At 60.7% G+C, this 72089-nt stretch overlaps 1 long non-coding RNA gene across 1 annotated transcript; it reads right to left on the bottom strand.

Annotated features, from left to right (window-relative positions):
* Window positions 1-14706: 14706 nt before the first annotated feature.
* LOC139826917 (uncharacterized) lies at window positions 14707-70654 on the bottom strand. Its single transcript, XR_011737018.1, has 3 exons — window positions 70603-70654; window positions 69578-69637; window positions 14707-15464 (listed from the first exon to the last, which is right to left on the bottom strand). It is a non-coding gene; the product is annotated as an uncharacterized lncRNA (long non-coding RNA).
* Window positions 70655-72089: the final 1435 nt, after the last annotated feature.

The following is a 72089-nucleotide window of genomic DNA, read 5'->3' as shown; positions in this document are numbered from 1 at the left end:
GGGGTGCAGGGTTGAGGGAATTGTTTGAGGTGCAGGGTTATGAGAGTGCAGGATTTCTGGGTGCAGAGTTTGGGGTGCTGGGTATGGGGCAGCAGGATCTGGGGGTGCAGGTTTTGGGGGTTCATTCCTTTGGGGGGAGGATCTGGGGGTGCAGGGTTTAAGGGTTCAGGATTTGGAGGTGTAGGGTTTTGGGGTACAGGGTTCTGGGTTGAGGTTTTGGGGTGAAAGATTTGGGGGTGCAGTGTTAAGGGGTGGAGGCTTAGAGGTGCAAGATTTGGGGGTGCAGGGTGTTCGTGTGTCTGATTTGGGGGTGCAGGGTCTGGGGGTGCAAGATCCTGGAATTCAGGATCTGGGGCTTCAGGATTTGGGGGTGCACTGTTTGGGGGTGCAGGGTTTAGAAGTCAGGTCTCAGAGTGCAGCGTTTGGGGTGCAGGGGCTTGGGGGGAGATTTAAGGTTGCAGAGTGTGGGGTGCACAGGACTGGGGCTCAGGATTTGGGGGTGCGGGGTTTCAGGGTTCAGGATTTGGAGGTGTGGAGTTTTCGGGTGTAGGGGTTGGGAGTGCAGGGTGGTGGGGGTGAGAGATTTGGGGTGCAAGATTTGGGGGTGCAGAGTTTTGGGAGGCAAGGATCTGGGGCTGCAGGATTTGGGGGTTCAGTGTTTGGGGCAGCACAATCTTGGGGTGCAGGGGTTTGCAGTGAAAGGTTTGGTAGGCAGGATTTGGGGTGCAGGATTCTGGGGTGCTGGGTTTGGGGTACAGGATTTGGTGTTGCAGGGATGGGGTTGAACGGCTTGGGTTTCCAGGCCTTTGAGGTGCAGGATTTGGAGGTGCAAGGTTTGGGAGGGAATTCTTTGGGGTGCAGGGTTTGGGGGCAGGGTTTGGGGGTGTAGGCAACGAGAAGAGAGGAGGTGGAGAGAACAGTGGGGAGGTGGAGGAGCAGGAGTGGAGGTGAATACCAGAGAGAGCGAGTGTGTGCGGATCAGCAGTGATCACCCCAAACCTGCCCCGCAGACACGGCACCCAAAATCCTGCACCCCAAAATACTCTTCCCAAACCTGCACCCCAGATCCTGACCCCAAGCCCTGCACCAAAACCCTGCCCCTCAATCCTGCACCCCCAAATCCTCCACCCCTGATCCTGTCTTCCCAAACCCTGCACCCCAAATCCTGCACCCCCAAATTCGGCCCTACCAAACTCTGCACCCCTAAACCCTACAACTGAAACCTTGCACCCCCTAATCCTGCCCTCCCTACCTTCCTGAACCCCGAAACCTGCACCCCAAACCCTGCATTCCCAAATCCTTCCGTCCTATACCCTACACCCCTAAACCTGCCCCCAAACCCTGCACCCCAAAGAATTCCCTCCCAAACCTTGCACCTCCAAATCCTGCACCTCAAAGGCCTGGAAACCCAAGCCCTTCAACCCCATCCCTGCAACACCAAATCCTGTACCCCAAAACCCAGCACCCCAGAATCCTGCACCCCAAATCCTGCCTACCAAACCTTTCACTGCAAACCCCTGCACCCCAAGAGTGTGCTGCCCTAAACACTGAACCCCCAAATCCTGCAGCCCCAGATCCTTGCCTCCCAAGACTCTGCACCCCCAAATCCTGCACCCAAATCTCTCACCCCCACCACCCTGCACTCCCAACCCCTGCACCCCAAAACTCCACACCTCCAAATCCTGAACCCTGAAACCCCACACCCCCAAATCCTGTGCCCCAGTCCTGTGCACCCCACGCTCTGCAACCTTAAATTTCCCGCCAAGCCCCTGCACCCCAAACGCTGCACTCTGAGACCTGACTTCTAAACCCTGCACCCCCAAACAGTGCACCCCCAAATCCTGAAGCCCCAGATCCTTCCCTCCCATACCCTGCAGCCCCAAATCCTGAATCCCCAGATCCTGAATTCCAGGATCTTGCACCCCCAGACCCTGCACCCCCAAAACCTGTAACCCCAATCGCTGCACCCCCAGGTCCTGTCCCCACACTCTGCACTGCCAGATCCTGCCCCCCTAAACCCTTAAAGCCCAAATATTGCACCCCCAGATCCTTCCTCAACACCCTGCACCCCCAAATTCCCCACCGAAAACCTGCACCCCATATCCTGCACCACCAAGTTCTGTACCCTGAAACCCTGCACTGAAAATCCTGCCCCCTAACTCTGCACCCCCAAATCCTGCACCCCCAAATCCTGCATCCCTAAACCCTGCACCCCCAAATCCTTCAACCCCCAAAGCCAATGCACTGCCAAACCCTGGACCCCCAGATACTGCACCCCAGAACCCTGAACGTTGAAATCCTGCACCCCCAAACCCTGCACCCCAGAACCCTATACCCGATATCCTGCTGCCCCACAACTTGCACCCCCAAACATGCAACCCCAAATACTGCACCCCAAATCCTGCCTCTTGAAACCCTGCACCCCTAAATCCTTCCTCCCAAGCCATGAATCCCCAAAACTTGTAATACCAAATCCTGCACCCCCAAAATCGTTCCCTCAAACCATTCACCCCCGAATCTTTTATGTCCAAACCTGTCCCCCAAAACCTTGCACCCCTGAACTCTGCTCCCCCAAAGCCGGCCTGCGAAACCTTGTCAACCAATTCCATCACCCCCAGATCCTGCTCCCCAAACCCTGCACCCAAAATCCTGCCCCACAAACCCTGCGCCCTCAGATCCTTCCTTACCCAACCCTGCACCCCCAAATCTTCCAACCCCCAAGTCCTGAACACCTGAACCCTGCACCCCCAACTCCTCACCCCAAAGCCCTGCACCCCCAAATCCTGCCTCTAAACCCTAAACAACAAGGTTCTGCACCCCAGATCCTGCTCCCCAGATCCTGCACCCCAGAATCCTGCACCCCCATACTGTGATCCCTGCACCCTGCACCCCCAGATCCTTCCCTCCCAAAACCCGTAGCCCGATAACCCTGCACCCCAAAACGCTGCACCTCCAGATCGTGAACCTTTAAACCCTGCACCCCAAATCCTTCCTCCCCAAAACCTGCACCCCAAAACCCTACAATCCCAGATCTTGCACCTGCAAATCTCTGCACTCCACAACCCTGCACCCTCAAATCCTGCACCCCTATATCCTGCCCCCCAAAACCCTGGCACCTCCAAACCCTTGATCCCCAGATCCTGCAACCCTAAACCAGGCACCCCAAACCCTTCCCCACCAAACCCTGCACCCCTCAGACCCTGAAGCCCCAATCCCTCTCCCAAAGCCCCTGCACCCCTGAAATCCTGTTCCCTAAGACCCTGCAGCCACAGGTCCTGAACCCCAAACCCCTGCACCCCAAAATACTGCACCCCAATCCCTGCAGGCCAACCCCGGCACCCCAGAGCCCTTCAACGCAAAATCCTGCACCCCCAGTTCCTGAACACGCAAATCCTGCCCTCCTAAACCCTGCACCCCAAAACCTGCCCCCCAACACTGCACCCCAAAGCCCAGCACCCCAAGACCCTTCATCCCCAAACCCTGAGCCCCCAAATCATGCACCCCCAGATCCTGACCCCCAAAACCCTGCATTCACAAACACTGCACACCCATATCCTGCACCCCAAGATCCTGCTACCCTAAACCCTGAACCCCCAAATCCTGCACCCCCGATTCCTCTCTCACAAGCCCTGCACCCCAAAACTCTGCACCCCCAAGTCCTCTCCCCCCAAACAATGCACCTGGAACCTTGAACCCGCAAAGCCTGCACGCCCAGGTCCTGAACACCTGAACCCTGCCCCCGCAAATCCTTTAAACCCCAAACCCAGCACCCCAAACCCTGTACCCCCAGATCGTTCCCCAAACACCCTGCACCCCCAAACCCTGCACCCCAAATTCCTGCCCTGCCAAGCCCTTCACCCAAACCCCCGCACCCTTAAATCCTGCACCCCTAAACCCTGCACCCCCAAATCCTGCACCTCCAGATCCTTCTTTCCTTCCTTCCTTCCTAAAGCCTGCACCCCAAATCGTGCCCTACCAAACCCTTCACCCCAAACCCCTGCACCCCACAGTCTTGCTCCCCCTAATCCTGCCATCCCAAACCCTGCACCCCAAATTCTGCCCCCCAAACCCCGATCCCTGAAACACTGCACCTCCAAACCCTGTACCCCCAAATCCTTCCCCAACACCCTGCACCCCCAAACCCTGCACCCCTAAGCCTGAACCCTAAATCCCTCACCCAAAACCCCTGCAGCCCCAAACCCTGCACCCCAAGATCCTGCTCCCCTAAATCTTGAACACCCAAACCTTGCACCCTCAAACCCTGCACCCCTAAATCCTGCAGCACCAAACCCTGCCCCCCAAATCCTGCACCCCTAAATTCATCCCTACCAAACTTTGCACCCCTAACTCCTGAAATCTCACACCCCCTAATGCTGCCCTCCCAAATCCTGAGCCCTGCACCCCCAAAGCCTGCATTCCCAAACGCAGCACCCCCGGTCCTGAACACCCAAACACTGCACCTCCAAATTAGGCAGCCCCAAACCCAGCACCCCAAAATCCTCCATTCACAAACTCTGCACGCCCCGAACCTGGACCCCCACATGTGCACCCCCAAAACCATGCTCCCCTGAAACGCTGCACTTCAAAACCCTGCACCCCCAAATCCTTCCCCCAAAACCCTGCCCCCCCAAACCCTACACCCCAAGGTCCTTCCCCCACCTCCTGGAACCCCAAACCCTGCACCCCAAAGAATTCCCTCCCAAACCTTGCACCTCCAAATCCTGCACCTCAAAGGCCTGGAAACCCAAGCCCTTCAACCCCATCCCTGCAACACCAAATCCTGTACCCCAAACCTAGCACCCCAGAATCCTGCACCCCAAATCCTGCCTACCAAACCTTTCACTGCAAACCCCTGCACCCCAAGATTGTGCTGCCCCAAACACTGAACCCCCAAATCCTGCAGCCCCAGATCCTTGCCTCCCAAAACTCTGCACCCCCAAATCCTGCACCCCAAATCTCTCACCCCCAAATCCTTCCCCCACCACCCTACACCCTCAGATCCTTCACCCCCATCCCCTGCACCCCAAACCTCCACACCTCCAAATCCTGAACCCTGACACCCCACCCCCCCTCTGCACACCCCCAAATCCTGTGCCCCAGTCCTGTGCACCCCACACTCTGCACCCCAAACGCTGCACTCTTAGACCTGACTTCTAAACCCTGCACCCCCAAATCGTGAAGCCCCAGATCCTTCCCTCCCATACTCTGCAGCCCCAAATCCTGAACCCCCAAATCCTGCACCCCTAATCCTCCACCCTCTTAACATTGCACCCCCAAAACCTGAGCCACCAAATCTTTCACCCCCAAAACCTCCCTCCTCCAAACCCTGCACTTCAAAATGCTGCACCCCCAAATCCTTCTCCCCAACACCCTGCACCCCCAGATCCTGACCCCAAAACCCTGCCCCCCAAATCCTGTACCCCAAAGCCCTGCACTCTCAAATCATACATGCCCAGAACGTGCACCCTAAACTGTGCACCCCAAAATCCTAAACCCCTTAACCCTGCACCCCCAAATCCTCCAGACCCATGTGCCGAACCCAGCACCCCAAAATCTACCCCCCCAAACCTACATCCTCAAATCTGGCACCCCCAGGTCCTGAACAGCCAAAATCTGCACCCCCAAGCCCATAACTCCCAAAACCTGCACCCCCAATTCTGCCTCCCCAGGATCTACAACCCAATCCGTGCTCCACTAAATCCTGCACCCACAAACCCTGGACCCCCAATCCCCTGTACCCCAAATCCTGCCCCCACAAGTTGCACCCTAAAAACCTGCACCCCAAATCCTGTCCTACCCACCCTTCACCCCAAACCCCTTTACCCCAAGATCCTGCTGCCCTAAACCCTGCACCCCCAAATCATCCCTCCCAGCCCTGCGCCCCAAACCCTGTCCCCCTAAGGCCTGACCCCGAAACCCTGCTCCCCAAAACCCTGCTACCCCAAACCTTGTACCCTCAGATCCTACACCCAATATCCTGCAATCCCAAACAATGCACCCCCATATTCTGATCCCTACAGCCTGCACCCCCAGCTCCTGCACCCCCAAAACCTGTACCCCTAAATCCTGCACCCTTCAACCCTGCAGCCCACAACGCTGCACCCCCAACCTCTGCAGCCCCAGTTCCTTAACGCGTGAAACCTGCGCCCCCAAGTCCTGCACCTCAAAACCTTACACCCGGAATCCTGCCCCCCAAACCGTGCACCCCAAAATCAAGGCCCCTCAAACTTGCACTCAAAAGTCCGCACCACAAAATCCTGCCCCCCCAGTTCCTAAAGACATGGAACCTGCACCCCCAAAGCCTCACCCTAAAGCCCTGCAGCCCCAAATCCGGCCCTACCAAACCCTTCAGCCCCGCACCCCACGATCCTCCTACCCTAAACCCCAAGAGCCTGCACCCATAAATCCTGGAGCCCCAGATCCTGCACCCGACACCCTGCACCCCAGAACTCTGCACCTCCAGATCTAAACCCTTCAACCCTGCACCCCAAATCCTCCCCAAAACACTCCACCCCCAACGCCTACAGCCCTGAATCCTGCCCCACAAACCATGCACCCCCAGATCTGTCCCCGAAACTCTGTGCCCCAACAGCATGCACGCTCAAATCCTCCAACCCACATCCTGACCCCCAAATCCCTCACCCCAAAATCCTGCACCCCAATACCCCAGACCACCAAATCTTGCACCTCCAAATCCTGCCCCCTTTAGACCTGCACTTCAAACCCTGCACCCCAATTCCTGCAACCAAACCCTGTACCCCAAATCCTGCAACCAGCCCTTGTACCCCTAAATCCCTGACCTCCACGTCCCGAATCTCCAAATGCAGCAACCCCAAAACCCTGCACCCCCAATCCCTGCACCCCCAAATCATTGTCCTTCAAATCCCACACCCAAAGCTCGTACACCCCAAGATCTTGCACCCCCACACACTGCACCCCAAATCCTGCACCCCCAAATCCTCCAGCCCCATGTCCCAAACCCCAAAACCCTGCACCCTCAAGTCTTGCACCCTAACTCTGCCTCCCCAAGACCTGCATCCCCAAACCCTGCACCACTAAACCCTGCACCCCCAAACCCTGTACCCCAAATCCTGACCCCCACAAGTTGCACCCTAAAAACCTGCACCCCAAATCCTGTCCTACCCAACCCTTCACACCAAACCCCTTCACCCCAAGATCCTGCTGCCCTAAACCCTGCACCCCAAAATCATCCCTCCCAACCCTGCCCCCCAAACCCTGTCCCCGTAAAGCCTGACCCCGAAACCCTGCTCCCCAAAACCCTGCTACCCCCAATCTTGCACCCCCCAACTCTGCACCCCCAGATCCTGCTGCTCCAAACCCTGCACCCCAAATCCTCCAGCCCCACGTACCGATCTCCCAAACCCTGCACCCCAGAACCCTGCACCCCACAACCCCTTCACCCCCAAATCCTGCACCCCCAGCCCTACCCAATAAAATTTCCACCCCCAAACCCTGCCCTACCAAGCCCTCAACCCCAAACCCCTGCACCCCAAGATCCTGCTCTCCTATACCCTGCACCCCCATATCCTCCTTCCCCAAACCCTGCATCCCAAAACACTGCACTCCAAACCACTGCACCCCTAAATCCTGCAACCCCAAATCCTGGCCCCCAAACCCGGCACCCCAAACTCCTGCACCCAAATATCCTACTGCCCTAAACCCTGAACCCCCAAATCCTGCACCCCTGGAACCTGCAACCCCAGACTCTGCAGCCACAAATCAGGCCCCGCAAAATCCTTGCACCCCCAAATCCTGCACCACCTAATCCTCCAACCCCCTAACACAACCCCCTAAACCCTTCTCCCCAGGGTCCATTGTGACACCCTGGGGATCCCCCTTGTCCCCAGGGCCCATTGTGACACCATGGGGGACCCCCTTCTCACTGAGGACCCATTGTGACACCATGGGGACCTCCCCTTGTCCTCAGGGCCCATTGTGACATCCTGGGGACTCCCCTTTGTCCCCAGGGCCCATTGTGGCACCATGGGGACCCCCTTTGTCCCCAGGGCCCATTGTGACAGGGTGGAGATCCCCCTTGTCCCCAGGCCTGTTGTGATGTCCCAGGACTCCCAATTGTCCCCAGGGCCCATTGTGACACCTTGGGGACCCCCCTTGTCCTAAGGGCCCATTGTGACATCCTGGGGACCCCCTTGTCCCCAGTGCCCATAGTGAAGTCCCAGGACCCCCTTTGTCCCCAGGGCCCATTGTGACATCCCAGGACCCCCCTTGTCACTGGGGACCCATTGTAACACTATGGGGACCCCCCTTGTCCCCAGAGCCCATTGTGACATCCTGGGGACCCCCTTTTTCCCCAGGACCCATTGTGGCACCGTTGGGACCCCCTTTGTCACTGGGGCCCATTGTGACGTCCTGGGGACCCCCTTTGTCCCCAGGGCCCATTGTGACGTCCCCGGATCCCCCATTGTCCCCAGAGCCCATTGTGACATCCTGGGAACCCCCATTGTCCACAGGGCCCATTGTGACATTCAGGGGACAGCCTTTGTCCCTAGGGCCCATTGTGACACCGTCGGGACCCCCATTGTCCCCAGGGCCCATTGTGACATCCCAGGACCCCCCATTGTCTCCAGGGCCCATTGTGACATACTGGGGAATCCCCTTTGTCCCCAGGGCCCATTGTGACGTCCCAGGACCCCCCGTCATCCCCAGGGCCCATTGTGTCATCCTGGGGACCTCCTTTGTACCCAGAGCTCATTGTGACATCCTGGGGAACCCTTTGTCCCCAGGGCCCATTGTGACGTCCCAGGACCCCCCTTTGTCCCCAGGGTCCATTGTGAAATCCTGGGGACCCCTCTTTGTCCCCACGGCCCACTGTGAGATCCTGGAGACCCCCTTGTCCCCAGGGCCCATTTTGAAACCGTGGGTATCCCCCTTGTCCCCAGGGCCCATTGTGACATCCTGAGGACCCCCTTTGTCCCCAGGGCCCATTGTGACACCGTGGGGACCCCCTTTGTCCCCAGGGCCCATTGTGACATCCCAGGACCCCCTTTGTCCCCAGCCCCATTGTGACATCCAAGGGACCCCCCTTTGTCCCTAGGGACCATTTTGTCATTCCAGGACCCCCCATTGTCCCCAGAGCCCATTGTGATATCCAGGGCACCATCCTTGATCCGCAGGGCCCATTGTGACGTCCCAGGACCCCCCTTTGTCCCCAGGGCCCATTGTGACATCCCAGGACCCCACTTTATACTGAAGGCCCATTGTGACATCCTGGGGACCCCCTTTGTCCCCAGGGCCCATTGTGACATTCAGGGGACAGCCTTTGTCCCAAGGGCCCATTGTGACACCGTCGGGACCCCTGTTGTCCCCAGAGCCCATTGTGACATCCTGGAAACCCCCTTTGTGCCCAGGGCACATTGTGACCTCCCAGGACCCCACTTTGTCCCCAGGGCCCATTGTGACATCCTCGGGACGCCCCTGGTCCCCAGAGCCCGTTGTGACATCCTGGGGACTCCCCTCTGTCCCCTGGGCCCATTGTGACACCGTGGGGACCCCCTTTGTCCCCAGGGCCCATTGTGACATTTAGGGACCTTCCAGTTGTGCCCAGGGCTCATTGTGACATCCCAAGACCCCCCATTGTCCCCAGGGCCCATTGTGACGTCCCAGGACCCCCCGTCATCCCCAGGGCCCATTGTGACATCCTGGGGACCCCCCTTGTCTCCAGGACCCACCGTGGCACCGTGGGGACCACCCTTGTCACTGGGACCCATTGTAACACTATGGGGATCCCCCCTTGTCCCCAGAGCCCATTGTGACATCCTGGGGACCCCCTTGTTCCCCATGGCCCACTGTGATGTCCCAGGACCCCCCCTTGTCCCCAGAGCCCATTGTGACATCCTGGGGATGCCCTTTTTCCCCAGGACCCATTGTGGCACCATTGGGACCCCCTTTGTCACTGGGGCCCATTGTGACTTCCCAGGACCTCACTTTGTCCCCAGGGCCCATTGTGACTTCTGGGGGATCCCCTTTGTCACCAGGGCCCATTGTGACGTCCCAGGACCCCCCTTTGTCCCCAGGGCCCATTGTGACGTCCCCGGACCCCCCATTGTCCCCAGACCCATTGTGACATCCTGGGGACCCCCTTTGTCCCCAGGGCCCATTGTGACATTCAGGGGACAGCCTTTGTCCCAAGGGCCCATTGTGACACCGTTGGAATCCCCGTTGTCCTCAGAGCCCATTGTGACATCCTGGGAACCCCCTTTGTGCCCAGGGCCCATTGTGACATTTCAGGACCCCACTTTGTCCCCAGGGCCCATTGTGACATCCTGGAGACGCCCTTTGTCCCCAGAGCCCGTTGTGACATCTAAGGACCCCCCAATTGTGCCCAGGGCTCATTGTGACATCCCAGGACCCCCCATTGTCCCCAGGGCCCATTGTGACGTCCCAGGCCCCCTCTTTGTCCCCAGGGCCTATTTTGACATCCTGGGGACCCCCCTTTGTCCCTAGGGCCCGTTGTGACATCCTGGGGACCTCGTTTGTCACTAGGGTCCATTGTGGCACCATGGGGATGCCCTTTGTCCCCAGGACCCATTGTGACATCCTGGGCACCCCCTTTGTCCCCAGGGCCTATTGTGACAGGGTGGGGACTCCCTTTGTCCCTAGGGCCCATTGTGACATCCTGGGGACCTCGTTTGTCCCTAGGGTCCATTGTGGCACCATGGGGACCCCCTTTGTCCCCAGGGCCCATTGTGACATCACAGGACCCCCTTTGTCCCCAGGACCCATTGTGACATCCTGGGCGCACCCTTTGTCCCCAGGGCCTATTGTGACAGTGTGGGGACTCCCTTTGTCCCCAGGGTCCATTGTGAAATTCTGGGGACCCCCTTTGTCCCCAGGGCCCATTGTGACATCCTGGGGACCCCACTTTGTTCCCAGGACCCATTGTGATGTCCACAATGGCCCCGTTGTCCCAAGGGGTCATTGTGACATCCTGGGGACCTCCTTTGTCCCCAGGGCCCATTGTGACGTCCCTGGACCCTCCATTTTTCCAAGAGCCCATTGTGACATCCTGGCGACCCTGCTTTTTCCTCAGGGCCCATTGTGGAACCATGGGGAGCCCCTCTGTCTCCAGGGCCCATTGTGACATTTAGGGGACTCATCTTTGTCCCCAGGGCCCATTGTGACATCCCAGGATCCCCCAATTGTCCCCAGGGCCCATTGTGACATCCTCGGGACCCCCCTTTGTCCCCAGGGCCCATTGTGACACCGTGGGTACCCTGCTTGTCCCCAGGGCTCATTGTGACATCCTGGGGACCCCCCGTTGTCCCAGGTCCCATTGTGACATCCCAGGACCCCCCTTTCTCCCCAGGGCCCGTTGTGACATCCTGGGGACCTCGTTTGTCACTAGGGTCCATTGTGGCACCATGAGGATGCCCTTTGTCCCCGGGACCCATTGTGACATCCTGGGGACCCCCTTTGTCCCCAGGGCCCATTTTGGCACCACAGGGACGCCCTTTGTCACTGGGGCCCATTGTGACATCCCAGGACACCCCTTGTCTCCAGGGCCCATTGTGATATTCAGGGAACTGCTATTTGTCCCCAGGGTCCATTGTGACATCCCAGGGCACCCCCTTGTCCCCAGGGCCCTTTGTGACATTCAGGGGACCCCTCTTTGTCCCCAGGGCCCGTTGTTGCATCCTGGGGTCCCCCCTTGTCCCCAGGGCCCATTTTGACATTCAGGAGAGCCCTCTTTGTCCCCAGGGCCTGTTGTGACATCCTGGGGACCCCCTTTGTCACTGGGGCCCATTGTGACATCCCAGGACCCCCCTTTGTCTGCAGGTCCCATTGTGACATTCAGGGGACCCCACTTTGTCCCCTGGGCCCACTGTGACGTCCTAGGACCTCCCTTTGTCCCCAGGGCCCATTGTGACATCTGGTGGACCCCCTTGTCCCCAGGGCCCATCGTGGAACCGTGGGGACCCTCCTTGTCACTAGGGCCCATTGTGACACCATGGGGACCACCCTTTTCTCCCCAGTGCCCATTGTGACATCCTGGGGACCCCACTTGTCCCCAGAGCCCATTATCACATCCTTGGGACCCCTGTGTCCCCAGGGCCCATTGTGACGTCCCAGGACCCCCCATTGTCCCCAGGGTGCATTGTGACACCGTGGGGACCCCCTCTTTCCCCAGAGCCCATTGTGACATCCTGGGGAGCCCCCTTTGTCCCCAGGGCCCATTGTGACATTTCTGGACCCCCCACTGTCTCCAGGGCCCATTGTGAACATCCTGGGGACCCCTCTTTGTCCCCAGGGCCCATTGTGACATCCTGGGCTGCCCCGTATGTCACCAGGGCCCATTTTGACACCGTGGGGACCCCCTGTTGTCCTCAGGGCCCATTGTGACATCCCAGGACCCCCAATTGTCCCCAGGGCCCATTGTGACACCATGGGGAACCCTCTTGTCACTGGGGATGCATTGTGACACAATGGGGACCCCACGTTTGTCTCAAGTGCCCATTGTGACATCCTGGGGACCCCCTTTATCCCCAGGACCCCTTGTGACGTCCCAGGACCCCATTTGTCCCCAGGGCCCATTGTGACATCCCAGGGCCCCACTTTGTCCCCAGGGCCCATTGTTACAGGGTGGGACCCCCCTTGTCCCCAGGGCCCATTGTGACATCCTGGTGACTCCCTTTGTCCCCAGGGCCCATTGTGGCACCATGGGGACCCCCTTTGTCCCCAGGGCCCATTGTGACATCCCAGGACCCCACTTTGCCTTAGAAGGTCACTGATCGGACTACTGGTACATCCTGACTCTGCTTTCTCAATAAACATTGAAGAACACCTGGGGTTTGTTTGCTCCAAGGGAAAACTTCCCTCCCACGGTTCCTGGTTCCCGGTCCTGTTTCCCGGTCCGGTTTGGCTTCGCTATCAGAACAGCTGCTGCCTCCACAGCCGCGCTCAAAGTCCCCGTTGTGACACCGGGATGGCGGGAGAAGGGGGGTGGCGGGGGCGGCAGCGGCGGCGATTGGGGGGGGGCAGTCGGGGCTGGGTGGACAAGCGGCGGCTGCTGCGGCTCCTCAGGCAGCGACAGCAGCAGCGATCGGGGGGACGTGGGGGGCGGACAAGCGGCGGCTGCTGCGGCTCCTCAGGCAGCGACAGCAGCAGCGATCGGGGGGACGTGGGGGGCGGACAAGCGGCGGCTGCTGCGGCTCCTCAGGCAGCGACAGCAGCAGCGATCGGGGGGACGTGGGGGGCGGACAAGCGGCGGCTGCTGCGGCTCCTCAGGCAGCGACAGCAGCAGCGATCGGGGGGACGTGGGGGGGCGGACAAGCGGCGGCTGCTGCGGCTCCTCAGGCAGCGACAGCAGCAGCGATCGGGGGGACGTGGGGGGGCGGACAAGCGGCGGCTGCTGCGGCTCCTCAGGCAGCGACAGCAGCAGCGATCGGGGGGACGTGGGGGGGCGGACAAGCGGCGGCTGCTGCGGCTCCTCAGGCAGCGACAGCAGCAGCGATCGGGGGGACGTGGGGGGGCGGACAAGCGGCGGCTGCTGCGGCTCCTCAGGCAGCGACAGCAGCAGCGATCGGGGGGACGTGGGGGGGCGGACAAGCGGCGGCTCCTGCGGCTCCTCAGGCAGCGACAGCAGCAGCGATCGGGGGGACGTGGGGGGGCGGACAAGCGGCGGCTCCTGCGGCTCCTCAGGCAGCGACAGCAGCAGCGATCGGGGGGACGTGGGGGGCGGACAAGCGGCGGCTCCTGCGGCTCCTCAGGCAGCGACAGCAGCAGCGATCGGGGGGACGTGGGGGGCGGACAAGCGGCGGCTCCTCCGGCCGCGGCCAGGACGTGGCTTCGCCGGCACCGGGGCCCGAGACCGCGCGCTGTGGGGCTGCGGGGCGGGTGTGGGGCCGGGGGGCTCCGGGGGTCCGAATAGTGACCTTCTAAGACAAAGTGGGGTCCTGGGATGTCACAATGGGCCCCAGTGACAAAGAGGGTCCCCATGGTGCCACAATGGGCCCTGGGAACAAAGAGGGGTCCCCTGAATGTCACAATGGTCCCTGGGGACAAGGGGGGTCCTACCCTGTAGTAATGGGCCCTGGGGACAAACTGGGGTCCTGGGATATCACAATGGGCCCTGGGGACAAACGGGGTGCCCAGGATGTCATAATGGGCCCAGGGGACAAAGAGGAGTCCCCAGGATGTGACATTAGGCCCTAGGGGAAAGAGGGGTCCCCAGGATGTCACAATGGCCTCTGGGGACTATGAGGGGTCCTGGGACGTCACAATGGGTCCTGGGGATAAAGGAGGTCCCCAGGATGTCACAATAGACCCTGGGGACAAGGGGGGTCTCCAGGATGTCACAATGGGCACCTGATACAAAGAGGGGGTCCCCATTGTGTCACAATGCATCCCCAGTGACAAGGGGGTTCCCCATGGTGTCACAATGGGCCTTGGGGACAATTGGGGGTCCTGGGATGTCACTATGGGCCCTGGGGACAAAGGGAGGTTGCCAGGATGTCACAATGGGCCCTGGGGACAATGAGGGGTTCTGGGACGGCACAATGGGCCCTGGGCACAACTGGGGGGTCCTTAGATGGGGGGTCCTTATGTGGGGGGTGATGGTTAAAGTGTAAGTATGGAGAAGCTTGGCAGATTGATTATACTACACTTCCACAAACACGTCAAGGTAAGCGTTATGTACTTACAATGGTGGAAGCAACCACTGGATGGTTGGAAACATCTGCCGTACCTCATGCTACAGCCCGAAATACCATCTTGGGCCTTGAGAAGCAAGTCCTTTGGTGGCCGGGTACGCCAGAAAGAATTGAATCAGACTATGGTACTCATTTCAAAAACAGTATTATAGACAATTGGGCCAAAGAACATGGTATTGAGTGGGTATATCATATTGCATATCATGCACCAGCCTCTGGGAAAACTGAAAGGTGCAATGGTTTGTTAAAAACTACACTAAAGGCACTTGGTGGTGGAGCCTTTAAAAACTGGGATTCACATTTAGCAAAAGCCACTTGGTTGGGCAACACCAGGGGATCAACCAATCGAGCCGGGCCTGCCCAATCAGAAATTCTATGGACTGTAGAAGGAGATAAAGTCCCTGTAGTACACATGAAAAATATGTTAGGAAAGGCAGTCTGGGTTCCTCCTGCCTCAGGCACAGGCAAACCTATTCGTGGGATTGTTTTTGCCCAGGGACCTGGCAGCACCTGGTGGGTGATGCTCAAGGATGGAGAAGTTCGGTGTGCACCTCAAGGGGATTTGATTTTAGGTGAAAATGTGCAATGCTGAACTGTATGATGTGAATTGCCGCACTAACAATGTTTAATAAGTGTCTTTCAGATCAAGACAATGGCGATGAAACCAGCGCTGGCTTCTTCGAGTGGCGCCCGACACCTTCTTGGAAGTTGGTGTCCTTAACCCACAAACAGGGGCCATGAGATGCACTTGGACCATTTTCCCTCCCTCGGAGACTGTGGTGACAAAATGAACTTAATGAACTTTTCAAAGGATGGTCCACTGATTAATTACTCCTGTGTATATATGTACATATGTATATATATATATATAGTAGTAGTGATTAATTAGATTGTATTGATAGATTGTATTGATAAGGTTTAAGTATTCAGTGAATGTCATATTATAAGGGGTGGAATGTCCTGGTTTTGTTAAAAAACAAGTTTCTCTTTTAGTGAATTTGCCTGTCAGCTCAAGCTTCATATTAGCTGCATTTTCCTGGAGAACCCAACACATGTTTTGGCAAACCCAGCAATGGAATGAAAACTTATTGATAAGCACGGATGCACATCTCGCGAGAGGGGCAACGAGAAACCGGTGACCAACTGTGTATAACATTCCGTTCACGTGAATGCTTCATATAAAAGTGGGAGATCACGAGGATCTCGGCCCTTTTCTCCTCATGGATGACATTAGGAGAGGACCTTGCTGGTCGTCCCTGTGAACGGAGGCCTAGTGAGAGACTGAATCCAGCTCCGGTTGGCTACAGAGTCTAATCCAGGACTTTGGATGCTGGCTCTGCAGTTGCTGAGACTTACAAGATTGGTTTTGTATATTTTGTATTATTTTCCCTGTTCTTATCAGTAGCATCAGTAAAACATCTTTAACTTTTCCAACTCTCTTCCCTCTGTGCTTCTTCCCCTCCCAATCGCCTGTGCTGAGTGGGAAGGGGGAGAGGGACAGGAAAAAGGGGGAATTGGGGGGGGAGAGGACGTTGACAACACATCTGGCAGGGTTTGATTGTCACCCCGCAATCCTAACCCTCGACAGGGACAAAGAGGGTCCTGGGATGTCACAATGGGCCCTGGGGACAAAGGGCGGTCCTCAGGATATCACAATGGGCCCTGGGGACAAAGGGTGGTCGCCAGGATATCACAATGGGCTCTGGTGACAATGGGGTCCCCAGGATGTCACAATGGGCCCTGGGGACAAGTTGGGGTCCCCTCAATTTCACAATGGGCCCTGGGGACAAAGAGGGCTCCCCAGCATATCACAATGGGCCCTGGGGACAATGGGGGGTCCTGGGACGTGACAATGGGCCCTGGGGACAAGGGGGGGTCCCCAGGATGTCACAATGGGCTCTGGGGACAAGGAGGGTCCCCAGGATGTCACAATGGGCGCTGGGGACAAAGAGAGTCCCCAGCATGTCACAATGGGCCCTGGGGACAAAGGGGGTCCCCACGGTATCAGAATGGGCCCTGGGGACAAAGGGGGGTCCCCTGAATGTCACAATGGGCCCTGGGGACAATGGGGGGTCCTGGGATGTCTCAATGAGCCCTGCGGACAAGGGTGGTACCCACGGTGTCACAATGGGCCCTGGGCACAAGGGGGGTCCCCATAGTGTCACAATGGGCCCTGGGGACAATGGGGGGTCCTGGGACGTCACAATGGGCCCTGGGGACAAGGGGGGGTCCCCAGGATGTCACAATGGGCCCTGGGGACAAAGAGGGGTCCCCTGAATGTCACAATGGGCCCTGGGGACAAGGGGGTGCAGTGGATGTCACAATGGGCCCTGGGGACAATGGGGGGTGTCCAGGATGTCAGAATGAGTCCTGAGGACAAGGGGGTTCCCCATGGTGTCACAATGGGTCCCCAGTGACAAGGAGGGGTCCCCATGGTGTCACAATAGGCCCTGGGGACAAAGTGGGGTCCAAGAATGTCACAATGGGCCCTGGGGACAAAAGGGGTTGCCATGGTGCCACAATGGGCCCTGGGGTCAAAGGGGGTCCCCATGGTGCTACAATGGGCCCTGGGGACAAAGGGGGGTCCTGTGATGTCACAATGGGCCCTGGGGACAAAGGGGGTGTCCCCATGGTGCCACAACGGGCCCTGCGAGCAAGGGGGTGGCCAGGATGTCACAATGGGTCCTGGGGAAAATGGGGGGTGCCCAGGATGTCACAATGGACCCTGAGGACAAGCGGGGGTCTCCATGGTGTCACAATGGGCCCCAGTGACAAAGGGGGTCCCCTGAATTTCACAATAGGTCCTGGGGACAATGGGGGGTCCTGGGACGTCACAATGGGCCCTGGGGACAAGGAGGGATCCCCAGGATGTCACAATGGGCCCTGGGGACAATGGGGGGTCCTGGGACGTCACAATGGGCCCTGGGGATAAGGGGGGGTCCCCAGGATGTCACAATGGGCCCTGGGGACAAAGAGGGGTTCCCTGAATGTCACAATGAGCTCTGGGGACAAGGGGGTGCAGAGGATGTCACAATGGGCCCTGGGGACAATGGGGGGTCCTGGGATGTCACAATGGGCCCTGGGGACAAGGAGGGATCCCCAGGATGTCACAATGGGCCCTGGGGACAATGGGGGGTCCTGGGACGTCACAATGGGCCCGGGGGACAAGGAGGGATTCCCAAAATGTCACAATGGGCCCTGGGGACAAAGTAAGGTCCTGGGATGTCACAATGGGCCCTGGGGACAAGGGGGGGTCCCCAGGATGTCACAATGGGCCTTGGGAACAAGGGGGTCCCCCAGATATCACAATGGGCCCTGGGGACAATGTAAGGTCCTGGGCTGTCACAATGGACCCTGAGGACAAGGGGGGTCCCCAGGATGTCACAATGAAGTCTTGGGACAAAGGGGTCCCCAGGATGTCACAATGGGCCCTGGAGACCAGGTGGGGTCCTGGGATGTCACAATGAGCCCCAGTGACAAAGGGGGTCCCTATGGTGCCACAATGGGCCCTGGGGACAAAGGGGGTCCCCTGGATGTCACAATGGGCTCTGGGGACAAGGAGGGTCCCCAGGATGTCACAATGGGCCCTGGGAACAAAGAGCATCCCCAGCATGTCACAATGGGCCCTGGGGACAAAGGGGGTCCCCACGGTATCAGAATGGGCCCTAGGGACAAGGGGGGTCCTCTGAATGTCACAATGGGCCCTGGGGACAATGGGGGGTCCTGGGACCTCACAATGGGCCCTGAGGACAATGGTGGGTCCCCTGAATGTCAAAATGGGCCCTGGGGACAAAGGGGGGTCCGCAGGATGTCACAATGGGCACTGGGGACAAAGGGGGGGTCCCCAGGATGTTACAATGGGCCCTAGGGACAATGTGGGGTCCTGGGATTTCACAATGGGCCCCAGTGACAAAGGGGGTCCCCTGAATGTCACAATGGGTCCTGGGGACAATGGGGGGTCCTGCGACGTCACAATGGGCCCTGGGGACAAGGAGGGATTCCCAAAATGTCACAATGGGCCCTGGGGACAAGGGGGTGTCCCCAGGATGTCACAATGGGCCCTGCGGACAAGGGTGGTACCCACGGTGTCACAATGGGCACTGGGCACAAGGAGGGGTCCCTATAGTGTCACAATGGGTCCTGGGGACAAGTGGGGTCCCCTGAAAGTCACAATGGGCCCTTGGGACAATGTGGGGTCCTGGGATCTCACAATGGGCCCCAATGACAAACGGGGGCCCCTGAATGTCACAATGGGCCCTGGGGACAATGGGGGGTCCTAGGACGTCACAATGGGCCCTGGGGACAAAGGGCGGTCCTCAGGATATCACAATGGGCCCTGGGGACAAAGGGTGGTCGCCAGGATATCACAATGGGCTCTGGTGACAATGGGGTCCCCAGGATGTCACAATGGGCCCTGGGGACAACAGGCGGTCCTGGCATGTCACAATGGGCCCTGGGGACAAAGAGTGTCCCCAGGATATCAGAATGAGCCCTGAGGACAAGTTGGGGTCCCCTGAATTTCACAATGGGCCCTGGGGACAAAGGGGGGTCCTGGGACGTCACAATGGGCCCTGGGGACAATGGGGGGTCGTGGGACGTCACAATGGGCCCTGGGGACAAGGGGGGGTCCCCAGGATGTCACAATGGGCCCTGGGGACAAAGAGGGGTCCCCTGAATGTCACAATGGGCCCTGGGGACAAGGGGGTGCAGTGAATGTCACAATGGGCCCTGGGGACAATGGGGGGTGTCCAGGATGTCAGAATGAGTCCTGAGGACAAGGCGAGGTCCCCATGGTGTCACAATGGTTCCCCAGTGACAAGGAGGGATCCCCATGGTGTCACAATAGGCCCTGGGGACAAAGTGGGGTCCAAGAATGTCACAATGGGCCCTGGGGACAAAAGGGGTTGCCATGGTGCCACAATGGGCCCTGGGGTCAAAGGGGGTCCCCATGGTGCTACAATGGGCCCTGGGGACAAAGGGGGGTCCTGGGATGTCACAATGGGCCCTGGGGACAAAGAGGGTGTCCCCATGGTGCCACAATGGGCCCTGGGAGCAAGGGGGTGGCCAGGATGTCACAATGGACCCTGAGGACAAGCAGGGGTCTCCATGGTGTCACAATGGGCCCCAGTGACAAAGGGGGTCCCCTGAATGTCACAATAGGTCCTGGGGACAATGGGGGGTCCTGGGACGTCACAATGGGCCCTGGGGACAAGGAGGGATCCCCAGGATGTCACAATGGGCCCTGGGGACAATGGGGGGTCCTGGGACGTCACAATGAGCCCTGGGGACAAGGGGGCGTCCCCAGGATGTCACAATGGGCCCTGGGGACAAAGAGGGGTCCCCTGAATGTCACAATGGGCCCTGGGGACAAGGGGGTGCCGAGGATGTCACAATGGGCCCTGGGGACAATGGAGGGTCCTGGGCTGTCACATTGGACCCTGAGGACAAGGGGGGTCCCCAGGATGTCACAATGAATTCTTGGGACAAAGGGGGTCCCCAGGATTTCAAAATGCGCCCGTGGGACCAGGGCGGGTCCTGGGATGTCACAATGGGCCCCAGTGACAAAGGGGGTCCCTATGGTGCCACAATGGGCCCTGGGGACAAATGGGCTCCCCTGGATGTCACAATGGGCTCTGGGGACAAGGAGGGTCCCCAGGATGTCACAATGGGCCCTGGGGACAAAGAGCGTCCCCAGCATGTCACAATGGGCCCTGGGGACAAAGGGGGTCCCCACCTTATCAGAATGGGCCCTGGGGACAAAGGGGGGTCCCCTGAATGTCACAATGGGCCCTGGGGACAGTGGGGGGTCCTGGGATGTCTCAATGAGCCCTGCAGACAAGGGTGGTACCCACGGTGTCACAATGGGCCCTGGGCACAAGGGGGGGTCCCCATAGTGTCACAATGGGCCCTGTGGACAATGGGGGGTCCTGGGACATCACAATGGGCCCTGGGGACAAGGGGGGGTCCCCAGGATGTCACAATGGGCCCTGGGGACAAAGAGGGGTCCCCTGAATGTCACAATGGGCCCTGGGGACAAGGGGGTGCAGTGGATGTCACAATGGGCCCTGGGGACAATGTGGGGTGTCCAGGATGTGAGAATGAGTCCTGAGGACAAGGGGGGTCCCCATAGTGTCATAATGGGTCCCCAGTGAGAAGGACGGATCCCCATGGTGTCACAATGTGGCCCAGTGACAAATGGGGGTCCCCTGAATGTCACAATAGGTCCTGGGGACAATGGGGGGTCCTGGGACGTCACAATGGGCCCTGGGGACAAGGAGGGATCTCCAGGATGTCACAATGGGCCCTGGGGACAAGGAGGGATCCCCAGGATGTCACAATGGGCCCTGGGGACAAAGAGGGGTCCCCTGAATGTCACAATGGGCCCTGGGGACAAGGGGGTGCAGAAGATGTCACAATGGGCCCTGGGGACAATGGGGGTCCTCGGACATCACTATGGGCCCTGAAGACAAGGAGGGATCCCCAGGATGTCACAATAGGCCCTGGGGACAATGGGGGGTCCTGGAATGTCACAATGGCCCCCAGTGACAAAGGGGTTCCCCATGGTGTCATAATGGGCCCTGGGGACGAAAGGGGTCCCCAGGATTTCACAATAGCACTGGGGACAAAGGGGGGTCATGGGATGTCACAATGGCCTCCAGTGACAAAGAGGGGCCTCATGGTGCCACAATGGGCCCTGGGGACAAAGGGGGTCCCCTGGATGTCACAATGGGCTCTGGGGACAAGGAGGGTCCCCAGGATGTCACAATGGGCCCTGGGGACAAAGGGGGGTCCCCTGAATGTCACAATGGGCCCTGGGGACAATGGGGGGTCCTGGGACGTCACAATGGGCCCTGGGGACAAGGGGGTGCAGAGGATGTCACAATGGGCCCTGGGGACAATGTCAGGTCCTGGGACGTCACAATGGGCTCTGGGGACAAGGGGGGGTCCCCAGGATGTCACAATGGGCCCTGGGGACAAAGAGGGGTCCCCTGAATGTCACAATGGGCCCTGGGGACAAGGGGGTGCAGTGGATGTCACAATGGGCCCTGGGGACAATGGGGGGTGTCCAGGATGTCAGAATGAGTCCTGAGGACAAGGGGGGGTCCCCATGGTGTCACAATGGGTCCCCAGTGACAAGGAGGGGTCCCCATGGTGTCACAATAGGCCCTGGGGACAAAGTGGGGTCCAAGAATGTCACAATGGGCCCTGGGGACAAAAGGGGTTGCCATGGTGCCACAATGGGCCCTGGGGTCAAAGGGGGTCCCCATGGTGCTACAATGGGCCCTGGGGACAAAGGGGGGTCCTGGGACGTCACAATGGGCCCTGGGGACAAGGAGGGATCCCCAGGATGTCACAATGGGCCCTGGGGACAAGGGGTTGCCGAGGATGTCACAATGGGCCCTGGGGACAAAGGGGGGGTCCCCATGGTGTCACAATGGGCCCAAGTGACAAGGAGGGTCCCCACGGTGCCACGATGGGTCCTGGGGACAAGGGCGTCCCCCAGATGTCACAACGGGCCCTGGGGACAATGGGGTTGCCCAGGATGTCACAATGGGCCCTGGGGACAATGGGAGTCTCCAAGGTGTCAGAACGAGCCCTGGGGTCAAAGTGGAATCCTGGAATGTCGCAATGGCGCCCAGTGACAAAGGGGTTCCCCATGGTGCCACAATGGGCCCTGGGGACAAAAGGGGTCCCCAGGATTTCACAATAGCACTGGGGACAAAGGGGGTCATGGGATGTCACAATGGGTCCTGGGGAAAATGGGGGGTGCCCAGGATGTCACAATGGACTCTGAGGACAAGCGGGGGTCTCCATGGTGTCACAATGGGCCCCAGTGACAAAGGGGGTCCCCTGAATGTCACAATAGGTCCTGGGGACAATGGGGGGTCCTGGGACGTCACAATGGGCTCTGGGGACAAGGAGGGATCCCCAGGATGTCACAATGGGCCCTGGGGACAATGGGGGTTCCTGGGACGTCACAATGGGCCCTGGGGACAAGGGGGGGTCCCCAGGATGTCACAATGGGCCCTGGGGACAAAGAGGGGTTCCCTGAATGTCACAATGAGCTCTGGGGACAAGGGGGTGCAGAGGATGTCACAATGGGCCCTGGGGACAATGGGGGGTCCTGGGACGTCACAATGGGCCCGGGGGACAAGGAGGGATTCCCAAAATGTCACAATGGGCCCTGGGGACAATGGGGGGTCCTGGGATGTCACAATGGGCCCTGGGGACAAGGGTGGGTCCCCAGGATGTCACAATGGGCCTTGGGAACAAGGGGGTCCCCCAGATATCACAATGGGCCCTGGGGACAATGTAAGGTCCTGGGCTGTCACAATGGACCCTGAGGACAAGGGGGGTCCCCAGGATGTCACAATGAAGTCTTGGGACAAAGGGGTCCCTATGGTGCCACAATGGGCCCTGGGGACAAAGGGGGACCCCTGGATGTCACAATGGGCTCTGGGGACAAGGAGGGTCCCCAGGATGTCACAATGGGCCCTGGGAACAAAGAGCATCCCCAGCATGTCACAATGGGCCCTGGGGACAAAGGGCGTCCCCACGGTGTCAGAATGGGCCCTGGGGACAAGTTGGGTCCCCTGAATGTCACAATGGGCCCTGGGGACAATGGGGGGTCCTGGGATGTCACAATGAGCCCTGCAGACAAGGGTGGTACCCACAGTGTCACAATAGGCCCTGGGCACAAGGGGGGGTCCCCATAGTGTCACAATTGACCCTGGGGACAAGGGGGTGCCGAGGATGTCACAATGGGCCCTGGGGACAATGGGGGGTCCTGGGACCTCACAATGGGCCCTGAGGACAATGGTGGGTCCCCTGAATGTCAAAATGGGCCCTGGGGACAAAGGGGGGTCCGCAGGATGTCACAATGGGCCCTGGGGACAATGTGGGGTCCTGGGATTTCACAATGGGCCCCAGTGACAAAGGGGGTCCCCTGAATGTCACAATGGGTCCTGGGGACAATGGGGGGTCCTGGGACGTCACAATGGGCCCTGGGGACAAGGAGGGATTCCCAAAATGTCACAATGGGCCCTGGGGACAAGGGGGTGTCCCCAGGATGTCACAATGGGCCCTGGGGACAAGGGTGGTACCCACGGTGTCACAATGGGCACTGGGCACAAGGAGGGGTCCCTATAGTGTCACAATGGGTCCTGGGGAAAAGTGGAGTCCCCTGAAAGTCACAATGGGCCCTTGGGACAATGTGGGGTCCTGGGATCTCACAATGGGCCCCAATGACAAACGGGGGCCCCTGAATGTCACAATGGGCCCTGGGGACAATGGGGGGTCCTGGGACGTCACAATGGGCCCTGGGGACAAAGGGCGGTCCTCAGGATATCACAATGGGCCCTGGGGACAAAGGGTGGTCACCAGGATATCACAATGGGCTCTGGTGACAATGGGGTCCCCAGGATGTCACAATGGGCCCTGGGGACAACAGGCGGTCCTGGGATGTCACAATGGGCCCTGGGGACAAAGAGTGTCCCCAGGATATCAGAATGGGCCCTGAGGACAAGTTGGGGTCCCCTGAATTTCACAATGGGCCCTGGGGACAAAGAGGGCTCCCCAGCATATCACAATGGGCCCTGGAGACAATGGGGGGTCCTGGGACGTCACAATGGGCCCTGGGGACAAGGAGGGATCCACAGGATGTCACAATGGGCCCTGGGGACAATGGGGGGTCCTGGGACGTCACAATGGGCCCTGGGGACAAGGGGGGGTCCCCAGGATGTCACAATGGGCCCTGGGGACAAAGAGGGGTCCCCTGAATGTCACAATGGGCCCTGGGGACAAGGGGGAGCAGTGGATGTCATAATGGGCCCTGGGGACAATGGGGGGCGTCCAGGATGTGAGAATGAGTCCTGAGGACAAGGCGGGGTCCCCATGGTGTCACAATGGGTCCCCAGTGACAAGGAGGGGTCCCCATGGTGTCACAATAGGCCCTGGGGACAAAGTGGGGTCAAAGAATGTCACAATGGGCCCTGGGGACAAAAGGGGTTGCCATAGTGCCACAATGGGCCCTGGGGTCAAAGGGGGTCCCCATGGTGCTACAATGGGCCCTGGGGACAAAGGGGGTGTCCCCATGGTGCCACAACGGGCCCTGGGAGCAAGGGGGTGGCCAGGATTTCACAATGGACCCTGAGGACAAGCGGGGGTCTCCATGGTGTCACAATGGGCCCCAGTGACAAAGGGGGTCCCCTGAATGTCACAATAGGTCCTGGGGACAATGGGGGGTCCTGGGACGTCACAATGGGCCCTGGGGACAAGGGGGGGTCCCCAGGATGTCACAATGGCCCCTGGGGACAAAGAGCCGTCCCCTGAATGTTACAATGGGCCCTGGGGACAAGGGGGTGCAGTGGATGTCACAATGGGCCCTGGGGACAATGTGGGGTGTCCAGGATGTGAGAATGAGTCCTGAGGACAAGGGGGGTCCCCATGGTGTCATAATGGGTCCCCAGTGACAAGGAGGGGTCCCCATGGTGTCACAATGGGCCCCAGTGACAAAGGGGGTCCCCTGAATGTCACAATAGGTCCTGGGGACAATGGGGGGTCCTGGGACGTCACAATGGGCCCTGGGGACAAGGAGGGATCTCCAGGATGTCACAATAAGCCCTGGGGACAAGGAGGGATCCCCAGGATGTCACAATGGGCCCTGGGGACAAAGAGGGGTCCCCTGAATGTCACAATGGGCCCTGGGGACAAGGGGGTGCAGAGGATGTCACAATGGGCCCTGGGGACAATGGGGGTCCTCGGACATCACCATGGGCCCTGAAGACAAGGAGGGATCCCCAGGATGTCACAAGGGGCCCTGGGGACAATGGGGGGTCCTGGAATGTCACAATGGCCCCCAGTGACAAAGGGGTTCCCCATGGTGTCATAATGGGCCCTGGGGACGAAAGGGGTCCCCAGGATTTCACAATAGCACTGGGGACAAAGGGGGTCATGGGATGTCACAATGGCCTCCGCTGACAAAGAGGGGCCTCATGGTGCCACAATGGGCCCTGGGGACAAAGGGGGTCCCCTGGATGTCACAATGGGCTCTGGGGACAAGGAGGGTCCCCAGGATGTCACAATGGGCCCTGGGGACAAAGAGCGTCCCCAGCATGTCACAATGGGCCCTGGGGACAAGGGGCGTCCCCACGGTATCAGAATGGGCCCTGGGGACAAAGGGGGGTCCCCTGAATGTCACAATGGGCCCTGGGGACAATGGGGGGTCCTGGGACGTCACAATGGGCCCTGGGGACAAGGGGGTGCAGAGGATGTCACAATGGGCCCTGGGGACAATGTCAGGTCCTGGGACGTCACAATGGGCCCTGGGGACAAGGGGGGGTCCCCAGGATGTCACAATGGGCCCTGGGGACAAAGAGGGGTCCCCTGAATGTCACAATGGGCCCTGGGGACAAGGGGGTGCATTGGATGTCACAATGGGCCCTGGGGACAATGGGGGGTGTCCAGGATGTCAGAATGAGTCCTGAGGACAAGGGGGGGTCCCCATGGTGTCACAATGGGTCCCCAGTGACAAGGAGGGGTCCCCATGGTGTCACAATAGGCCCTGGGGACAAAGTGGGGTCCAAGAATGTCACAATGGGCCCTGGGGACAAAAGGGGTTGCCATGGTGCCACAATGGGCCCTGGGGTCAAAGGGGGTCCCCATGGTGCTACAATGGGCCCTGGGGACAAAGGGGGGTCCTGGGACGTCACAATGGGCCCTGGGGACAAGGAGGGATCCCCAGGATGTCACAATGGGCCCTGGGGACAATGGTAGGTCCCCTGAATGTCACAATGGGCACTGGGGACAAAGGGGGGGTCCCCATGGTGTCACAATGGGCCCAAGTGACAAGGAGGGTCCCCACGGTGCCACGATGGGTCCTGGGGACAAGGGCGTCCCCCAGATGTCACAACGGGCCCTGGGGACAATGGGGTTGCCCAGGATGTCACAATGGGCCCTGGGGACAATGGGAGTCTCCAAGGTGTCAGAACGAGCCCTGGGGTCAAAGTGGAATCCTGGAATGTCACAATGGCCCCCAGTGACAAAGGGGTTCCCCATGGTGCCACAATGGGCCCTGGGGACAAAAGGGGTCCCCAGGATTTCACAATAGCACTGGGGACAAAGGGGGTCATGGGATGTCACAATGGGTCCTGGGGAAAATGGGGGGTGCCCAGGATGTCACAATGGACCCTGAGGACAAGCGGGGGACTCCATGGTGTCACAATGGGCCCCAGTGACAAAGGGGGTCCCCTGAATGTCACAATAGGTCCTGGGGACAATGGGGGGTCCTGGGACGTCACAATGGGCTCTGGGGACAAGGAGGGATCCCCAGGATGTCACAATGGGCCCTGGGGACAATGGGGGTTCCTGGGACGTCACAATGGGCCCTGGGGACAAGGGGGGGTCCCCAGGATGTCACAATGGGCCCTGGGGACAAAGAGGGGTTCCCTGAATGTCACAATGAGCTCTGGGGACAAGGGGGTGCAGAGGATGTCACAATGGGCCCTGGGGACAATGGGGGGTCCTGGGACGTCACAATGGGCCCGGGGGACAAGGAGGGATTCCCAAAATGTCACAATGGGCCCTGGGGACAATGGGGGGTCCTGGGATGTCACAATGGGCCCTGGGGACAAGGGTGGGTCCCCAGGATGTCACAATGGGCCTTGGGAACAAGGGGGTCCCCCAGATATCACAATGGGCCCTGGGGACAATGTAAGGTCCTGGGCTGTCACAAGGGACCCTGAGGACAAGGGGGGTCCCCAGGATGTCACAATGAAGTCTTGGGACAAAAGGGTCCCCAGGATGTTACAATGGGCCCTGGGGACAATGGGGGGTCCTGGGACGTCACAATGGGCCCTGGGGACAAGGGGGGGTCCCCAGGATGTCACAATGGGCCCTGGGGACAAAGAGGGGTCCCCTGAATGTTACAATGGGCCCTGGGGACAAGGGGGTGCAGTGGATGTCACAATGGGCCCTGGGGACAATGTGGGGTGTCCAGGATGTGAGAATGAGTCCTGAGGACAAGGGGGGTCCCCATGGTGTCATAATGGGTCCCCAGTGACAAGGAGGGGTCCCCATGTTGTCACAATGGGCCCCAGTGACAAAGGGGGTCCCCTGAATGTCACAATAGGTCCTGGGGAGAATGGGGGGTCCTGGGACGTCACAATGGGCCCTGGGGACAAGGAGGGATCTCCAGGATGTCACAATAAGCCCTGGGGACAAGGAGGGATCCCCAGGATGTCACAATGGGCCCTGGGGACAAAGAGGGGTCCCCTGAATGTCACAATGGGCCCTGGGGACAAGGGGGTGCAGAGGATGTCACAATGGGCCCTGGGGACAATGGGGGTCCTCAGACATCACCATGGGCCCTGAAGACAAGGAGGGATCCCCAGGATGTCACAATGGGCCCTGGGGACAATGGGGGGTCCTGGAATGTCACAATGGCCCCCAGTGACAAAGGGGTTCCCCATGGTGTCATAATGGGCCCTGGGGACGAAAGGGGTCCCCAGGATTTCACAATAGCACTGGGGACAAAGGGGGGTCATGGGATGTCACAATGGCCTCCGGTGACAAAGAGGGGTCTCATAGTGCCACAATGGGCCCTGGGGACAAAGGGGGTCCCCTGGATGTCACAATGGGCTCTGGGGACAAGGAGGGTCCCCAGGATGTCACAATGGGCCCTGGGGACAAAGAGCGTCCCCAGCATGTCACAATGGGCCCTGGGGACAAGGGGCGTCCCCACGGTATCAGAATGGGCCCTGGGGACAAAGGGGGGTCCCCTGAATGTCACAATGGGCCCTGGGGACAATGGGGGGTCCTGGGACGTCACAATGGGCCCTGGGGACAAGGGGGTGCAGAGGATGTCACAATGGGCCCTGGGGACAATGTCAGGTCCTGGGACGTCACAATGGGCCCTGGGGACAAGGGGGGGTCCCCAGGATGTCACAATGGGCCCTGGGGACAAAGAGGGGTCCCCTGAATGTCACAATGGGCCCTGGGGACAAGGGGGTGCATTGGATGTCACAATGGGCCCTGGGGACAATGGGGGGTGTCCAGGATGTCAGAATGAGTCCTGAGGACAAGGGGGGGTCCCCATGGTGTCACAATGGGTCCCCAGTGACAAGGAGGGGTCCCCATGGTGTCACAATAGGCCCTGGGGACAAAGTGGGGTCCAAGAATGTCACAATGGGCCCTGGGGACAAAAGGGGTTGCCATGGTGCCACAATGGGCCCTGGGGTCAAAGGGGGTCCCCATGGTGCTACAATGGGCCCTGGGGACAAAGGGGGGTCCTGGGACGTCACAATGGGCCCTGGGGACAAGGAGGGATCCCCAGGATGTCACAATGGGCCCTGGGGACAAGGGGGTGCCGAGGATGTCACAATGGGCCCTGGGGACAATGGTAGGTCCCCTGAATGTCACAATGGGCACTGGGGACAAAGGGGGGGTCCCCATGGTGTCACAATGGGCCCAAGTGACAAGGAGGGTCCCCACGGTGCCACGATGGGTCCTGGGGACAAGGGCGTCCCCCAGATGTCACAACGGGCCCTGGGGACAATGGGGTTGCCCAGGATGTCACAATGGGCCCTGGGGACAATGGGAGTCTCCAAGGTGTCAGAACGAGCCCTGGGGTCAAAGTGGAATCCTGGAATGTCGCAATGGCCCCCAGTGACAAAGGGGTTCCCCATGGTGCCACAATGGGCCCTGGGGACAAAAGGGGTCCCCAGGATTTCACAATAGCACTGGGGACAAAGGGGGTCATGGGATGTCACAATGGGTCCTGGGGAAAATGGGGGGTGCCCAGGATGTCACAATGGACCCTGAGGACAAGCGGGGGTCTCCATGGTGTCACAATGGGCCCCAGTGACAAAGGGGGTCCCCTGAATGTCACAATAGGTCCTGGGGACAATGGGGGGTCCTGGGACGTCACAATGGGCTCTGGGGACAAGGAGGGATCCCCAGGATGTCACAATGGGCCCTGGGGACAATGGGGGTTCCTGGGACGTCACAATGGGCCCTGGGGACAAGGGGGGGTCCCCAGGATGTCACAATGGGCCTGGGGACAAAGAGGGGTTCCCTGAATGTCACAATGAGCTCTGGGGACAAGGGGGTGCAGAGGATGTCACAATAGGTCCTGGGGACAATGGGGGGTCTTGGGACGTCACAATGAGCCCTGGGGACAAGGGGGCGTCCCCAGGATGTCACAATGGGCCCTGGGGACAAAGAGGGGTCCCCTGAATGTCACAATGGGCCCTGGGGACAATGGGGGCTCCTGGGATGTCTCAATGAGCCCTGCAGACAAGGGTGGTACCCACGGTGTCACAATGGGCCCTGGGCACAAGGGGGGGTCCCCATAGTGTCACAATGGGTCCTGGGGACAATGGGGGGTCCTGGGACGTCACAATGGGCCCTGGGGACAAGGGGGGGTCCCCAGGATGTCACAATGGGCCCTGGGGACAATGGGGGCTCCTGGGATGTCTCAATGAGCCCTGCAGACAAGGGTGGTACCCACAGTGTCACAATGGGCCCTGGGCACAAGGGGGGGTCCCCATAGTGTCACAATGGGTCCTGGGCACAATGGGGGGTCCTGGGACGTCACAATGGGCCCTGGGGACAAGGGGGGGTCCCCAGGATGTCACAATGGGCCCTGGGGACAAAGAGGGGTCCCCTGAATGTTACAATGGGCCCTGGGGACAAGGGGGTGCAGTGGATGTCACAATGGGCCCTGGGGACAATGTGGGGTGTCCAGGATGTGAGAATGAGTCCTGAGGACAAGGGGGGTCCCCATGGTGTCATAATGGGTCCCCAGTGACAAGGAGGGGTCCCCATGTTGTCACAATGAGCCCCAGTGACAAAGGGGGTCCCCTGAATGTCACAATAGGTCCTGGGGACAATGGGGGGTCCTGGGACGTCACAATGGGCCCTGGGGACAAGGAGGGATCTCCAGGATGTCACAATAAGCCCTGGGGACAAGGAGGGATCCCCAGGATGTCACAATGGGCCCTGGGGACAAAGAGGGGTCCCCTGAATGTCACAATGGGCCCTGGGGACAAGGGGGTGCAGAGGATGTCACAATGGGCCCTGGGGACAATGGGGGTCCTCAGACATCACCATGGGCCCTGAAGACAAGGAGGGATCCCCAGGATGTCACAATGGGCCCTGGGGACAATGGGGGGTCCTGGAATGTCACAATGGCCCCCAGTGACAAAGGGGTTCCCCATGGTGTCATCATGGGCCCTGGGGACGAAAGGGGTCCCCAGGATTTCACAATAGCACTGGGGACAAAGGGGGGTCATGGGATGTCACAATGGCCTCCGGTGACAAAGAGGGGCCTCATGGTGCCACAATGGGCCCTGGGGACAAAGGGGGTCCCCTGGATGTCACAATGGGCTCTGGGGACAAGGAGGGTCCCCAGGATGTCACAATGGGCCCTGGGGACAAAGAGCGTCCCCAGCATGTCACAATGGGCCCTGGGGACAAGGGGCGTCCCCACGGTGTCAGAATGGGCCCTGGGGACAAAGGGGGGTCCCCTGAATGTCACAATGGGCCCTGGGGACAATGGGGGGTCCTGGGACGTCACAATGGGCCCTGGGGACAAGGGGGTGCAGAGGATGTCACAATGGGCCCTGGGGACAATGTCAGGTCCTGGGACGTCACAATGGGCCCTGGGGACAAGGGGGGGTCCCCAGGATGTCACAATGGGCCCTGGGGACAAAGAGGGGTCCCCTGAATGTCACAATGGGCCCTGGGGACAAGGGGGTGCATTGGATGTCACAATGGGCCCTGGGGACAATGGGGGGTGTCCAGGATGTCAGAATGAGTCCTGAGGACAAGGGGGGGTCCCCATGGTGTCACAATGGGTCCCCAGTGACAAGGAGGGGTCCCCATGGTGTCACAATAGGCCCTGGGGACAAAGTGGGGTCCAAGAATGTCACAATGGGCCCTGGGGACAAAAGGGGTTGCCATGGTGCCACAATGGGCCCTGGGGTCAAAGGGGGTCCCCATGGTGCTACAATGGGCCCTGGGGACAAAGGGGGGTCCTGGGACGTCACAATGGGCCCTGGGGACAAGGAGGGATCCCCAGGATGTCACAATGGGCCCTGGGGACAATGGTAGGTCCCCTGAATGTCACAATGGGCACTGGGGACAAAGGGGGGGTCCCCATGGTGTCACAATGGGCCCAAGTGACAAGGAGGGTCCCCACGGTGCCACGATGGGTCCTGGGGACAAGGGCGTCCCCCAGATGTCACAACGGGCCCTGGGGACAATGGGGTTGCCCAGGATGTCACAATGGGCCCTGGGGACAATGGGAGTCTCCAAGGTGTCAGAACGAGCCCTGGGGTCAAAGTGGAATCCTGGAATGTCACAATGGCCCCCAGTGACAAAGGGGTTCCCCATGGTGCCACAATGGGCCCTGGGGAAAAAAGGGGTCCCCAGGATTTCACAATAGCACTGGGGACAAAGGGGGTCATGGGATGTCACAATGGGTCCTGGGGAAAATGGGGGGTGCCCAGGATGTCACAATGGACCCTGAGGACAAGCGGGGGACTCCATGGTGTCACAATGGGCCCCAGTGACAAAGGGGGTCCCCTGAATGTCACAATAGGTCCTGGGGACAATGGGGGGTCCTGGGACGTCACAATGGGCTCTGGGGACAAGGAGGGATCCCCAGGATGTCACAATGGGCCCTGGGGACAATGGGGGTTCCTGGGACGTCACAATGGGCCCTGGGGACAAGGGGGGGTCCCCAGGATGTCACAATGGGCCCTGGGGACAAAGAGGGGTTCCCTGAATGTCACAATGAGCTCTGGGGACAAGGGGGTGCAGAGGATGTCACAATGGGCCCTGGGGACAATGGGGGGTCCTGGGACGTCACAATGGGCCCGGGGGACAAGGAGGGATTCCCAAAATGTCACAATGGGCCCTGGGGACAATGGGGGGTCCTGGGATGTCACAATGGGCCCTGGGGACAAGGGTGGGTCCCCAGGATGTCACAATGGGCCTTGGGAACAAGGGGGTCTCCCAGATATCACAATGGGCCCTGGGGACAATGTAAGGTCCTGGGCTGTCACAATGGACCCTGAGGACAAGGGGGGTCCCCAGGATGTCACAATGAAGTCTTGGGACAAAAGGGTCCCCAGGATGTCACAATGGGCCCTGGGGACCAGGGGGGGTCCTGGGATGTCACAATGGGCCCCAGTGACAAAGGGGGTCCCTATGGTGCCACAATGGGCCCTGGGGACAAAGGGGGACCCCTGGATGTCACAATGGGCTCTGGGGACAAGGAGGGTCCCCAGGATGTCACAATGGGCCCTGGGGACAAAGGGCGTCCCCTGAATGTCACAATGGGCCCTGGGGACAATGGGGGGTCCTGGGACGTCACAATGGGCCCTGGGGACAAGGGGGGGTCCCCAGGATGTCACAATGGGCCCTGGGGACAAAGAGGGGTCCCCTGAATGTTACAATGGGCCCTGGGGACAAGGGGGTGCAGTGGATGTCACAATGGGCCCTGGGGACAATGTGGGGTGTCCAGGATGTGAGAATGAGTCCTGAGGACAAGGGGGGTCCCCATGGTGTCATAATGGGTCCCCAGTGACAAGGAGGGGTCCCCATGTTGTCACAATGAGCCCCAGTGACAAAGGGGGTCCCCTGAATGTCACAATAGGTCCTGGGGACAATGGGGGGTCCTGGGACGTCACAATGGGCCCTGGGGACAAGGAGGGATCTCCAGGATGTCACAATAAGCCCTGGGGACAAGGAGGGATCCCCAGGATGTCACAATGGGCCCTGGGGACAAAGAGGGGTCCCCTGAATGTCACAATGGGCCCTGGGGACAAGGGGGTGCAGAGGATGTCACAATGGGCCCTGGGGACAATGGGGGTCCTCGGACATCACCATGGGCCCTGAAGACAAGGAGGGATCCCCAGGATGTCACAATGGGCCCTGGGGACAATGGGGGGTCCTGGAATGTCACAATGGCCCCCAGTGACAAAGGGGTTCCCCATGGTGTCATCATGGGCCCTGGGGACGAAAGGGGTCCCCAGGATTTCACAATAGCACTGGGGACAAAGGGGGGTCATGGGATGTCACAATGGCCTCCGGTGACAAAGAGGGGCCTCATGGTGCCACAATGGGCCCTGGGGACAAAGGGGGTCCCCTGGATGTCACAATGGGCTCTGGGGACAAGGAGGGTCCCCAGGATGTCACAATGGGCCCTGGGGACAAAGAGCGTCCCCAGCATGTCACAATGGGCCCTGGGGACAAGGGGCGTCCCCACTATATCAGAATGGGCCCTGGGGACAAAGGGGGGTCCCCTGAATGTCACAATGGGCCCTGGGGACAATGGGGGGTCCTGGGACGTCACAATGGGCCCTGGGGACAAGGGGGTGCAGTGGATGTCATAATGGGCCCTGGGGACAATGTCAGGTCCTGGGACGTCACAATGGGCCCTGGGGACAAGGGGGGGTCCCCAGGATGTCACAATGGGCCCTGGGGACAAAGAGGGGTCCCCTGAATGTCACAATGGGCCCTGGGGACAAGGGGGTGCATTGGATGTCACAATGGGCCCTGGGGACAATGGGGGGTGTCCAGGATGTCAGAATGAGTCCTGAGGACAAGGGGGGGTCCCCATGGTGTCACAATGGGTCCCCAGTGACAAGGAGGGGTCCCCATGGTGTCACAATAGGCCCTGGGGACAAAGTGGGGTCCAAGAATGTCACAATGGGCCCTGGGGACAAAAGGGGTTGCCATGGTGCCACAATGGGCCCTGGGGTCAAAGGGGGTCCCCATGGTGCTACAATGGGCCCTGGGGACAAAGGGGGGTCCTGGGACGTCACAATGGGCCCTGGGGACAAGGAGGGATCCCCAGGATGTCACAATGGGCCCTGGGGACAAGGGGGTGCCGAGGATGTCACAATGGGCCCTGGGGACAATGGTAGGTCCCCTGAATGTCACAATGGGCCCTGGGGACAAAGGGGGGGTCCCCATGGTGTCACAATGGGCCCAAGTGACAAGGAGGGTCCCCACGGTGCCACGATGGGTCCTGGGGACAAGGGCGTCCCCCAGATGTCACAACGGGCCCTGGGGACAATGGGGTTGCCCAGGATGTCACAATGGGCCCTGGGGACAATGGGAGTCTCCAAGGTGTCAGAACGAGCCCTGGGGTCAAAGTGGAATCCTGGAATGTCACAATGGCCCCCAGTGACAAAGGGGTTCCCCATGGTGCCACAATGGGCCCTGGGGACAAAAGGGGTCCCCAGGATTTCACAATAGCACTGGGGACAAAGGGGGTCATGGGATGTCACAATGGGTCCTGGGGAAAATGGGGGGTGCCCAGGATGTCACAATGGACCCTGAGGACAAGCGGGGGTCTCCATGGTGTCACAATGGGCCCCAGTGACAAAGGGGGTCCCCTGAATGTCACAATAGGTCCTGGGGACAATGGGGGGTCCTGGGACGTCACAATGGGCTCTGGGGACAAGGAGGGATCCCCAGGATGTCACAATGGGCCCTGGGGACAATGGGGGTTCCTGGGACGTCACAATGGGCCCTGGGGACAAGGGGGGGTCCCCAGGATGTCACAATGGGCCCTGGGGACAAAGAGGGGTTCCCTGAATGTCACAATGAGCTCTGGGGACAAGGGGGTGCAGAGGATGTCACAATGGGCCCTGGGGACAATGGGGGGTCCTGGGACGTCACAATGGGCCCGGGGGACAAGGAGGGATTCCCAAAATGTCACAATGGGCCCTGGGGACAATGGGGGGTCCTGGGATGTCACAATGGGCCCTGGGGACAAGGGTGGGTCCCCAGGATGTCACAATGGGCCTTGGGAACAAGGGGGTCCCCCAGATATCACAATGGGCCCTGGGGACAATGTAAGGTCCTGGGCTGTCACAAGGGACCCTGAGGACAAGGGGGGTCCCCAGGATGTCACAATGAAGTCTTGGGACAAAAGGGTCCCCAGGATGTTACAATGGGCCCTGGGGACAATGGGGGGTCCTGGGACGTCACAATGGGCCCTGGGGACAAGGGGGGGTCCCCAGGATGTCACAATGGGCCCTGGGGACAAAGAGGGGTTCCCTGAATGTCACAATGGGCCCTGGGGACAAGGGGGTGCAGAGGATGTCACAATAGGTCCTGGAGACAATGGGGGGTCCTGGGACGTCACAATGAGCCCTGGGGACAAGGGGGCGTCCCCAGGATGTCACAATGGGCCCTGGGGACAAAGAGGGGTCCCCTGAATGTCACAATGGGCCCTGGGGACAATGGGGGCTCCTGGGATGTCTCAATGAGCCCTGCAGACAAGGGTGGTACCCACGGTGTCACAATGGGCCCTGGGCACAAGGGGGGGTCCCCATAGTGTCACAATGGGTCCTGGGGACAATGGGGGGTCCTGGGACGTCACAATGGGCCCTGGGGACAAGGGGGGGTCCCCAGGATGTCACAATGGGCCCTGGGGACAATGGGGGCTCCTGGGATGTCTCAATGAGCCCTGCAGACAAGAGTGGTACCCACAGTGTCACAATGGGCCCTGGGCACAAGGGGGGGTCCCCATAGTGTCACAATGGGTCCTGGGCACAATGGGGGGTCCTGGGACGTCACAATGGGCCCTGGGGACAAGGGGGGGTCCCCAGGATGTCACAATGGGCCCTGGGGACAAAGAGGGGTCCCCTGAATGTTACAATGGGCCCTGGGGACAAGGGGGTGCAGTGGATGTCACAATGGGCCCTGGGGACAATGTGGGGTGTCCAGGATGTGAGAATGAGTCCTGAGGACAAGGGGGGTCCCCATGGTGTCATAATGGGTCCCCAGTGACAAGGAGGGGTCCCCATGGTGTCACAATGGGCCCCAGTGACAAAGGGGGTCCCATGAATGTCACAATAGGTCCTGGGGACAATGGGGGGTCCTGGGACGTCACAATGGGCCCTGGGGACAAGGAGGGATCTCCAGGATGTCACAATAAGCCCTGGGGACAAGGAGGGATCCCCAGGATGTCACAATGGGCCCTGGGGACAAAGAGGGGTCCCCTGAATGTCACAATGGGCCCTGGGGACAAGGGGGTGCAGAGGATGTCACAATGGGCCCTGGGGACAATGGGGGTCCTCGGACATCACCATGGGCCCTGAAGACAAGGAGGGATCCCCAGGATGTCACAATGGGCCCTGGGGACAATGGGGGGTCCTGGAATGTCACAATGGCCCCCAGTGACAAAGGGGTTCCCCATGGTGTCATAATGGGCCCTGGGGACGAAAGGGGTCCCCAGGATTTCACAATAGCACTGGGGACAAAGGGGGGTCATGGGATGTCACAATGGCCTCCGGTGACAAAGAGGGGCCTCATGGTGCCACAATGGGCCCTGGGGACAAAGGGGGTCCCCTGGATGTCACAATGGGCTCTGGGGACAAGGAGGGTCCCCAGGATGTCACAATGGGCCCTGGGGACAAAGAGCGTCCCCAGCATGTCACAATGGGCCCTGGGGACAAGGGGCGTCCCCACGGTGTCAGAATGGGCCCTGGGGACAAAGGGGGGTCCCCTGAATGTCACAATGGGCCCTGGGGACAATGGGGGGTCCTGGGACGTCACAATGGGCCCTGGGGACAAGGGGGTGCAGAGGATGTCACAATGGGCCCTGGGGACAATGTCAGGTCCTGGGACGTCACAATGGGCCCTGGGGACAAGGGGGGGTCCCCAGGATGTCACAATGGGTCCTGGGCACAATGGGGGGTCCTGGGACGTCACAATGGGCCCTGGGGACAAGGGGGGGTCCCCAGGATGTCACAATGGGCCCTGGGGACAAAGAGGGGTCCCCTGAATGTTACAATGGGCCCTGGGGACAAGGGGGTGCAGTGGATGTCACAATGGGCCCTGGGGACAATGTGGGGTGTCCAGGATGTGAGAATGAGTCCTGAGGACAAGGGGGGTCCCCATGGTGTCATAATGCGTCCCCAGTGACAAGGAGGGTTCCCCATGGTGTCACAATGGGCCCCAGTGACAAAGGGGGTCCCATGAATGTCACAATAGGTCCTGGGGACAATGGGGGGTCCTGGGACGTCACAATGGGCCCTGGGGACAAGGAGGGATCTCCAGGATGTCACAATAAGCCCTGGGGACAAGGAGGGATCCCCAGGATGTCACAATGGGCCCTGGGGACAAAGAGGGGTCCCCTGAATGTCACAATGGGCCCTGGGGACAAGGGGGTGCAGAGGATGTCACAATGGGCCCTGGGGACAATGGGGGTCCTCGGACATCACCATGGGCCCTGAAGACAAGGAGGGATCCCCAGGATGTCACAATGGGCCCTGGGGACAATGGGGGGTCCTGGAATGTCACAATGGCCCCCAGTGACAAAGGGGTTCCCCATGGTGTCATAATGGGCCCTGGGGACGAAAGGGGTCCCCAGGATTTCACAATAGCACTGGGGACAAAGGGGGGTCATGGGATGTCACAATGGCCTCCGGTGACAAAGAGGGGCCTCATGGTGCCACAATGGGCCCTGGGGACAAAGGGGGTCCCCTGGATGTCACAATGGGCTCTGGGGACAAGGAGGGTCCCCAGGATGTCACAATGGGCCCTGGGGACAAAGAGCGTCCCCAGCATGTCACAATGGGCCCTGGGGACAAGGGGCGTCCCCACGGTGTCAGAATGGGCCCTGGGGACAAAGGGGGGTCCCCTGAATGTCACAATGGGCCCTGGGGACAATGGGGGGTCCTGGGACGTCACAATGGGCCCTGGGGACAAGGGGGTGCAGAGGATGTCACAATGGGCCCTGGGGACAATGTCAGGTCCTGGGACGTCACAATGGGCCCTGGGGACAAGGGGGGGTCCCCAGGATGTCACAATGGGCCCTGGGGACAAAGAGGGGTCCCCTGAATGTCACAATGGGCCCTGGGGACAAGGGGGTGCATTGGATGTCACAATGGGCCCTGGGGACAATGGGGGGTGTCCAGGATGTCAGAATGAGTCCTGAGGACAAGGGGGGGTCCCCATGGTGTCACAATGGGTCCCCAGTGACAAGGAGGGGTCCCCATGGTGTCACAATAGGCCCTGGGGACAAAGTGGGGTCCAAGAATGTCACAATGGGCCCTGGGGACAAAAGGGGTTGCCATGGTGCCACAATGGGCCCTGGGGTCAAAGGGGGTCCCCATGGTGCTACAATGGGCCCTGGGGACAAAGGGGGGTCCTGGGACGTCACAATGGGCCCTGGGGACAAGGAGGGATCCCCAGGATGTCACAATGGGCCCTGGGGACAATGGTAGGTCCCCTGAATGTCACAATGGGCACTGGGGACAAAGGGGGGGTCCCCATGGTGTCACAATGGGCCCAAGTGACAAGGAGGGTCCCCACGGTGCCACGATGGGTCCTGGGGACAAGGGCGTCCCCCAGATGTCACAACGGGCCCTGGGGACAATGGGGTTGCCCAGGATGTCACAATGGGCCCTGGGGACAATGGGAGTCTCCAAGGTGTCAGAACGAGCCCTGGGGTCAAAGTGGAATCCTGGAATGTCACAATGGCCCCCAGTGACAAAGGGGTTCCCCATGGTGCCACAATGGGCCCTGGGGACAAAAGGGGTCCCCAGGATTTCACAATAGCACTGGGGACAAAGGGGGTCATGGGATGTCACAATGGGTCCTGGGGAAAATGGGGGGTGCCCAGGATGTCACAATGGACCCTGAGGACAAGCGGGGGACTCCATGGTGTCACAATGGGCCCCAGTGACAAAGGGGGTCCCCTGAATGTCACAATAGGTCCTGGGGACAATGGGGGGTCCTGGGACGTCACAATGGGCTCTGGGGACAAGGAGGGATCCCCAGGATGTCACAATGGGCCCTGGGGACAATGGGGGTTCCTGGGACGTCACAATGGGCCCTGGGGACAAGGGGGGGTCCCCAGGATGTCACAATGGGCCCTGGGGACAAAGAGGGGTTCCCTGAATGTCACAATGGGCCCTGGGGACAATGGGGGGTCCTGGGACGTCACAATGGGCCCGGGGGACAAGGAGGGATTCCCAAAATGTCACAATGGGCCCTGGGGACAATGGGGGGTCCTGGGATGTCACAATGGGCCCTGGGGACAAGGGTGGGTCCCCAGGATGTCACAATGGGCCTTGGGAACAAGGGGGTCCCCCAGATATCACAATGGGCCCTGGGGACAATGTAAGGTCCTGGGCTGTCACAATGGACCCTGAGGACAAGGGGGGTCCCCAGGATGTCACAATGAAGTCTTGGGACAAAAGGGTCCCCAGGATGTCACAATGGGCCCTGGGGACCAGGGGGGGTCCTGGGATGTCACAATGGGCCCCAGTGACAAAGGGGGTCCCTATGGTGCCACAATGGGCCCTGGGGACAAAGGGGGACCCCTGGATGTCACAATGGGATCTGGGGACAAGGAGGGTCCCCAGGATGTCACAATGGGCCCTGGGAACAAAGAGCATCCCCAGCATGTCACAATGGGCCCTGGGGACAAAGGGCGTCCCCTGAATGTCACAATGGGCCCTGGGGACAATGGGGGGTCCTGGGACGTCACAATGGGCCCTGGGGACAAGGGGGGGTCCCCAGGATGTCACAATGGGCCCTGGGGACAAAGAGGGGTCCCCTGAATGTTACAATGGGCCCTGGGGACAAGGGGGTGCAGTGGATGTCACAATGGGCCCTGGGGACAATGTGGGGTGTCCAGGATGTGAGAATGAGTCCTGAGGACAAGGGGGGTCCCCATGGTGTCATAATGGGTCCCCAGTGACAAGGAGGGGTCCCCATGTTGTCACAATGGGCCCCAGTGACAAAGGGGGTCCCCTGAATGTCACAATAGGTCCTGGGGACAATGGGGGGTCCTGGGACGTCACAATGGGCCCTGGGGACAAGGAGGGATCTCCAGGATGTCACAATAAGCCCTGGGGACAAGGAGGGATCCCCAGGATGTCACAATGGGCCCCGGGGACAAAGAGGGGTCCCCTGAATGTCACAATGGGCCCTGGGGACAAGGGGGTGCAGAGGATGTCACAATGGGCCCTGGGGACAATGGGGGTCCTCGGACATCACCATGGGCCCTGAAGACAAGGAGGGATCCCCAGGATGTCACAATGGGCCCTGGGGACAATGGGGGGTCCTGGAATGTCACAATGGCCCCCAGTGACAAAGGGGTTCCCCATGGTGTCATCATGGGCCCTGGGGACGAAAGGGGTCCCCAGGATTTCACAATAGCACTGGGGACAAAGGGGGGTCATGGGATGTCACAATGGCCTCCGGTGACAAAGAGGGGCCTCATGGTGCCACAATGGGCCCTGGGGACAAAGGGGGTCCCCTGGATGTCACAATGGGCTCTGGGGACAAGGAGGGTCCCCAGGATGTCACAATGGGCCCTGGGGACAAAGAGCGTCCCCAGCATGTCACAATGGGCCCTGGGGACAAGGGGCGTCCCCACGGTATCAGAATGGGCCCTGGGGACAAAGGGGGGTCCCCTGAATGTCACAATGGGCCCTGGGGACAATGGGGGGTCCTGGGACGTCACAATGGGCCCTGGGGACAAGGGGGTGCAGTGGATGTCATAATGGGCCCTGGGGACAATGTCAGGTCCTGGGACGTCACAATGGGCCCTGGGGACAAGGGGGGGTCCCCAGGATGTCACAATGGGCCCTGGGGACAAAGAGGGGTCCCCTGAATGTCACAATGGGCCCTGGGGACAAGGGGGTGCATTGGATGTCACAATGGGCCCTGGGGACAATGGGGGGTGTCCAGGATGTCAGAATGAGTCCTGAGGACAAGGGGGGGTCCCCATGGTGTCACAATGGGTCCCCAGTGACAAGGAGGGGTCCCCATGGTGTCACAATAGGCCCTGGGGACAAAGTGGGGTCCAAGAATGTCACAATGGGCCCTGGGGACAAAAGGGGTTGCCATGGTGCCACAATGGGCCCTGGGGTCAAAGGGGGTCCCCATGGTGCTACAATGGGCCCTGGGGACAAAGGGGGGTCCTGGGACGTCACAATGGGCCCTGGGGACAAGGAGGGATCCCCAGGATGTCACAATGGGCCCTGGGGACAAGGGGGTGCCGAGGATGTCACAATGGGCCCTGGGGACAATGGTAGGTCCCCTGAATGTCACAATGGGCACTGGGGACAAAGTGGGGGTCCCCATGGTGTCACAATGGGCCCAAGTGACAAGGAGGGTCCCCACGGTGCCACGATGGGTCCTGGGGACAAGGGCGTCCCCCAGATGTCACAACGGGCCCTGGGGACAATGGGGTTGCCCAGGATGTCACAATGGGCCCTGGGGACAATGGGAGTCTCCAAGGTGTCAGAACGAGCCCTGGGGTCAAAGTGGAATCCTGGAATGTCACAATGGCCCCCAGTGACAAAGGGGTTCCCCATGGTGCCACAATGGGCCCTGGGGACAAAAGGGGTCCCCAGGATTTCACAATAGCACTGGGGACAAAGGGGGTCATGGGATGTCACAATGGGTCCTGGGGAAAATGGGGGGTGCCCAGGATGTCACAATGGACCCTGAGGACAAGCGGGGGTCTCCATGGTGTCACAATGGGCCCCAGTGACAAAGGGGGTCCCCTGAATGTCACAATAGGTCCTGGGGACAATGGGGGGTCCTGGGACGTCACAATGGGCTCTGGGGACAAGGAGGGATCCCCAGGATGTCACAATGGGCCCTGGGGACAATGGGGGTTCCTGGGACGTCACAATGGGCCCTGGGGACAAGGGGGGGTCCCCAGGATGTCACAATGGGCCCTGGGGACAAAGAGGGGTTCCCTGAATGTCACAATGAGCTCTGGGGACAAGGGGGTGCAGAGGATGTCACAATGGGCCCTGGGGACAATGGGGGGTCCTGTGACGTCACAATGGGCCCGGGGGACAAGGAGGGATTCCCAAAATGTCACAATGGGCCCTGGGGACAATGGGGGGTCCTGGGATGTCACAATGGGCCCTGGGGACAAGGGTGGGTCCCCAGGATGTCACAATGGGCCTTGGGAACAAGGGGGTCCCCCAGATATCACAATGGGCCCTGGGGACAATGTAAGGTCCTGGGCTGTCACAATGGACCCTGAGGACAAGGGGGGTCCCCAGGGTGTCACAATGAAGTCTTGGGACAAAAGGGTCCCCAGGATGTCACAATGGGCCCTGGGGACCAGGGGGGGTCCTGGGATGTCACAATGGGCCCCAGTGACAAAGGGGGTCCCTATGGTGCCACAATGGGCCCTGGGGACAAAGGGGGACCCCTGGATGTCACAATGGGCTCTGGGGACAAGGAGGGTCCCCAGGATGTCACAATGGGCCCTGGGAACAAAGAGCATCCCCAGCATGTCACAATGGGCCCTGGGGACAAAGGGCGTCCCCTGAATGTCACAATGGGCCCTGGGGACAATGGGGGGTCCTGGGACGTCACAATGGGCCCTGGGGACAAGGGGGGGTCCCCAGGATGTCACAATGGGCCCTGGGGACAAAGAGGGGTCCCCTGAATGTTACAATGGGCCCTGGGGACAAGGGAGTGCAGTGGATGTCACAATGGGCCCTGGGGACAATGTGGGGTGTCCAGGATGTGAGAATGAGTCCTGAGGACAAGGGGGGTCCCCATGGTGTCACAATGGGCCCCAGTGACAAAGGGGGTCCCCTGAATGTCACAATAGGTCCTGGGGACAATGGGGGGTCCTGGGACGTCACAATGGGCCCTGGGGACAAGGAGGGATCTCCAGGATGTCACAATAAGCCCTGGGGACAAGGAGGGATCCCCAGGATGTCACAATGGGCCCTGGGGACAAAGAGGGGTCCCCTGAATGTCACAATGGGCCCTGGGGACAAGGGGGTGCAGAGGATGTCACAATGGGCCCTGGGGACAATGGGGGTCCTCGGACATCACCATGGGCCCTGAAGACAAGGAGGGATCCCCAGGATGTCACAATGGGCCCTGGGGACAATGGGGGGTCCTGGAATGTCACAATGGCCCCCAGTGACAAAGGGGTTCCCCATGGTGTCATCATGGGCCCTGGGGACGAAAGGGGTCCCCAGGATTTCACAATAGCACTGGGGACAAAGGGGGGTCATGGGATGTCACAATGGCCTCCGGTGACAAAGAGGGGCCTCATAGTGCCACAATGGGCCCTGGGGACAAAGGGGGTCCCCTGGATGTCACAATGGGCTCTGGGGACAAGGAGGGTCCCCAGGATGTCACAATGGGCCCTGGGGACAAAGAGCGTCCCCAGCATGTCACAATGGGCCCTGGGGACAAGGGGCGTCCCCACGGTATCAGAATGGGCCCTGGGGACAAAGGGGGGTCCCCTGAATGTCACAATGGGCCCTGGGGACAATGGGGGGTCCTGGGACGTCACAATGGGCCCTGGGGACAAGGGGGTGCAGAGGATGTCACAATGGGCCCTGGGGACAATGTCAGGTCCTGGGACGTCACAATGGGCCCTGGGGACAAGGGGGGGTCCCCAGGATGTCACAATGGGCCCTGGGGACAAAGAGGGGTCCCCTGAATGTCACAATGGGCCCTGGGGACAAGGGGGTGCATTGGATGTCACAATGGGCCCTGGGGACAATGGGGGGTGTCCAGGATGTCAGAATGAGTCCTGAGGACAAGGGGGGGTCCCCATGGTGTCACAATGGGTCCCCAGTGACAAGGAGGGGTCCCCATGGTGTCACAATAGGCCCTGGGGACAAAGTGGGGTCCAAGAATGTCACAATGGGCCCTGGGGACAAAAGGGGTTGCCATGGTGCCACAATGGGCCCTGGGGTCAAAGGGGGTCCCCATGGTGCTACAATGGGCCCTGGGGACAAAGGGGGGTCCTGGGACGTCACAATGGGCCCTGGGGACAAGGAGGGATCCCCAGGATGTCACAATGGGCCCTGGGGACAAGGGGGTGCCGAGGATGTCACAATGGGCCCTGGGGACAATGGTAGGTCCCCTGAATGTCACAATGGGCACTGGGGACAAAGGGGGGGTCCCCATGGTGTCACAATGGGCCCAAGTGACAAGGAGGGTCCCCACTGTGCCACGATGGGTCCTGGGGACAAGGGCGTCCCCCAGATGTCACAACGGGCCCTGGGGACAATGGGGTTGCCCAGGATGTCACAATGGGCCCTGGGGACAATGGGAGTCTCCAAGGTGTCAGAACGAGCCCTGGGGTCAAAGTGGAATCCTGGAATGTCGCAATGGCCCCCAGTGACAAAGGGGTTCCCCATGGTGCCACAATGGGCCCTGGGGACAAAAGGGGTCCCCAGGATTTCACAATAGCACTGGGGACAAAGGGGGTCATGGGATGTCACAATGGGTCCTGGGGAAAATGGGGGGTGCCCAGGATGTCACAATGGACCCTGAGGACAAGCGGGGGTCTCCATGGTGTCACAATGGGCCCCAGTGACAAAGCGGGTCCCCTGAATGTCACAATAGGTCCTGGGGACAATGGGGGGTCCTGGGACGTCACAATGGGCTCTGGGGACAAGGAGGGATCCCCAGGATGTCACAATGGGCCCTGGGGACAATGGGGGTTCCTGGGACGTCACAATGGGCCCTGGGGACAAGGGGGGGTCCCCAGGATGTCACAATGGGCCCTGGGGACAAAGAGGGGTTCCCTGAATGTCACAATGAGCTCTGGGGACAAGGGGGTGCAGAGGATGTCACAATAGGTCCTGGGGACAATGGGGGGTCCTGGGACGTCACAATGAGCCCTGGGGACAAGGGGGCGTCCCCAGGATGTCACAATGGGCCCTGGGGACAAAGAGGGGTCCCCTGAATGTCACAATGGGCCCTGGGGACAATGGGGGCTCCTGGGATGTCTCAATGAGCCCTGCAGACAAGGGTGGTACCCACGGTGTCACAATGGGCCCTGGGCACAAGGGGGGGTCCCCATAGTGTCACAATGGGTCCTGGGGACAATGGGGGGTCCTGGGACGTCACAATGGGCCCTGGGGACAAGGGGGGGTCCCCAGGATGTCACAATGGGCCCTGGGGACAATGGGGGCTCCTGGGATGTCTCAATGAGCCCTGCAGACAAGGGTGGTACCCACAGTGTCACAATGGGCCCTGGGCACAAGGGGGGGTCCCCATAGTGTCACAATGGGTCCTGGGCACAATGGGGGGTCCTGGGACGTCACAATGGGCCCTGGGGACAAGGGGGGGTCCCCAGGATGTCACAATGGGCCCTGGGGACAAAGAGGGGTCCCCTGAATGTTACAATGGGCCCTGGGGACAAGGGGGTGCAGTGGATGTCACAATGGGCCCTGGGGACAATGTGGGGTGTCCAGGATGTGAGAATGAGTCCTGAGGACAAGGGGGGTCCCCATGGTGTCATAATGGGTCCCCAGTGACAAGGAGGGGTCCCCATGGTGTCACAATGGGCCCCAGTGACAAAGGGGGTCCCCTGAATGTCACAATAGGTCCTGGGGACAATGGGGGGTCCTGGGACGTCACAATGGGCCCTGGGGACAAGGAGGGATCTCCAGGATGTCACAATAAGCCCTGGGGACAAGGAGGGATCCCCAGGATGTCACAATGGGCCCTGGGGACAAAGAGGGGTCCCCTGAATGTCACAATGGGCCCTGGGGACAAGGGGGTGCAGAGGATGTCACAATGGGCCCTGGGGACAATGGGGGTCCTCGGACATCACCATGGGCCCTGAAGACAAGGAGGGATCCCCAGGATGTCACAATGGGCCCTGGGGACAATGGGGGGTCCTGGAATGTCACAATGGCCCCCAGTGACAAAGGGGTTCCCCATGGTGTCATAATGGGCCCTGGGGACGAAAGGGGTCCCCAGGATTTCACAATAGCACTGGGGACAAAGGGGGGTCATGGGATGTCACAATGGCCTCCGGTGACAAAGAGGGGCCTCATGGTGCCACAATGGGCCCTGGGGACAAAGGGGGTCCCCTGGATGTCACAATGGGCTTTGGGGACAAGGAGGGTCCCCAGGATGTCACAATGGGCCCTGGGGACAAAGAGCGTCCCCAGCATGTCACAATGGGCCCTGGGGACAAGGGGCGTCCCCACGGTGTCAGAATGGGCCCTAGGGACAAAGGGGGGTCCCCTGAATGTCACAATGGGCCCTGGGGACAATGGGGGGTCTTGGGACGTCACAATGGGCCCTGGGGACAAGGGGGTGCAGAGGATGTCACAATGGGCCCTGGGGACAATGTCAGGTCCTGGGACGTCACAATGGGCCCTGGGGACAAGGGGGGGTCCCCAGGATGTCACAATGGGCCCTGGGGACAAAGAGGGGTCCCCTGAATGTCACAATGGGCCCTGGGGACAAGGGGGTGCATTGGATGTCACAATGGGCCCTGGGGACAATGGGGGGTGTCCAGGATGTCAGAATGAGTCCTGAGGACAAGGGGGGGTCCCCATGGTGTCACAATGGGTCCCCAGTGACAAGGAGGGGTCCCCATGGTGTCACAATAGGCCCTGGGGACAAAGTGGGGTCCAAGAATGTCACAATGGGCCCTGGGGACAAATGGGGTTGCCATGGTGCCACAATGGGCCCTGGGGTCAAAGGGGGTCCCCATGGTGCTACAATGGGCCCTGGGGACAAAGTGGGGTCCTGGGACGTCACAATGGGCCCTGGGGACAAGGAGGGATCCCCAGGATGTCACAATGGGCCCTGGGGACAAGGGGGTGCCGAGGATGTCACAATGGGCCCTGGGGACAATGGTAGGTCCCCTGAATGTCACAATGGGCACTGGGGACAAAGGGGGGGTCCCCATGGTGTCACAATGGGCCCAAGTGACAAGGAGGGTCCCCACGGTGCCACGATGGGTCCTGGGGACAAGGGCGTCCCCCAGATGTCACAATGGGCCCTGGGGACAATGGGGTTGCCCAGGATGTCACAATGGGCCCTGGGGACAATGGGAGTCTCCAAGGTGTCAGAACGAGCCCTGGGGTCAAAGTGGAATCCTGGAATGTCACAATGGCCCCCAGTGACAAAGGGGTTCCCCATGGTGCCACAATGGGCCCTGGGGACAAAAGGGGTCCCCAGGATTTCACAATAGCACTGGGGACAAAGGGGGTCATGGGATGTCACAATGGGTCCTGGGGAAAATGGGGGGTGCCCAGGATGTCACAATGGACCCTGAGGACAAGCGGGGGTCTCCATGGTGTCACAATGGGCCCCAGTGACAAAGGGGGTCCCCTGAATGTCACAATAGGTCCTGGGGACAATGGGGGGTCCTGGGACGTCACAATGGGCTCTGGGGACAAGGAGGGATCCCCAGGATGTCACAATGGGCCCTGGGGACAATGGGGGTTCCTGGGACGTCACAATGGGCCCTGGGGACAAGGGGGGGTCCCCAGGATGTCACAATGGGCCCTGGGGACAAAGAGGGGTTCCCTGAATGTCACAATGAGCTCTGGGGACAAGGGGGTGCAGAGGATGTCACAATGGGCCCTGGGGACAATGGGGGGTCCTGGGACGTCACAATGGGCCCGGGGGACAAGGAGGGATTCCCAAAATGTCACAATGGGCCCTGGGGACAATGGGGGGTCCTGGGACGTCACAATGGGCCCGGGGGACAAGGAGGGATTCCCAAAATGTCACAATGGGCCCTGGGGACAATGGGGGGTCCTGGGATGTCACAATGGGCCCTGGGGACAAGGGTGGGTCCCCAGGATGTCACAATGGGCCTTGGGAACAAGGGGGTCCCCCAGATATCACAATGGGCCCTGGGGACAATGTAAGGTCCTGGGCTGTCACAATGGACCCTGAGGACAAGGGGGGTCCCCAGGGTGTCACAATGAAGTCTTGGGACAAAAGGGTCCCCAGGATTTCACAATGGGTCCTGGGGACCAGGGGGGGTCCTGGGATGTCACAATGGGCCCCAGTGACAAAGGGGGTCCCTATGGTGCCACAATGGGCCCTGGGGACAAAGGGGGACCCCTGGATGTCACAATGGGCTCTGGGGACAAGGAGGGTCCCCAGGATGTCACAATGGGCCCTGGGAACAAAGAGCATCCCCAGCATGTCACAATGGGCCCTGGGGACAAAGGGCGTCCCCTGAATGTCACAATGGGCCCTGGGGACAATGGGGGGTCCTGGGACGTCACAATGGGCCCTGGGGACAAGGGGGGGTCCCCAGGATGTCACAATGGGCCCTGGGGACAAAGAGGGGTCCCCTGAATGTTACAATGGGCCCTGGGGACAAGGGGGTGCAGTGGATGTCACAATGGGCCCTGGGGACAATGTGGGGTGTCCAGGATGTGAGAATGAGTCCTGAGGACAAGGGGGGTCCCCATGGTGTCACAATGGGCCCCAGTGACAAAGGGGGTCCCCTGAATGTCACAATAGGTCCTGGGGACAATGGGGGGTCCTGGGACGTCACAATGGGCCCTGGGGACAAGGAGGGATCTCCAGGATGTCACAATAAGCCCTGGGGACAAGGAGGGATCCCCAGGATGTCACAATGGGCCCTGGGGACAAAGAGGGGTCCCCTGAATGTCACAATGGGCCGTGGGGACAATGGTGGGTCCTGGGACGTCACAATGGGCCCCAGTGACAAGGGGGCGCAGAGGATGTCACAATGGGCCCTGGGGACAATGTCGAGTCCTGGGACGTCACAATGGGCCCTGGGGACAAGGGGGGGTCCACAGGATGTCACAATGGGCCCTGGGGACAAAGGGGGGTCTTGGGATGTCAAAATGGGCCCTGGGGACAAAGGGGGTGTCCCCATGGTGCCACAACGGGCCCTGTGAGCAAGGGGATGGCCAGGATGTCACAATGGGTCCTTGGGAAAATGGGGGGTGCCCAGGATGTCACAATGGGCCCTGGGGACAATGGGGGGACCTGGGACGTCACAATGGGCCCTGGGGACAAGGGGGTTCCCCAGGATGTCACAATGGGCCCTGGTACCAAGGGGGTGCCGAGGATGTCACAATGGGCCCTGGGGACAATGGGGGGTCCTGGTATGTCACAATGGGCCCTGGGGACAAGGGGGGGTCCCCAGATATCACAATGGGCCCTGGGGACAATGGGGGGTCCTTGGATGTCACAATGGGCCCCAGTGACAAAGGGGGTCCCTATGGTGCCACAATGGGCCCTGGGGACAAAGGGGGTCCCCTGGATGTCACAATGTGCTCTGGGGACAAGGAGGGTCCCAGGATGTCACAATGGGCCCTGGGGACAAAGGGTGTCCCCTGGATGTCACAATGGGCTCTGGGGACAAGGAGGGTCCCCAGGATGTCACAATGGGCCCTGCGGACAAGGGTGGTACCCACGGTGTCACAATGGGCACTGGGCACAAGGGGGGGTCCCTATAGTGTCACAATGGGTCCTGGGGACAAGTGGGGTCCCCTGAAAGTCACAATGGGCCCTGGGGACAATGTGGGGTCCTGGGATCTCACAATGGGCCCCAGTGACAAACGGGGGCCCCTGAATGTCACAATGGGCCCTGGGGACAAGGGAGATCCCCATGGTGTCACAATAAGCCCTGGGGACAAAGTGGGGTCCTGGGATGTCACAATGGGCCCTGGGGACAATGGGGGTCCTGGGACGTCACAATGGGCCCTGGGGACAATGGGGGTCCCCACGGTGCCACGATGGGTCCTGGGGACAAGGGCGTCCCCCTAGATGTCACAATGGGCCCTGGGGACAATGGGGTTGCCCACGATGTCACAATGGACCCTGGGGACAAAGGGGGGTGCGCAGGATGTCACAATGGGCACTGGGGACAAAGGGGGGGTCCCCATGGTGTCACAATGGGTTCCCAGTGACAAGGAGGGTTCCCCATGGTGTCACAATAGGCCCTGGGGACAAAGTGGGGTCCTAGAATGTCACAATGAGCCCTGGGGACAAAGGGGGGTCCTGGGATGTCACAATGAGCCCTGCGGACAAGGGTGGTACCCACAGTGTCACAATGGGCTCTGGGCACAAGGGGGGGTTCCCATAGTGTAACAATGGGTCCTGGGGACAAGTGGGGTCCCCAGGATGTCACAATGGGCCCTGGGGACAATGTGGGGTCCTGGGATGTCACAATGGGCCCCAGTGACAAAGGGGGTCCCCTGAATGTCACAATGGGTCCTGGGGACAATGAGGGGTCCTGGGACGTCACAATGGGCCCTGGGGACAAGGAGGGATCCCCAGGATGTCACAATGGGTACTGGAGACAAAGGGGGGGTCCCCATGGTGTCACAATGGGCCCAAGTGACAAGGAGGGTCCCCACGGTGCCACGATGGGTCCTGGGGACAAGGGCGTCCCCCAGATTTCACAATGGGCCCTGGGGACAATGGGGTTGCCCAGGATGTCACAATGGACCCTGGGGACAAAGGGGGGCGCACAGGATGTCACAATGGGCACTGGGGACAAAGGGGGGGTCCCCATGGTGTCACAATGGGCCCAAGTGACAAGGAGGGTCCCCACAGTGCCACGATGGCTCCTGGGGACAAGGGCGTTCCCCAGATGTCACAATGGGCCCTGGGGACAATGGGGTTGCCCAGGATGTCACAATGGGCCCTGGGGACAATGGGAGTCCCCAAGGTGTCAGAACGAGCCCGGGGGACAAAGTGGAATCCTGGAATGTCACAATGGCCCCCAGTGACAAAGGGGTTCCCCATGGTGTCACAATGGGCCGTGGGGACAAAAGGGGTCCCCAGGATTTCACAATAGCACTGGGGATAAAGGGGGGTCATGGGATGTCACAATGGGCCCTGGGGACAAGGGAGATCCCCATGGTGTCACAATAAGCCCTGGGGACAAAGTGGGGTCCTCGGATGTCACAATGGGCCCCAGTGACAAAGGGGTTCCCCATGGTGCCACAATGGGCCGTGGGGACAAATGGGGTCCCCAGGATGTCACAATGAACCCTGGGGACAAACGGTGATCCTGGGACATTTCAATGGGCCCTGGGGACAAAGGGGGGACCCCAGGATGTCACAATGGGCCCTGGGGACAAAGGGGGTCTCCAGGAAATCACAATGGGCTCTGGGGACAATGGAGGTTCCCCAGGATGTTCACAATAGGCCCTGAGGACAAGGGGTGGCCCCATGCTGTCACAATGGGTCTCCAGTGACAAGGGGGTCCCCAAGGTGTCACAATGGGCCCTGGGGACAATGGGGGGTCCTGGGACGTAACAATAGGTCCTGGGGACAAGGGGGTTCCCCACAGTGTCACAATGGGCCCTGGGGACAAAGGGGATCCGCACGGTGTTACAATGGTCCCGGGGGACAGGGGGGATGCCCAGGATGTCACAATGGGCCCTGAGGACAAGGGGGGGTCCCCATGGTGTCACAATGGGTCCCCAGTGACAAGGAGGGTCCCCATGGTGTCATGATGGGTCCCAGTGACAAGGGGGTCCCCAGGATGTAACAATGGAAACTGGGGACAATGCGGGGTCCTGGGACGTCACAATGGGCCCCAGTGACATGGGGATCCCCAGGATGTCACAATGGGCCCTGGGGCAAAGGGGGGTCCTGGGATGTCACAATGGGCCCCAGTGACAAAGGGGGTCCCCTGAATGTCACAATGGGCCCTGGGGACAATGGGGGGTCCTGGGACGTCACAATGGGCCCTGGGGACAAGGAGGGATCCCCAGGATATCACAATGGGCCCTGGGGACAAAGGGGGGACCCCAGGATGTCACAATGGGCCCTGGGGACAAAGGGGGTCCCCTGGATGTCACAATGGCCTCTGGGGACAAGGAGTGTCCCCAGGATGTCACAATGGGCCCTGGGGACAAAGGGGGGTGTCGACGGTGTCAAAATGGGCCCTGGGGACAATGCGGGGTCCTGGGACGTCACAATGGGCCCCAGTGACATGGGGATCCCCAGGATGTCACAATGGGCCCTGGGGACAAAGGGGGGTCCTGGGATGTCTCAATGGGCCCCAGTGACAAAGGGGGTCCCCTGAATGTCACAATGGGCCCTGGGGACAATGGGGGGTCCTGGGACGTCACAATGGGACCTGGGGACAAGGAGGGATCCCCAGGATGTCACAATGGGCCCTGGGGACAATGGGGGGTCCTGGGACGTCACAATGGGCCCTGGGGACAAGAGGGGGTCCCCAGGATGTCACAATGGGCCCTGGGGACAATGTGGGGTCCTGGGATGTCACAATGGGCCCCAGTGACAAAGGGGGTCCCCTGAATGTTACAATAGGTCCTGAGGACAGTGGGGGGTCCTGGGACGTCACAATGGGCCCTGGGGACAAGGAGGGATCCCCAGGATGTCACAATGGGCCCTGGGGACAACGGGGGGTCCTAAGACGTCACAATGGGCCCTGGGGCCAAGCAGGGATCCCCAGGATGTCACAATGGGCCCTGGACACAATGGGGGGTCCTGGGACGTCACAATGGGCCCCGTTGACAAGGGGGCATCCCCAGGATGTCAAAATGCGCCCTGGGGCCCAGGGGGGTCCTGCGATGTCACAATGGGCCCTGGGGACAAAGGGAGTCCCCTGGATGTCACAATGGACTCTGGGGACAAAGGGGATCTCCACGGTATCAGAATGGGCCCTGGGGACAAAGGGGGGTCCTGGGATGTCACAATGAGCCCTGCGGACAAGGGTGGTACCCACGGTGTCACAATGGGCCCTGGGCACAAGGTGGGGTCCCCATAGTGTCACAATGGGTCCTGGGGACAAGTGGGGTCCCCAGGATGTGACAATGTGTCCTGGGGACAATGTGGGGTCCTGGGATGTCACAATGGGCCCCAGTGACAAAGGGGCCCCCTGAATGTCACAATGGGTCCTGGGGACAAAGAGGGGTCCCCTGAATGTCACAATGGGCCCTGGGGACAAGGGGGTGCAGTGGATGTCACAATGGGCCCTGGGGACAATGGGGGGTCCTGGGACGTCACAATGGGCCCCAGTGACAAGGGGGGGTCCCCTGAATGTCACAATGGGCCCTGGGGACAAAGAGAGGTCCCCTGAATGTCACAATGGGCCCTGGGGACAAGGGGGTGCAGTGGATGTCACAATGGGCCCTGGGGACAATGGGGGGTCCTGGAATGTCACAATGGGCCCTGGGGACAATGGGGGTCCCCAGGATGTCACAATGGGCCCTGGGGACAATGGGGTTGCCCAGGATGTCACAATGGGCCCTGGGGACAATGGGAGTCCCCAAGGTGTCAGAACGAGCCCTGGGGACAAAGTGGAATCCTGGAATGTCACAATGGCCCCCAGTGACAAAGGGGTTCCCCACGGTGTCACAATGGGCCCTGGGGACAAAAGCGGTCCCCAGGATTTCACAATAGCACTGGGGACAAAGGGGGGTCATGGGATGTCACAATGGGCCCCAGTGACAAAGAGGGTCCTCATGGTGCCACATTGGGCCCTGGGGACAAAGGGGGTCCCCAGGATGTCACAAATGGCTCTGGGGACAAGGAGGGTCCCCAGGATGTCACAATGGGCCCTGTGGACAAAGGGGGTCCCCACGGTATCAGAATGGGCCCTGGGGACAAAGGGGGGTCCCCTGAATGTCACAATGGGCCCTGGGGACAGTGGGGGGTCCTGGGACGTCACAATGGGCCCTGGGGACAAGGGGGGGTCCCCAGGATGTCACAATGGGCCCTGGGGACAAAGGGGGGTCCCCTGAATGTCACAATGGGCCCTGGGGACAGTGGGGGTCCTGGGACGTCACAATGGGCCCTGGGGACAAAGGGGGGTCCCCTGAATGTCACAATGGGCCCTGGGGACAGTGGGGGTCCTGGGACGTCACAATGGGCCCTGGGGACAAGGAGGGGTCCCCATGGTGTCACAATAGGCCCTGGGGACAAAGTGGGGTCCAAGAATGTCACAATGGGCCCTGGGGACAAAAGGGGTTGCCATGGTGCCACAATGGGCCCTGGGGTCAAAGGGGGTCCCCATGGTGCTACAATGGCCCTGGGGACAAAGGGGTACCTGGGATGTCACAATGGGTCCTGGGGACAAAGGGGGTGTCCCCATGGTGCCACAACGGGCCCTGGGAGCAAGGGGGTGGCCAGGATGTCACAATGAAGTCTTGGGACAAAGGGGTCCCCAGGATGTCACAATGGGGCCTGGGGACCAGGGGGGGTCCTGGGATGTCACAATGGGCCCCAGTGACAAAGGGGGTCCCTATGGTGCCACAATGGGCCCTGGGGACAAAGGGGGTCCCCTGGATGTCACAATGGGCCCTGGGGACAAAGGGGGTCCCCACGGTATCAGAATGGGCCCTGGGGACAAAGGGGGGTCCCCTGAATGTCACAATGGGCCCTGGGGACAATGGGGGGTCCTGGGATGAAACAATGAGCCCTGTAGACAAGGGTGGTACCCACGGTGTCACAATGGGCACTGGGCACAAGGGGGGGTCCCCATAGTGTCACAATGGGTCCTGGGGACAAGTGGGGTCCCCAGGATGTCACAATGGGCCCTGGGGACTAAGAGGGGTCCCCTGAATGTCACAATGGGCCCTGGGGACAAGGGGGGGTCCTGGGACGTAACAATAGGCCCTGAGGACAAGGGGTGGTCCCCATGATGTCACAACGGGTCTCCAGTGACAAGGGGGTCCCCAAGGTGTCACAATGGGCCCTGGGGACAATGCGGGGTCGTGGGACGTCACAATGGGCCCCAGTGACATGGGGGTCCCCAGGATGTCACAATGGGCCCTGGGGACAATGTGGGGTCCTGGGATGTCACAATGGGCCCCAGTGACAAAGGCGGTCCCCTGAATGTCACAATGGGTCCTGGGGACAATGGGGGTTCCTGGGACGTCACAATGGGCCCTGGGGACAAGGAGGGATCCCCAGGATGTCACAATGGGCCCTGGGGACAATGGGGGGTCCTGGGACGTCACAATGGGCCCTGGGGACAAGAGGGGGTCCCCAGGATGTCACAATGGGCCCTGGGGACAAAGAGGGGTCCCCTGAATGTCACAATGGGCCCTGGGGACAAGGGCGTGCCGAGGATGTCACAATGGGCCCTGGGGACAATGGGGGTCCTGGGACGTCACAATGGGCCCTGGGGACACAGAGGGGCCCTAGGACGTCACAATCAGTCCTGGGGACAAGGTGGGGTCCCCTGAGAGTCACAATGAGCCCTGGGAAGAGAGGGGGCTCCCAAGGACATCACAATGGGCCCTGGGAACAATGGGGGGTCCTGGGACGTCACAATTGGCCCTGGGGACAAGGGGGGGTACCCATAGTGTCACAATGGGTCCTGGGGAAAATGGGGTCCCCAGGATGTCACAATGGGCCCTGGGGACAATGTGGGGTCCTGGGATGTCACAATGGGCCCCAGTGACAAAGGGGGTCCCCTGAATGTTACAATAGGACCTGAGGACAGTGGGGAGTCCTGGGACGTCACAATGGGCCCTGGGAACAAGGGGGGGTCCCCATAGTGTCACAATGGGTCCTGGGGACAAGTGGGGTCCCCAGGATGTGACAATGTGTCCTGGGGACAATGTGGGGTCCTGGGATGTCACAATGGGCCCCAGTGACAAAGGGGCCACCTGAATGTCACAATGGGTCCTGGGGACAATGGGGGGTCCTGGGACGTCACAATGGGCCCTGGGGACAAGAAGGGATCCCCAGGATGTCACAATGGGCCCTGGCGACAATGGGGGGTCCTGGGACGTCACAATGGGCCCCAGTGACAAGGGGGGGTCCCCAGGATGTCACAGTGTACCCTGGGTACAAAGAGGCGTCCCCGGAATGTCACAATGGGCCCTGGGGACAAGGGGGTGCCCTGAATGTCACAATGGGCCCTGGGGACAATGGGGGGTCCTGGGATGTCACAATGGGCCCCAGTGACAAGTGGGGGTCCCCAGGATGTCACAATGGGCCCTGGGGACAAAGAGGCGTCCCCGGAATGTCACAATGGGCCCTGGGGACAAGGGGGTGCAGTGGATGTCACAATGGGCCTTGGGCCGATGGGGGGTCCTGGAATGTCACAATGGGCCCTGGGGACAATGGGAGTCCCCAAGGTGTCAGAACGAGCCCTGGGGACAAAGTGGAGTCCTGGAATGTCACAATGGCCCCCAGTGACAAAGGGGTTCCCCATGGTGTCATAATGGGCCCTGGGGACATAAGGGGTCCCCAGGATTTCACAATAGCACTGGGGACAAAGGGGGGTCATGGGATGTCACAATGGGCCCTGGGGACAAGGGAGATCCCCATGGTGTCACAATAAGCCCTGGGGACAAAGTGGGGTCCTGGGATGTCACAATGGGCCCTGGGGACAAAGGGGGGTCCTGGGATGTCACAATGGGGCCCAGTGACAAAGAGGGTCCTCATGGTGCCACAATGGGCCCTGGGGACAAAGGGGGTCCCCTGGATGTCACAATGGGCTCTGGGGACAAGGAGGGTCCCCAGGATGTCACAATGGGCCCTGGGGACAAAGAGCGTCCCCAGCATGTCACAATGGGCCCTGGGGACAAAGAGGGGTCCCCTGAATGTCACAATGGGCCCTGGGGACAATGGGGTGCAGTGGATGTCACAATGGGCCCTGGGGACAATGGGGGGTGTCCAGGATGTGAGAATGAGTCCTGAGGACAAGGGGGGGTCCCCATGGTGTCACAATGGGTCCCCAGTGACAAGGAGGGGTCCCCATGGTGTCACAATAGGTCCTGGGGACAAAGTGGGGTCCAAGAATGTCACAATGGGCCCTGGGGACAAAAGGGGTTGCCATGGTGCCACAATGGGTCCTGGGGTCAAAGGGGGTCCCCATGGTGCTACAATGGGCCCTGGGGACAAAGGGGGGTCCTGGGATGTCACAATGGGCCCTGGGGACAAGCGGGGGTCTCCATGGTGTCACAATGGGCCCCAGTGACAAAGGGGGTCCCCTGAATGTCACAATAGGTCCTGGGGACAATGGGGATCCTGGGACGTCAAAATGGGTCCTGGGGACAAGGAGGGATCCCCAGGATGTCACAATGGGCCCTAGGGACAAAGAGGGGTCCCCTGAATGTCACAATGGGCCCTGGGGACAAGGAGGGATCCCTAGGATGTCACAATGGCCCCGGGGGACAATGGGGGGTCCTGGGACGTCACAATGGGCCCTGGGGACAAGGGGGGGTCCCCAGGATGTCACAATGGAGTCCTGGGACAAAGGGGGTCCCCAGGATGTCACAATGGGGCCTGGGGACAAGGGGGTGTCCTGGGATGTCACAATGGGCCCCAGTGACAAAGGGGGTCCCTATGTTGCCACAATGGGCCATGGGGACAAAGGGGGTCCCCTGGAAGTCAGAGTGGGCTCTGGGGACAAGGAGGGTCCCCAGGATGTCACAATGGGCCCTGGGGACAAAGAGCGTCCCCAGCATGTCACAATGTGTCCTGGGGACAATGTGGGGTCCTGGGATGTCACAATGGGCCCCAGTGACAAAGGGGGTCCCCTGAATGTCACAATGGGTCCTGGGGACAATGGGGGGTCCTGGGACGTCACAATGGGACCTGGGGACAAGGGGGTCCCCAGGAACTCACAATGGGCTCTGGGGACAATGGAGGTTCCCCAGGATGTTCACAATAGGCCCTGAGGACAAGGGGTGGTCCCCATGGTGTCACAATGGGTCCCCAGTGACAAGGGGGTCCCCAAGGTGTCACAATGGGCCCTGGGAACAAGGGGGGGTCCTGGGACGTAACAATAGGCCCTAGGGACAAAGGGGGTCCCCACGGTGTTACAATGGTCCCGGGTGACAAAGGGGGATGCCCAGGATGTCACAATGGGCCCTGAGGCAAGGAGGGGTCTCCATGGTGTCACAATGGGTCCCCAGTGACAAGGAGGGTCCCCATGGTGTCACGATGCGTCCTGGGGACAAGGGGGTCCCCAGGATGTAAGAATGAACCCTGGGGACAATGGGGGGTCCTGGGACGTCACAATGGGTCCTGGGGACAAAGGGGGTCTCCAGGATGTCACAATGGGCTCTGGGGACAATGCAGGGTCCTGGGACGTCACAATGGGTCCTTAGGACAAAGAGGGGTCCCCAGGATGTCACAATGGGCCCTGGGGACAATGTGGGGTCCTGGGATGTCACAATGGGCCCCAGTGACAAAGGGGGTGCCCTGAATGTCACAATGGGCCCTGGGGACAATGGGGGGGTCTTGGGACGTCACAATGGGCCCTGGGGACAAGGAGGGATCCCCAGGATGTCACAATGGGCCCTGGGGACAATGGGGGGTCCTGGGACGTCACAATGGGCCCTGGGGACAAGAGGGGGTCCCCAGGATGTCACAATGGGCCCTGGGGACAAAGAGGTGTCCCCTGAATGTCACAATGGGCCCTGGGGACAAGGGGGTGCAGAGGATGTCACAATAGGCCCTGGGGACAATGGGGGGTCCTGGGAAGTCACAATGGGCCCTGGGGACAAGGAGGGTTCCCCAGGATGTCACAATGGGCCCTGGGGACACAGAGGGGCCCTACAACATCACAATCAGCCCTGGGTACATGGGGGGATCCCCTGAAAGTCACAATGAGCCTTGGGAGTAGAGGGGGCTCCCCAGGACGTCACAATGGGCCCTGGGAACAATGGGGGTCCCTTGAAGGTCACAATGGGCCCTGGGAACAATGGTGGGTCCCCTGAATGTCAAAATGGGCCCTGGGGACAAAGGGGGGTCCGCAGGATGTCACAATGGGCACTGGGGACAAAGGGGAGGTCCCCATGGTGTCACAATGGGCCCAAGTGACAAGGAGGGTCCCCACGGTGCCACGATGGGTCCTGGGGACAAGGGGGTCCCCCAGATGTCACAATGGGCCCTGGGGACAATGGGGTTGCCCAGGATGTCACAATGGACCCTGGGGACAAAGGGGGATCCCCAGGATGTCACAATGGGCCCTGGGGACCAGGGGGGTCCTGCGATGTCACAATGGGCCCTGGGGAGAAAGGGGGTCCCCTGGATGTCACAATGGGCTCTGGGGACAAGGAGGGATCCCCAGGATGTCACAATGGGCCCTGGGGACAATGGGGGGTCCTGGGACGTCACAATGGGCCCCAGTGACAAGGGGGGGTCCCCAGGATGTCACAATGGGCCCTGAGGACAAAGAGGGGTCCCCTGAATGTCACAATGGGCCCTGGGGACAAGGGCGTGCCGAGGATGTCACAATGGGCCCTGGGGACAATGGGGGGTCCTGGAATGTCACAATGGGCACTGGGGACTATGGGGGTCCCCAGGATGTCACAATGGGCCTTGGGGACAATAGGAGGTTCTGGGATGTCACAATGGGCCCTGGGGACAATGGGGGGTGCCCAGGATGTGAAAATGAGTCCTGAGGACATGGGGGGGTCCCCATGGTGTCACAATGGGTCCCCAGTGACAAGGAGGGGTCCCCATGGTGTCACAATAGGCCCTTGGGACAATGGGGTCCCCTGAATGTCACAATGGGCCCTGGGAACAAAAGTGGTTGCCATGGTGCCACAAGGGGCCCTGGGGTCAAAGGCGGTCCCCATGGTGCTAAAATGGGCCCTGGGAGCAAGGGGGTGGCCAGGATGTCACAATGGGTCCTGGGGACAATGGGGGGTGCCCAGGATGTCACAATGGACCCTGAGGACATGGGGGGGTCCCCATGGTGCCACAATGGGCCCTGGGGACTAATGAGGTCCCCACTATGTCACAATGCGTCCTGGAGAAAAAGATGGGTCCCCAGGATGTTACAATCTGCTCTTGGCACAATGGGGTTCCTGGGATGTCACAATGGGCCCTGGGGACAATGGGGGTCCCCACGGTGCCACGATGGGTCCTGGGGACAAGGGCGTCCCCCTAGATGTCACAATGGGCCCTGGGGACAATGGGGTTGCCCAGGATGTCACAATGGACCCTGGGGACAAAGGGGGGTGGGCAGGATGTCACAATGGGCACTGGGGACAAAGGGGGGGTCCCCATGGTGTCACAATGGGTCCCCAGTGACAAGGAGGGTTCCCCATGGTGTCACAATAGGCCCTGGGGACAAAGTGGGGTCCTAGAATGTCACAATGAGCCCTGGGGACAAAGGGGGGTCCTGGGATGTCACAATGGGCCCTGGGGACAAGAGGGGATTCCTAGGATGTCACAATGGGCCCTGGGGACTAATGTGGTCCCCACGGTGTCACAATATGTCCTGGAGACAAAGAGGGGTCCCCAGGATGCCACAATGGGCCCTTGGGACAATGGGGTTCCTGGGATGTCACAATGGGTCCCCAGTGACAAAGGGGGTCCCCAGGATGTCTCAATGGGCCCTGAGAACAATGGGAGGTCCCCATGGTGTCACAAAGGGTCCCCAGTGACAAGGGAGGTCCCCACGGTGCCACGATGGGTCCTGGGGACAAGGAGGTCCCCAGGATGCCACAATGGGCCCTGGGGACAATGGGGGGTCCTGGGACGTCACAATGGGCCCCAGTGACAAAGGGGGTCCCCAGGATGTCACAATGGGCCCTGGGGACAATCTGGGGTCCTGGGACGTCACAATGGGCCCTGGGGACAAGGAGGGATCCCCAGGATGTCACAATAGGACCTGGGGACAAGGGGGTCCCCAGGACTCACAGTGGGCTCTGGGGACAATGGAGGTTCCCCAGGATGCTCACAATAGGCCCTGAGGACAAGGGGTGGTCCCCATGGTGTCACAATGGGTCCCCAGTGACAAGGGGGGTCCCCAAGTGTCACAATGGGCCCTGGGGACAATGGGGGTCCCGGGACGGAATAATAGGCCCTGGGAACAAAGGGGGGGTCCCACAGTGTCACAATGGGCCCTGGGGACAAAGCGGGTCCCCACGGTGTTACAATGGTCCAGGGGGAAAAAGGGGGATGCCCAGGATGTCACAATGGGCCCTGAGGACAAGGGGGGCTCCCCAGGGTGTCGGAATGGGTCCCCAGTGACAAGGAGGGTCCCCATGGTGTCACGATGGGTCCTGGGGACAAGGGGGTCCCCAGGATGTAAGAATGAACCCTGGGGACAATGGGGGGTCCTGGGACGTCACAATGGGCCCTGGAGACAAAGGGGGTCCCCAGATTGTCACAATGGGCCCTGGGGACAATGTGGGGTCCTGGGACGTCACAATGGGCCCCAGTGACAAAGGGGGTCCCCAGGATGTCACAATGGGCCCTGGGGACAATCTGGGGTCCTGGGACGTCACAATGGGCCCTGGGGACAAGGAGGGATCCCCAGGATGTCACAATGGGCCCTGGGGACAATGGGGGGTCCTGGGACGTCACAATGGGCCCTGGGGACAAGAGGGGGTCCCCAGGATGTCACAATGGGCCCTGGCGACAAAGAGGGGTCCCCTGAATGTCACAATGGGCCCTGGGGACAAGGGGGTGCCGAGGATGTCACAATGGGCCCTGGGGACAAGGGGGGGTCCGCAGGATGTCACAATGGGCACTGGGGACAAAGGGGAGGTCCCCATGGTGTCACAATGGGCCCAAGTGACAAGGAGGGTCCCCACGGTGCCACGATGGGTCCTGGGGACAAGGGGGTCCCCCAGATGTCACAATGGGCCCTGGGGACAATGGGGTTGCCCAGGATGTCACAATGGACCCTGGGGACAAAGGGGGATCCCCAGGATGTCACAATGGGCCCTGGGGACCAGGGGGGTCCTGCGATGTCACAAGGGGCCCTGGGGAGAAAGGGGGTCCCCTGGATGTCACAATGGGCTCTGGGGACAAGGAGTGTCCCCAGGATGTCACAATGGGCCCTGGGGACAAGGAGGGATCCCCAGGATGTCACAATGGGCCCCAGTGACAAGGGGGGGTCCCCAGGATGTCACAATGGGCCCTGAGGACAAAGAGGGGTCCCCTGAATGTCACAATGGGCCCTGGGGACAAGGGCGTGCCGAGGATGTCACAATGGGCCCTGGGGACAATGGGGGGTCCTGGAATGTCACAATGGGCACTGGGGACTATGGGGGTCCCCAGGATGTCACAATGGGCCTTGGGGACAATAGGAGGTTCTGGGATGTCACAATGGGCCCTGGGGACAATGGGGGGTGCCCAGGATGTGAAAATGAGTCCTGAGGACATGGGGGGGTCCCCATGGTGTCACAATGGGTCCCCAGTGACAAGGAGGGGTCCCCATGGTGTCACAATAGGCCCTTGGGACAATGGGGTCCCCTGAATGTCACAATGGGCCCTGGGAACAAAAGTGGTTGCCATGGTGCCACAAGGGGCCCTGGGGTCAAAGGCGGTCCCCATGGTGCTAAAATGGGCCCTGGGAGCAAGGGGGTGGCCAGGATGTCACAATGGGTCCTGGGGACAATGGGGGGTGCCCAGGATGTCACAATGGACCCTGAGGACATGGGGGGGTCCCCATGGTGCCACAATGGGCCCTGGGGACTAATGAGGTCCCCACTATGTCACAATGCGTCCTGGAGAAAAAGGGGGGTCCCCAGGATGTTACAATCTGCTCTTGGCACAATGGGGTTCCTGGGATGTCACAATGGGCCCTGGGGACAATGGGGGTCCCCACGGTGCCACGATGGGTCCTGGGGACAAGGGCGTCCCCCTAGATGTCACAATGGGCCCTGGGGACAATGGGGTTGCCCAGGATGTCACAATGGACCCTGGGGACAAAGGGGGGTGGGCAGGATGTCACAATGGGCACTGGGGACAAAGGGGGGGTCCCCATGGTGTCACAATGGGTCCCCAGTGACAAGGAGGGTTCCCCATGGTGTCACAATAGGCCCTGGGGACAAAGTGGGGTCCTAGAATGTCACAATGAGCCCTGGGGACAAAGGGGGGTCCTGGGATGTCACAATGGGCCCTGGGGACAAGAGGGGATTCCTAGGATGTCACAATGGGCCCTGGGGACTAATGTGGTCCCCACGGTGTCACAATATGTCCTGGAGACAAAGAGGGGTCCCCAGGATGTCACAATGGGCCCTTGGGACAATGGGGTTCCTGGGATGTCACAATGGGTCCCCAGTGACAAAGGGGGTCCCCAGGATGTCTCAATGGGCCCTGAGAACAATGGGAGGTCCCCATGGTGTCACAAAGGGTCCCCAGTGACAAGGGAGGTCCCCACGGTGCCACGATGGGTCCTGGGGACAAGGAGGTCCCCAGGATGCCACAATGGGCCCTGGGGACAATGGGGGGTCCTGGGACGTCACAATGGGCCCCAGTGACAAAGGGGGTCCCCAGGATGTCACAATGGGCCCTGGGGACAATCTGGGGTCCTGGGACGTCACAATGGGCCCTGGGGACAAGGAGGGATCCCCAGGATGTCACAATGGGACCTGGGGACAAGGGGGTCCCCAGGACTCACAGTGGGCTCTGGGGACAATGGAGGTTCCCCAGGATGCTCACAATAGGCCCTGAGGACAAGGGGTGGTCCCCATGGTGTCACAATGGGTCCCCACTGACAAGGGGGGTCCCCAAGTGTCACAATGGGCCCTGGGGTCAATGGGGGTCCCGGGACGGAATAATAGGCCCTGGGAACAAAGGGGGGGTCCCACAGTGTCACAATGGGCCCTGGGGACAAAGCGGGTCCCCACGGTGTTACAATGGTCCAGGGGGAAAAAGGGGGATGCCCAGGATGTCACAATGGGCCCTGAGGACAAGGGGGTTCCCCAGGGTGTCGGAATGGGTCCCCAGTGACAAGGAGGGTCCCCATGGTGTCACGATGGGTCCTGGGGACAAGGGGGTCCCCAGGATGTAAGAATGAACCCTGGGGACAATGGGGGGTCCTGGGACGTCACAATGGGCCCTGGAGACAAAGGGGGTCCCCAGATTGTCACAATGGGCCCTGGGGACAATGTGGGGTCCTGGGACGTCACAATGGGCCCCAGTGACAAAGGGGGTCCCCAGGATGTCACAATGGGCCCTGGGGACAATCTGGGGTCCTGGGACGTCACAATGGGCCCTGGGGACAAGGAGGGATCCCCAGGATGTCACAATGGGCCCTGGGGACAATGGGGGGTCCTGGGACGTCACAATGGGCCCTGGGGACAAGAGGGGGTCCCCAGGATGTCACAATGGGCCCTGGGGACAAAGAGGGGTCCCCTGAATGTCACAATGGGCCCTGGGGACAAGGGGGTGCCGAGGATGTCACAATGGGCCCTGGGGACAAGGGGGGGTCCCCAGGATGTCACAATGGGCCCTGGGTACAAAGAGGGGTCTCTAAAGTGTCACAATGGGCCCTGGGGACACAGAGGGGCCCTAGGACGTCACAATCAGCCCTGGGGACAAGGGGGAGGTCCCCTGAAAGTCACAATGAGCCCTGGGAACAGAGGGGGTCCCCAGGACGTCACAATGGGCCCTAGGAACAATGGGGGTCCCTTGAAGGTCACAATGGGCCCTGGGGACAATGGTGGGTGTCCTGAATGTCAAAATGGGCCCTGGGGACAAAGGGGGGGTCCGCAGGATGTCACAATGGGCACTGGGGACAAAGGGGGAGTCCCCATGGTGTCACAATGGGCCCAAGTGACAAGGAGGGCACCCACGGTGCCACGATGGGTCCTGGGGACAAGGTGGTCCCCCAGATGTCACATTGGGCCCTGGGGACATTGGGGTTGCCCAGGATGTCACAATGGGCCCTGGGGACAATGGTGGGTCCCCTGAATGTCAAAATGGGCCCTGGGGACAAAGGGGGGTAGCAGGATGTCACAATGGGTACTGGGGACAAAGGGGGCGTCCCCATGGTGTCACAATGGGCCCTGGGGACAAAGGGGGATCCCCAGGATGTCACAATGGGCCCTGGGGACAATGGGAGTCCCCAAGGTGTCAGAACGAGCCCTGGGGACAAAGTGGAATCCTGGGATGTCACAATGGCCCCCAGTGACAAAGGGGTTCCCCATGGTGCCACAATGGGCCCTGGGCACAAAGGGGGTCCCCAGGATTTCACAATAGCACTGGGGACAAAGGGGGGTCATGGGATGTCACAATGGGCCCTGGGGACAAGGGAGGTCCCCATGGTGTCACAATAAGCCCTGGGGACAAAGTGGGGTCCTGGGATGTCACAATGGGCCCCAGTGACAAAGGGGGTCCCCATGGTGCCACAATGGGCCGTGGGGACAAAAGGGGTCCCCAGGATGTCACAATGGGCCCTGGGGACCAGGGGGGGTCCTGCGATGTCACAATGGGCCCTGGGGACAAAGGGGGTCCCCTGGATGTCACAATGGGCTCTGGGGACAAGGGTGGCACCCACGGTGTCACAATGGGCCCTGGGAACAAGGCGGGGTGCCCATAGTGTCACAATGGGTCCTGGGGACAAGTGGGGTCCCCAGGTTGTCACAATGGGCCCTGAGGACAATGTGGGGTCCTGGGATGTCACAATGGGCCCCAGTGACAAAGGGGGTGCCCTGAATGTCACAATGGGTCCTGAAGACAATGGGGGGTCCTGGGACGTCACAATGGGCCCTGGGGACAAGGAGGGATCCCCAGGATGTCACAATGGGCCCTGGGGACAAGGGGGGGTCCCCAGGATGTCACAATGTGCCCTGGGTACAAAGAGGCGTCCCCTGAATGTCGCAATGGGCCCTGGGGACAAGGGGGGGTCCTGGGATGTCACAATGGGCCCTGGGGCCAAACAGGGATCCCCAGGATGTCACAATGGGCCCTGGGGACAATGGGGGGTCCTGGGACGTCACAATGGGCCCCAGTAATAAGGGGGTATCCCCAGGATGTCATAATGGGCCCTGGGGACCAGGGGGGTCCTTCGATGTCACAATGGGCCCTGGGGACAAAGGGGGTCCCCTGGATGTCACAATGGGCCCTGGGGACAAAGGGGGGTCCTGGGATGTCTCAATGAGCCCTGCGGACAAGGGTGGTACCCACGGTGTCACAATGGGCCCTGGGAACAAGGGGGGGACCCCATAGTGTCACAATGGGTCCTGGGGACAATGTGGGGTCCTGGGATGTCACAATGGGCCCCAGTGACAAAGGGGCCCTCTGAATGTCACAATGGGTCCTGGGGAAAATGGGGGGTCCTGGGACGTCACAATGGGCCCTGGGGACAAGGAGGGATCCCCAGGATGTCACAATGGGCCCTGGGGACAAAGAGGCGTCCCCGGAATGTCACAATGGGCCCTGGGGACAAAGAGGAGTCCCCTGAATGTCACAATGGACCCTGGGGACAATGGGGGATCCTGGGACGTCACAATGGGCCCCAGTGACAAGGGGGGGTCCCCAGGATGTCACAATGTGCCCTGGGGACAAAGAGGCGTCCCCGGAATGTCACAATGGGCCCTGGGGACAAGGGGGTGCCCTGAATGTTGCAATGGGCCCTGGGGACAATGGGGAGTCCTAAGACGTCACAATGGGCCCTGGGGACAAGGAGGGATCCTGGGACGTCACAATGGGCCCCAGTGACAAGGGGGGGTCCCCAGGATGTCACAATGGGCCCTGGGGACAAAGAGGGGTCCCCTGAATGTCACAATGGGCCCTGGGGACAAGGGGGTGCAGTGGATGTTACAATGGGCCCTGGGGACAATTGGGGGTGTCCAGGATGTGAGAATGAGTCCTGAGGACAAGGGGGGGTCCCCATGGTGTCACAATGGGTCCCCAGTGACAAGGAGGGGTCCCCATGGTGTCACAATAGGCCCTGGGGACAAAGTGGGGTCCAAGAATGTCACAATGGGCCCTGGGGACAAAAGGGGTTGCCATGGTGCCACAATGGGCCCTGGGGTCAAAGGGGGGTCCTGGGATGTCACAATGGGCCCTGGGGACAAAGGGGGTGTCCCCATGGTGCCACAACGGGCCCTGGGAGCAAGGGGGTGGCCAGGATGTCACAATGGGTCCTGGGGAAAATGGGGGGTGCCCAGGATGTCACAATGGACCCTGAGGACAAGCGGGGGTCTCCATGGTGTCACAATGGGCCCCAGTGACAAAGGGGGTCCCCTGAATGTCACAATAGGTCCTGGGGACAATGGGGGGTCCTGGGACGTCACAATGGGCCCTGGGGACAAGGAGGGATCCCCAGGATGTCAGAATGGGCCCTGGGGACAATGGGGGGTCCTGGGACGTCACAATGGGCCCTGGGGACAAGGGGGTGCCGAGGATGTCACAATGGGCTCTGGGGACAATGGGGGGTCCTGGGCTGTCACAATGGACCCTGAGGACAAGGGGGGTCCCCAGGATGTCACAATGGGCCCTGGGGACAAAGGGGGTCCCCACGGTATCAGAATGGGCCCTGGGGACAAGGGGGGTCCCCTGAATGTCACAATGGGCCCTGGGGACAATGGGGGGTCCTGGGATGTCACAATGAGCCCTGCAGACAAGGGTGGTACCCACAGTGTCACAATGGGCCCTGGGCACAAGGGGGGGTCCCCATAGTGTCACAATGGACCCTGGGGACAAGGGGGTGCCGAGGATGTCACAATGGGCCCTGGGGACAATGGGGGGTCCTGGGACCGCACAATGGGCCCTGAGGACAATGGTGGGTCCCCTGAATGTCAAAATGGGCCCTGGGGACAAAGGGGGGTCCGCAGGATGTCACAATGGGCACTGGGGACAAAGGGGGGGTCCCCAGGATGTCACAATGGGCCCTGGGGACAATGTGGGGTCCTGGGATTTCACAATGGGCCCCAGTGACAAAGGGGGTCCCCTGAATGTCACAATGGGTCCTGGGGACAATGGGGGGTCCTGGGACGTCACAATGGGCCCTGGGGACAAGGGGGGGTCCCCAGGATGTCACAATGGGCCCTGGGGACAAAGAGGGGTCCCCTGAATGTCACAATGGGCCCTGGGGACAGGGGGGTGCAGTGGATGTCACAATGGGCCCTGGGGACAATGGGGGGTCCTAAGACGTCACAATGAACCCTGGGGACAACGGGGGGTCCTGGGACGTCACAATGGGCCCCAGTGACAAGGGGCGGTCCCCAGGATGTCACAATGGGCCCTGGGGACAAAGAGGAGTCCCCTGAATGTCACAATGGGCCCTGGGGACAATGGGGGTCCCCAGGATGTCACAATGGGCCCTGGGGACAATAGGAGGTTCTGGGATGTCACAATGGGCCCTTGGGGTTTAGAAGTCAGGTCTAAGAGTGCAGCGTTTGGGGTGCAGGGGCTTGGGGGGAAATTTAAGGTTGCAGAGTGTGGGGTGCACAGGACTGGGGCACAGGATTTGGGGGTGCGGGGTTTCAGGGTTCAGGATTTGGAGGTGTGGAGTTTTGGGGTGCAGGGGTTGGGAGTGCAGGGTGGTGGGGGTGAGAGATTTGGGTGCAGGATTTGGGGGTGCAGAGTCTTGGGAGGCAAGGATCCGGGGCTGCAGGATTTGGGGGTTCAGTGTTTAGGGCAGCACAATCTTGGGGTGCAGGGGTTTGCAGTGAAAGGTTTGGTAGGCAGGATTTGGGGTGCAGGATTCTGGGGTGCTGGGTTTGGGGTACAGGATTTGGTGTTGCAGGGATGGGGTTGAAGGGCTTGGGTTGCCAGGCCTTTGAGGTGCAGGATTTGGAGGTGCAGGGTTTGGGAGGGAATTCTTTGGGGTACAGGGTTTGGGGGCAGGTTTAGGGGTGGAGGATATAGGACGGAAAGATTTGGGAATGCAGGGTTTGGGGTGCAGGTTTCGGGGTTCAGGAAGGTAGGGAGGGCAGGATTAGGGGGTGCAAGGTTTCAGTTGTAGGGTTTAGGGGTGCAGAGTTTGGTAGGGCCGAATTTGGGGGTGCAGGATCTGGGGTGCAGGGTTTGGGAAGACAGGATCGGGGGTGGAGGATTTGGGGATGCAGGATTGAGGGGCAGGGTTTTGGTGCAGGGCTTGGGGTCAGGATCTGGGGTGCAGGTTTGGGAAGAGTATTTTGGGGTGCAGGATTTTGGGTGCCGTGTCTGCGGGGCAGGTTTGGGGTGATCACTGCTGATCCGCACACACTCTCTCTCTCTGTCCCCATTGTCCCCAATGCCCCCTTACCTGTCTCACCTCCCTCTCCAGCTCCGCTCCCACCCCCCCAATCCCCCTCAGCGGGGCCAGCCCGGGGTGCAGCTGCTGCAACGGCTCCTCCTCTGCATTCATTAACAATTAACACCCTCAGCAGCGCTAATTAACACCCCCCCACCCCCCCGTATCCCCGCTGCCCCCTAATTACCCCCTAATTCGCGCTAATCACCCCTAATTCCCCCTCATTACTCACCCAGCAGCCCCTCGATGTCCGCAGCCGCCATCTTGCCCCGCCGGGAGGGCCACAAACCACCTCAAAATTGACCCAAAATAGCGCTTTTTCAACCCAAAACCCTCCCGCTGAGGCTCCCCGAGCTGTGTCCCCAAAGCCCCCGCTGTTGTCACCTCGGGAAAAGCGCGAAAAAAGCGGCCCCGGGGGTCCCCGCGCTTCGCTTCGCGCTCTGAGGGAAAGCGCGGGAAAACGAGCGGAGACGGAAAGAGCCGAGCGCAGCCGAATGGGCCCGAGCGGAGCCGAATGGGCCCGAGCGGAACCGAACGGCGCCCGAGCGGAGCCGAACGGCGCCCGAGCGGAGCCGAGCGGCGCCCGAGCGGAGCCGAGCGGCGCCCGAGCGGAGCCGAGCGGCGCCCGAGTCCCGGCCGGGGCCGAACGCACCCGAAGGGACCCGAAGTCTTCCCGAAGGGGTCCGAGTGGAGCCGAACGCACCCGAACGCACCCGAAGGGGCCGAACGCACCCGAAGGGACCCGAAGTCTTCCCGAAGGGGTCCGAGTGGAGCCGAACGCACCCGAAGGGACCCGAACCCACCCGAAGGGGCCCGAGTGGAGCCGAACAAACCCGAAGGGACCCGAACCCACCCGAAGGGACCCGAACCCACCCGAAGGGACCCGAACGCACCCGAAGGGACCCGAACGCACCCGAAGGGAGCCGAACGCACCCGAAGGGACCCGAACGCACCCGAAGGGGTCCGAGTGGAGCCGAACGCACCCGAAGGGACCCGAACGCACCCGAAGGGACCCGAAGTCTCCCCGAAGGGGCCCGAACCCACCCGAAGGGGCCCGAAGTCTCCCCGAAGGGACCCGAAGTCTCCCCGAAGGGACCCGAAGTCTCCCCGAAGGGACCCGAACCCACCCGAAAGTGCCCCAAAAGGCGCCAAACTCCCAAATCCCCCCCCTTTTTACCCCAAAACCCGTGTTCCGCTCCCCCCCCGGCCCCTCCTCTTCCTCCCCCCGCCCCCTTTCTTCCCCTTTTCCCGCCTCACGATCGTTTCCCGCCGCGGCGGTGGCTGCGAGCGAGGCCACGCCCCCTTCCTCAGGCGGCGGCCAATGGGAAGCGGGGGGGGTGCGTGGCCACGCCCACTGTGCGTGGCGTGCGCGGAGGCGGCTCCGAGAGGAGCCGAAGATACACGAAGGGAGCCGAAGATACACGAAGGGAGCCGAAGGGACCCGAGGGGACCCGAAGGGACCCGAACGCACCCGAAGGGACCCGAACGCACCCGAAGGGACCCGAACGCACCCGAAGGGACCCGAGTGGGGCCCGAACGTACCCGAGGGGACCCGAAGGCACCCGAAGGCACCCAAAGGGACCCGAACGCACCCGAAGGGACCCGAACGCACCCGAAGGGACCCGAGTGGGACCCGAACACACCCGAAGGGACCCGAAGGGACCCGAGTGGGGCCCGCACTCACCCGAAGGGACCCGAAGGGACCCGAACACACTTAGGGGGCTCCATGAGTCACTTATGGGTCACTATGGGGCACTCCTGGGTCCCTAAGGGGGAAATTATGGGGGTCTATGGGGAGTTCAGGAGGGACCCAGGAGTACCCCAAGGGACCCAGGAGTGCCCCAAAGGACCCAGGAGTTCAGGAGGGACCCAGGAGTGCCCCAAAGGACCCAGGAGTTCAGGAGGGACCCAGGAGTGCCCCAAAGGACCCAGGAGTACCCAAATGTGTTGTGTTTTGTTTTTTCTCTCTTGTTTATGTCCTCTTTTACCTGAAATGGGACAATGGGGGCAATGGGGGGCAATGGGGTCAATGGGGGGCAATGGGGTCAGTGGGGGGCAATGGGGTCAGTGGGGGGCAATGGGGGACAATGGGGGACAATGGGGGCAGTGGGTACAATGGGGGCAATGGGGGGCAATGGGGGCAATGGGGGGCAATGGGGGGCAATGGGGGGCAATGGGGGGCAATGGGGGCAGTGGGGGGCAATGGGACAATGGGGGGCAATGGGGTCAATGGGGGCAATGGGAGTCAATGCGGTCAATGGGGGCAATGGGAGTCAATGGGGGGCAATGGGGATCAATGGGTCAACGGGGTCAATGGGGGTCAATGGGGGTCAATGGGTCAATGGGGGCAATGGGGGCAATGGGGATCAATGGGGGGCAATGGGGGGCAATGGGGATCAATGGTGATCAATGGGGGGCAATGGGGGTCAATGGGGGGTCAATGAAGTCAATGACTCAATGGGGGTCAATGGGGATCAATGGGTCAATGGGGTCAGTGGGGTCAATGGGAGTCAATGGGGTCAATGGGGGTCAATGGGGTCAATGGGTCAATGGGGTCAATGGGGATCAATGGGTCAATGGGGTCAATGGGTCAATAGGGATCAATGGGGGGCAATGGGGATCAATGGGTCAATGGGGTCAATGGGGTCAATGGGTCAATGGGGGTCAATCGGTCAATGGGGATCAATGGGGGTCAATGGGGTCAGTCAATGGGGTCAATGGGGTCAATGGGAGTCAATGGGGTC

This window comes from Patagioenas fasciata, unplaced genomic scaffold (genome assembly GCF_037038585.1).
Source record: "Patagioenas fasciata isolate bPatFas1 unplaced genomic scaffold, bPatFas1.hap1 Unplaced_92, whole genome shotgun sequence".
Taxonomy (NCBI): domain Eukaryota; kingdom Metazoa; phylum Chordata; class Aves; order Columbiformes; family Columbidae; genus Patagioenas; species Patagioenas fasciata.
Note: the sequence above shows the minus strand (reverse complement) of the source record. Positions and strands in the feature narration are given on the sequence as shown.